Source organism: Molossus molossus, unplaced genomic scaffold, assembly GCF_014108415.1.
Source record: "Molossus molossus isolate mMolMol1 unplaced genomic scaffold, mMolMol1.p scaffold_m16_p_6, whole genome shotgun sequence".
In the NCBI taxonomy this organism is placed as follows: domain Eukaryota; kingdom Metazoa; phylum Chordata; class Mammalia; order Chiroptera; family Molossidae; genus Molossus; species Molossus molossus.
The window spans coordinates 24,604,896-24,676,636 of NW_023425399.1; the positions used below are offsets into that span (position 1 = coordinate 24,604,896).

The 71,741-nt window shown below is 48.0% G+C and overlaps 1 protein-coding gene across 1 annotated transcript; it reads right to left on the bottom strand.

The window, feature by feature from the left end:
• Positions 1-2,770: 2,770 nt before the first annotated feature.
• RSPO4 (R-spondin 4) lies at positions 2,771-39,146 on the bottom strand. Its single transcript, XM_036244737.1, has 5 exons — positions 39,068-39,146; positions 9,911-10,099; positions 9,121-9,261; positions 6,234-6,422; positions 2,771-2,874 (listed from the first exon to the last, which is right to left on the bottom strand). Exons 1-5 carry the CDS (start codon positions 39,144-39,146, stop codon positions 2,771-2,773), a joined length of 702 nt encoding a protein of 233 aa, XP_036100630.1.
• Between the last annotated feature and the right edge of the window lie 32,595 nt (positions 39,147-71,741).

Consider the following 71,741-nt stretch of genomic DNA (forward strand, 5'->3'; position numbering starts at 1 on the left):
GCCCCCTGCCCTCTCGCTGGCTGCCCGCCAGCTGCTGCGTTGATCTCTGAGCCTCTCCTGTAAGAGGCAGGTACATGGGAAGCTGTCCTTCCCTGAAAAACACCTCAATCCTCGAGAGAATGTGGGAGAGGCTGGGATTGGAAGGGATTGGGAGCTGGTGGGGAGGGAAGGTCTCAGCTCCAAAGGTTATAGAAAAGGTTTAGGTCCCGAACCTCTATCTCCTCCTTGGAAACCGGTTCCCTAGGGAAAGTACACAGCCAGGGGACTGCAGGAAGGGAACTTCCACTCCTATTCTGGTCTCTTAAAACTGCGGGCTTTAGAAACTCCAGCCTCCTAGCATTTGGATCCTATCAGAAAACTGTGTTTAGACCCCAGCGCTCTGGGGCTGGAGGTCACCTGAGAGCCACCCCTCTCTGAGCTGTCCTCATGCTCATTCCAGAGTCTGCTCTCTGTCTGCCCCTAAACTCCTTCACGTTTAGTACGTTTGGGGTGGGACCCTGAAATTGGAATTTTTAAAAAGGACCCGGAAGATGTGGGCACTGGACTAAATCCAGTCATACCTTTCTTCATCTATCAAATGGGGAAACAGGCTCAGAAAGAGGGAAATGATTTGGCCTTGACCCCCACAGACTGCTGATGACAGGCTAGGACTCGAACCTGTGTCTCCCAATGCTAAGGCCACCCTCACCAACAGTGCAGGGTGTTTAGATGGCTCTGTGTGATTGTCACACCTCCTAGGTGTCCCTGACCCCTCAGATATGTCATACAGAGCACAGATGGGTTCCTGGGGCCACTTCTGTGATCATGGGGCTAAAAGGCACTGATGGTGGGGGGAGCACAGGGTTGTTCTCTTCTGTCTCTGGCTGAGCCCCCTTCTTGAGCGGGGCCTGGAGGTCCGAGGGCCCCGACACACGCTGGCTCCCTCGGCTCTGAGCATTCCAGTGCAAACAACCATATGGTTTAGATTCAGCTACTCCAAGCTCATTAGCAGGATGCCCAAGAAGCACTTGCAAGTTCTTTTTTCTTTTCCCTTTATTAAAAAAAAAATGTTGGGGTCTTGAAACAACAAAAGAGCATTTCAGAGGCACAAACTTTTGCAGAATAGAAGCTGGTGGTTTGGCCAGGTGAGGAGTGGGGGGCTCTAGCTGTCCTTAGGGAGGAAAGAGGAGGAAGTGAGAGAGGGTGGACCTTGGGGGGCAGGGCTTTCTCATGTGCCAAGTGGCGGGAGGCCTGAGGCTGGGCACTCTCTTGGGGTGTGGGAGTGATATTTCATCACCTTTAGCTTGCCCCAGCCTGCTGACATCCTCTTTCCCGCTTCCCTCAGGTCTCAGATTCTTCCTCTCTTAGCTGCTGAACCCTCTGAGTTCAGACCAGCCAGTAATGCCAATGCAGATCGGGAGTGCCCCTTCCAGGGGGACAAAGGAGGAAGAGGTCATGGTGGTGGAGTGACAGGCAGTGAAAACAAACCTATTTCTAAGCTGGGTCTAGCCTGAGACTCCTCCCCCTGTTCTTCCTGCTTGGCCTGTGGGGTATCCCAGTGAAACACAAATGCTCAGTGGTGGTGTGGGTGATGGGGAGTCTTCTCTTGGTCCTGACCCAACAATGTCCTTCATCCCCCCCGCCCCACAAAGGCCCTGAAGTCTCCTTTCAGCTGTGGACATGCTGAACAGGGCAACCAGCAGCTGGAAGGCACAGCACCTGGGTTCCCTATGTGACCTTAGGCGAGTCCCTTCCTTCTCAGGCTTCAGTATCCCCACGGATACAATGGGCGGGAGGCTCCAGGGTGGGAAACAGAGTGGCCTGGATGCTCTCCAAGTTCCTTCAGCTCTGATGGCCTCTTCTGGCTGATCCGGTGCCCCAGGCATGACAGCCCACCTGATGCAGCGCTTGAATCCCTGAAGGACGCGGGACCACAGTCCCATGGGAAGAGGGAGGGCGCTGAAGGAGCACTGGGCAGGGGGGCAGCACAGCTTCCAGGAGAGCGAGCTCTTGCTACAGGTGGGCACCGGGCTGGTTGTCCAGCCAGAGGCCCTATCGTGGCTCCTCCACGACCAGCTGGACATTGGGAGGCCCCAGAGCCTCTTCCTGAGGCTTCCTAGGGGCGCTGTGGCTGAGGGCTGTGGCAATGGCCTTCAGGGACTGGCCAGAGCAGGATGCACGGGCAGCCCTGGGGCCTGGGGTCTCCCTGGAGCAGAAGCTGGGCTCTCGGGACCCAAGAAGTCTGCCTGTGCTGTGGCCCTGGCCCTACCCCTTCTCTGCAAAGGTCGGGTCAGGACAGGGTCAGGAAAGGCCTAGAAAAAGATATTTACTTTCTTTAAGGAGTAAATAGAACGGCAGAGGATGGGACACAGGCTGGGCACAGGCATTTGGTCTTTCAAAGTGTGTGTGTGTGTGTGTGTGTGTGTGTGTGTGTGTGTGAGAGAGAGAGAGAGAGAGAAAAAGAGAGAGAGAGAGACGATGAAGAAATGAAGAACAGGAAGAAAAATGGGAGGAAAGAAAAAGAAAGGCAGACAGAAGGAAAGAGAAGAAAAGGGGAAAGAGGGAGGGAGGACAGGAAGAAAAGATGGAGAGGAAAATGGAAATGGAAGAAATACAGGAAATAAAGGAGAAAAAAAGGAAAGACAGAGTGACATAGAAAAATGAGGGAAGAGGTGGGGGTGGGGAAGAAAGGTCAAAGGTCAAAGGAAAAAGCAGCAGCAGCAAAGCCAGAGGGTGAGGGATGAAACAAGTCGGCCCAGAGGAGGGTGGTCGGGGCACCTGCCCTGGCTCCTCAGGCCTGTGGCCGGCGCGGCCTCATGTCCAGCTGACGGTCCACCTTCCTGTCCTTGCGCGGGCGCCGGTCTCTCCGGCCCTTCTTCTGGCTGGGGTTTCTCTCTGCAGCGGGAGCACAGGGCATTGTTTCTGAGGCCAGTTGGGCCCTGGGAGGTCCCTTAATCCTGAAAGGGGAGGGTGTCCCTCCCCTGCAGAAGGGCCCAGAGTAACACTTGGGTGCTGGCCTGATAACCCCTCCTTTTTGGAGTCTGGACTGTAGGGTAACTTACTCCAAACTGAACATGTCTCTCAGTTCTTTAGGAGGTAAGGAGGGGGGCTAACTTGCTGAGGGCCCCCTCCCAGGCCTGGAGATTCAGATGGGCCCCCCCAGAATTAAGGTGGCCTCGTGTGGGCGCTCATGACCCTCCCACGTATGCTCACTTCATGGTTTACAGGGATCTTTGCTGGAGAAGACACATTCTACCCAGGTCCCTGCAGCAGCTTGGCCACCCACCTCTGGGCCCCATTCTGCCCCTTGAAATAACAGCAACAAACAATGGCAACAATAAGGGGGCATTTAGCTAGTGGTCCCACATGGCAGACAGGTTCCGATGCTCTGTGTCTGTTAAACTTGAGACAGCTGAGGCAGGCACTTTGACAGGCATGGGGGAGGGGGGGAGCTGTACCTTCCCCTGTACTGGGGGAGGGTTGGGCTGGGCTGCTAACCCAGACCTAACTCCAAATGTTGACCCCCTTGTGCCCTGACCCCTGTGGAGCTGGGGTGAGTTTCTGACGCAAGCGTCTGATCAGTCCCCTATTTCAGACAAGATAACTGAGACCCAGCCAGGGGCCTCACTTGCTCAGTGGCACAGCCTGGGCTGCAGTTCTGGTGTCACTTTCAAGTGGCTCCCAGCTCACCTGGAAGGAAAGATCACATCCTCTCCCTGGCTGCCTACCCCTCCACCGCTCCTCCCTGCTCACCTGGCCCCAGTCACTGGCCTCCACACCGTTGCCCTGGCTGTGCCCTCCGCCCAAATGCGCTTCTCCTTTGTTATCATTATGACCATCATTATGAGAAGCCAGAGGCATGGGTGGGAGGGCAAGGCCAGCCCTAAATGTTTGGTTTATGCAGTGTCTCCACACCCAGGTCATTTTCATGTAGTGTTTGGCCCACGTGCTGTTCTCGGAAGGGAGCTGTGTGCCCACTTAAACAGGAAGAAACCGAGGCTCAGGGAGCCACTTCCCAAGGTTACACACAGCCAGGAACGAAAGTGCTGGGAGGGGCAAGGGGAAGGCAATTGGATTTCTTCAGTGTCAGCTGTGTGCCTATCGCTCCAGGAGTTGGGGCTTCTCCCTCCTCAGGGCAGATTTAGGGTTATTTCCTCAGACCAGGCTGCCCACTTCTGGGGCTCCCTGTGCCCACTCCTGAGCCCCCAGGGGGCACTGAAGCCAGATTCCCACTCTAAGCTCCAGGGCCAACTGTGTCAGCCCACAGGTGAGGACAGCATCGGGGGACAGGGTGAGGGGCTGCCTGAGCAGCCCTGGCCCACTGTGAGGGGGAGTTGCTTTGGGTCCTCATCTCTTCTTTATGCCTGCCTGATGTCTGGTCATCTGCCCACCCATCTTCCTACCTACTCTCCCATCTACTTATCCAACAAATGTTAACTGAGCACCTACTATGTGCCAGGGCCTGTCCTGGCACTAGAGAAGCAGCTGTGAACAAGGCAAAGAGGCTGCTCTCACAGAAGGTCACAGACACTGAACACACACAAGAATGAGCGCCACCACTGCGGGAAGATGTCATGAATGGGACTCTTGGGAGGGGGAAGCGCATGGAAGGCCTCTCTGAGAAAGAGACATTTGAACTGAGCCCTGGATGATGCAAGGGGCCCACAGGAGGGTCGCTGTGAGAGTTTAAGGAGTCATATTTACAAAGCACTTGGCCCAGTGCCCAGCACATGGTAAGTGTTTTACGAATGTCTGCAGCTGTTGTCGTCATCATCACCATCACCATCACCATCTGGGGGAAGAGCTTTCCTCTTTCGAGCCCTCCAGTCGGCTACCAGCTCTCAGATGCCATTAGAGGTGTGGTTACAAGGGCTATAGGCCTCTGTCTGGGAGCGTCTCTGGGCCTGGGTTGCTTGGTTTCTCGGGTTCCAACTGCCCACCACAACTCTCAAAGGCCCCATTTCTGTTATTTGCATGCCCAACCCAGATACCACAAGTCCTTCTAAAACCAGGGGTGTACTTGGGTTCGAGTTCTGGCTCCACCATATCCCAGCTGTGTGCCCGGGTGGCCTGGCTCCAGGTCCCTCATCCTTAAGCACAGCTTGAGATTCCTCTTTGCACACAGACCTACATTTGAATTCCAGGTCCACACTTCTCTAGCTGTGTGAGCCTTGGGCACATGACTTAACTTCTCTGGGCCTCAATCTCCTCATCTGTAAAATGGGAGTAACAACAGTACCTACCCCATAGCATCACTGTGCAGATTAAATGACTTAATGAGCATAGAGAATTAACACAGTGCCCGGCACATAGCAGGTGCACAGTTAACATGAGCTAATTCCATGTTATTACTACTCACCATTCACATCTTACCTACCATACTCTGCAGCCCCTCTTGTTTACATCAGTGGTTCTTAAGAGCCCCCAGGAGCTATTTAGGATATCTCTGTGGTGATCTGGATTGTCACAAAGAAGGGGTCTCAGAGGCATTCAGTGGGTAGGGATTGGGGGCACTGTGTGGGAAGTCTCTCACAAAGAAGAGTTGTCCCCATCCCATCCAGCTCTCACATAGCTGACAAATCTGCTTGCTTGGAGCCGAACTCCATCCTGCACGTAAATGCCACAGGCCTTGAACACGTGCCCCATGCACTGACTAGTCCAGGGCAGCCACTGTGGTGTCAATCAAGAGGTCAGACAGTTTTGTTGACTTTATTAAGAGCTGGTCACCATTAGGGAAATTGCATCTCTGATAGCAACACAAAGGTGCACTTGAGCCCTGACCTCGGCCATCACCTCTGCCGTGGTTCTGCTTCATTGAGTGTTCTCGGGTGTGTCGGGCCCCTGAAACGCTTTTGTTCCTCTTTTACATTGTGGTTAGGGCACTATGCTGATTTATGTTTTTAGTGACCTGTGCAAGTGGGTTACATTACCCATGAATTTCATTTCAGAACAGTAAAGAGAGTGTTCCAAGACCCTTGTGATTAAAACGGAAGGGGTCAGTCTGCAAGTGTTGAGAACCCTTGATGTCAAGGACAGGCTCGATCTTCCTAAGGATCTGGGGCTGACCCCAGCCAGGAAGACCCTCCGTGGAAAGGACACTGTGAGGGCAATGCTGAACCCACATGAAGTCACAGCTAACGGTGGACTTTCCGGCAGCCTGACATGTACTCTCTGTGAGACCAGTGTCCCGAGGCCACTCAAGGTAACCCATGGCCCTTCCCGCCATAGCCCTGTGTGCCTGGCCCGGGGCTCACCTCCTGGGCAGGGCCTCTGGATGGGACATTTCCTTGACTCGGACAGCACCTGGCAGGCTGCCGCCTCCTCCTGCCCGGCGGCGCGGCCGGCCTCTCGCACCCGGGTCTCCAGGCCCCAGCCCGAGCCGCAGGTCTTCCCGTTGTGTGTACAGGGGCTCCAGCTGCCCCAGGGGCCCAGCTCACACTCCTCTGTGGGGTGAAGGGAAAGACAGACAGACAGATAGAGTCAACCATCAGGGAGCGTCCTTCAGATCCAAGGGCAGGGTCTGAGGGGTTGTTTCCTAAAGGCCCCATCTCTCCATGCAAAGGACTCGCCGCACAAGGAGCAGAGGGGACCCTGAAACGCTGCTTATGAGAGCCTGGGGCCAGGGCTCTTCCAGGGCAGGCACGGGCTGAGGTGGGCCAGAAGCTAGGGAGAGCCACTGTCTGCCTTTAAAGGGGAAGGAAGCTTCTCCGAGGAGGCGACAGAAGCTGAGAGGGGAGAGTTCTCCGAGTGGAGATGGAAAGGAGCACGTTCTGGGGCAGATGCGGCCCCGGCGCCTGGGACACCGCGTTGAGGGGCAGAGCAGCTAGAGGGCGTGGAGTGAGTTCTGAGGGGGGAGGTGCAGAAGAGGCCAGAAGGTGGCTGGATGGTCCTCAGGGCCAGGACATGGGTTTTGAACTTGATACTGGCTTCAATCAGCTGTGGAAGGTGGAAGCTCTCCAGTGCTGCTGTGGGGAAAGATGAGGTCATGGACAGCTCTCAGTAGGCAGTAATTAAAATAAATAAATAAATAAGGATCCCGAGGTTCTGGGGCTGACCCCAGCCAGGAGGACCCTCTGTGGAAAGGACACCGCGAGGGTAACGCTGAACCCACGTGAAGTCACCGCTAACAGTTAATGTTTTCACAGTTGATGCTTTTAAGAGTCCTGAGAGGTAGCAGAGAATGGGGGAGATATCAACAGCCCCATTTTGCAGATTAGGAGACTGAGGCTCAGAGCAGGGAGGGCGCTGGCTAAGGGAACAGAGAAGGGGCTCGCATAACAGAACACAGAAGGTTTAAGATCCTGTTGGGTCCAGAACCAGGTCTCCAGACCTTAGAACAATGCCCTTCTGCTAGATGTATTCATTTGATAAGCAAAGACTGAGCACCTACTGTATACCAGGTGCTGTGCTGGGCACTGAGGTGCAGCAGGAACAAGCACACCTGGAGAAGTGGGGCTGGGAGGGCAGTGTGCGCAGGCAGTAATGGGAAAAGCGCAGGCAGCTGCGGGAGCCCGGAGGCGGTGCGGGTCCCAGCCTGGGGGACTGCGAAGGCTTCTTGGAGGAGGAGACTCCTGACCTGAGTCTTGAAGTGGGTGTGGGGAGGTTAGCCAGGCTCAGGGAGGGGCAGGAAAAAGAAGTGCTCCAGGTGGAAGGAATAACCCCTGCAAAGCCTTCTGGAGGACTTGGCTTTGACACTGGCCTAGAACTGGGGAAGTTGGAGCACAAACTCAAATGGAGAGAAAAAAGTGATGGGGTTGAGAGGCTGGTAGATGGGGACCAGACTGACAGGGCCTGGGAGGGCTCTCCCTGAGGACAGTGGGAGACACTGAAGGGCCTTAAGCAGAAGAGAAATCTGGTCATGTTGACATTTTGAAGCAATCACTCTGGCTGCTCGGATGAGAGCCAGCTTGGGCTGGAGGCAGTGAGACCTGAGGCAGGTAGACAGGCAGGAGGCTGTGGCCATGATCTCAGGGATGGGCAGAGTGTGGGGAGAAGGAGATGTGTAGAGGTAGAGTGGGGAAATGGGGGTTGGGAGGGATAGGGCAGGTTTGGGAGCTTTATTCTGCTTCACTTTTCCCCCCAAAGTTTTTTTTGCCACCTGACAACTGTATTTATTCTTGTGCGACTCTTCTGTCTCCCCAGCAAAATGTTGCATCTATGAGGGCAGAGGCTTTGTCTGTTTTGTTCACTAATATGTCCCAGCACTTTGGAAAGTGCCTGGCACACAGCAGATGTTCTAGTAAATATTTCTTGGCAAACACATGAGCAGATTGGATTGGAAGCAGGATGACAGAGACGGGTCACCAGTGACGCCCATATTTCCAGCATGGCCAGCATGGGTCTCGGAGCTGGTTATCTATAGAAGAAGCACCAAGCTGGGGGTAGGAAGGGAGGGGAGACATTCAGAAGGCAGGTGCAGATGTGGTCTGATGCTCAGGGAGGGATGTGTCCAGGGACAGTGAGTCAGGAGCCATCAGCTTTTGGAATGACTGTGAACATGAGCTCAGAGGGAATATGTGGGCAGAGATACGTGATTCAGGTGAGAACACAGGGAAGCAGCCTCACATAAGGACTGATCACAGAAGAAGAACTCACACAGGAGTCTGAAAAGGAGCAGTGGGGAAAACAGAGCAGTAATAATAAAGACAGCTGCTATGACATGCATAATAATGACATGTATTGAGCACTGACTGCATACTAGTCACTGTATTAAGTACTTCAAATTTTATTAATTAATTTAATCCTCATAACAACCCTCCCCCATGAAGTATGTTCTATGATAATTTTTTTAACATTTGGAGAAATTGAGGAACAGAGAGCTTAAGTAACTTGCTCAAGGTCATGAATGGGTAAATTTTAGAGCTAGGATTTGAACCCAGATCTGTCTTATTCCAAAACCAGTGCTCTTCTGTACTTAGCTGCCTCCTTTGGTAATAATAATGATGCTGGTGTTGATAGTAACAGTAATCATAATGATGGTTTTAGCATATTGAATGATACCTATGAATATCTGACATGGTGGTGCTGGGCCTGCCATCCACATGACCTTGTATTATGATTTATTCCAGGTCTACTGACACCCTCACCAGCCCCTGCTCCAGGAAGGAAGGGGAAGGGCAGGATGAGGAGGCCTCCACTCACCCTGGCACTCCCGGGTGCTCTGCTGGGCTGCAGTGCCCAGTGGGCAGGTGGGCAGACACTTTCCCTTGAACAGGTAAAACCGCCTCTTGCACTGGATGCAGAAGTCCTGGCTGAAGCAGCTTTCACATGTGGCCCCACATTCTGTAACAGAGCCAGGGCCACCCCTGGTGAGGGCGGCTGCCCAGGGGAAGGCGTTCTGGGCCTGCCTGAGGTGGGAGGGTCTCTGAGCAGCCCCAGGCCCTGTGGCACTGAGGTCAGGATTCAGCCTCCTCCAAGCCCAGACTTGTCCGAGGTCAAACGGGATTGCATTCAAGGAGAACTCCCTTTCTCATTTGAACTGAGGCTCAGCAGGGGCAGGTGGCGTGGTTATTTGTATTTAAAACTCAAGGTTCTCTTTCTCATTTGAGCTGAGGCTCAGAAAGGGCAAATGACTTGCCTCAAGTCACCTGGGCTAGGAGAGCGGCCTCCCTGCTCCATTACCATCAAGGCTCAGAGATGGTCATGATTTGCCCCAGGTCACAGAAAAAATTAGAGTTAGGAGTTAGGACTCAGAAGGGTGAATGACATGCCCAAGGCCACACAGCAAACTAGGGCCGAGGCGAAGATCCCTGCCAACACCAGAGGGTCACTGGCTTGCCTGGGGCTTCAGAGCCGGCCTGGAACCAAGAGTGAGTCTGGGTTCAGGCCTTCACCTACGTCCCCTGTGGCTGTGTTGGGGTAGGAGACGGGATATGGGCCGGCGGTGCCCAGGAGCCCCACACCAGCACAGGACAAGGGAGGAGCCACGTACTTTTGCACCTGTTGACCTCCTGGCCGCGGACGCCGAAATAGCCGGGGGGACAGTCATGCACACACTTGCCGTACTGGCGGATACCTTCTCGGCGGATGAACAGGAAGAGCCGCTGCTGGCAGGTGGAGCAGCCGTTCTCCTCCGAGCAGATGACGCAGCCTGTGCAGTTGCCCCCTAGACCAGTGCCCACTGCCAGCCAGACCAGGGTGGAGCACGGGGGAAAAGGAGAGAGAGGTGGTCAAACCATATGTGTGAGCAAGTAAAGGTGGTCGCATTGGGATATTAACTAAGCACACAGCCACCAGACAAATGGTTCCATTTCCCAGCTTCCCTTGCAACTAGATATGGTCCTGTGACCAGAAGCAGCTCTTTGGACTCTGGGAGCCCCACCCATCCTGCTGATGACTGCACTGCTATTGCTTACGTCCGAGACCCTGACTGAGCCAGCGGACCCGATGGAGGTACACAGTAATGGATGCCCCTGGGAAGAGAAACTGCCACAGGGAGCAGAGCAAAGGTTTGCGTGTTTCCAAAGCTGTAGACCTGCAGGACCCGAGGCAGGGAGAACGCGTGATGTTGTAAGAGGGATTTCCAGGGCCAGAGAAAGGACGTCAACTGAGAAGTGAACAGAGCCCAGACCTCCCACCCAGGTGGCAAACATCTTAAGTTCTGATGACACCGAAGACCGGCAAGGATGAGAGTAACTGATAGGACTAGACACTGGAGAAAAATCCAGCTGCATCTAGTAAATTGGAGGGTGTGCTTCTGTTAGAAAACCTAGAGCAGAGGTTCTCAAACGCTAGCAGACATCAACGTCTCCTAGAGGGTTTGTGCAACACAGATCACTGGGTTCTGCCCCAGAGTGTCTGATTCTGTAGGGGCCTGAGAATCTGCATTTCCAACAGGTACCCAGGTGACACTAACGCTGCTGCTCCAGGGTCCACACTCTCAGAATCACTGACTTAGAGAAACTCTTTTGTACATGCACAAAGAAACATGTACAAAGATGTTTATTGCAACATTATTTAATAGCAAACAATCGCAAAAACCTAACCGTCTATCAAAATATGTAAACATATACCACAGCCATGAACCACGCATGTGACCCAGCCATGATGAATGACGGGGATGGAGTACAGTTTCTTTGTGACTGCCTCTCAAAAACAGTGCCGGGAACAAAAAGGCAAACTGCACAATGAATCATATAGTCCAAAGCCATTTATATCAAGTTAAAAAACCTGCAAACCAATATTTTGTAACATTCATTATACCAAATCAATTTGTATGAGGAGTAAAAGACATGTAAGGGACTGATAAACACTGAATTCAGGATGTAATACCTCTGAGGTGAGAGAAAGAGATTGGGGAGGAAAACTGGGGACTTCACTTGTATCTGTAATATTGAATATCGTAAAACCTAAAGCAAATAACAAAGTAGCAAGATTTGATAAAAGTGGCTGCCCAGTTCACACATCTCCATTCTATTATGTTTTATTCTTGAATGGAGATTGAAACTATTTTATCCTAAAGTATATTTAAAAATAGAGTTTAGTCTCGATTGTGTAATGTGGGTGGAGGAGGGGCACAGAACTACATTCTTCCTCCTCCTCCTCCCAGCTCCCTTTCCCAAGCACTGGCCCATCCTCGCTGAGATCCTGAGCGAGGGAAGGTGACAGGAATTCTGAGAGCAGTGGAGACCTGCACCTCTGAGTACTGTGCTACCTGTCCCCATGTCCATTTCCCCCTCCTCCTCAGTAATGGAACCCTGAATTTTAACAGAATTTATGTCTTCCGAGAATAAAGACTACATTTCCCAGGCTTCTTTGCAGCTGTATGTGGTCACGTGTCTAAGTTCTGGCCACCGGACTTTAAGTGGGAGTGCCCTGTGCCACACCCTGGAAATGCCCTTCAAAGGAAGGGCAGGCTATTTTTCCCTTCTTCCTTCCTCCTGTGAGACTGAGAACTAGGTAGCTGGAACCATGGCAAGTGCAGGTGACAGAGGGACCTGACAGAGACACCATGGCACAGCTATACCAACCCAGGACTGTCTACCTCAGATTCTTTTATAGGAGAGGGAGGAAAGTGCCGTCCCTCCTGTTTAGGCCTTTGGGCCTCTGACAGATCCTGAGGACATCATGACAATGACTGCTGATGTCCAGTCTTCAGCCACACAGGTGGGCACAGTGATGTCAGCGGAGACCAGGGGGCCTCTCCTCAGTGCCTTGGCACTGTGTCAGCTCCCTGGACCTGATGCCACCCCACCAACAAAGGGCAAAGGGACTCTCAACTGGCTTGGGGGTGATCTCTGGCAGTTGGCAAGAAAGGAGTTTAAATGAGAAATTATGTTCAATTACAGAAAAACAAAATGGTATGTCCTGCAGTTGTGGACTGAGACTCATACCCTGACGGGTGGTGTTGCCCACTTTGCAGCTGAGAAAACACAGGTGCACAGAGGTGAAATCACATGTCCAGGGTCCCACAGAATCAGCTGGGGCAGGGACCATGTCAGTAGGCCCTGCACTGCCCTCCTGGAGCATTCGTTCAGGCCTCCCCTGTGTCAGGCAGAGCCTGGGGCCTCAGGGGTGACCACACACGGCCCTGCCATTGCAGGACCTCTGGGCAGGACTGAAGTCTGCAGAAGTGACTGACAGCAACACAGATGGGGACAAAGCAGAACTCTTAATAAACAACCACTATCTCTCAGGAGAGCTTAGGGACCATGCAGCCCAGCCCCTGCATTTCCACTGAGGACCTGAGGCCAGAGGGTGGAACCTTCCCCACGGGCAGGCCGCCAGCAGCAAAGAAGCCCCGATTAGAGCTACAGCACTAATATTTATAGAGTGATATTTTGACATTCTGAAGACAAAAGAACCCAACAAGGACCCTCCTCTTCACCGCAGAATGTCAGGGCGTGTGCGTGTGTGCGTGTGTGCGTGTGTGCGTGTGTGTGTGTGTGTGTGTGTGTGTGTGTGTGTGTGAGCGAACCATGGATCTCAACTCTAGCATCTTTCCACCGAAGGTCTTTGAAGGGAGATGGCTCTGCTTTGGTCCTGGCGGTTGGCTAGGGTGCCCTCTAGTGCCTCTATATTGTAATGGCACCTCTGACTTTTTGAATTCTTTTATTTTATTTGGTTCTTTATTTTTTAAATCTTTATTGTTGAAAATATTACAGATGTCACAATTTTTTCCCCACTGACCCTCTCCTCCCCACATCCACCCTCCTCCTGATTTCCCCAAACTGTTGTCTGTGTCTATTGCTTATGCATATATGAATATAAGTCCTTTGGTTTATCTCTTCCCAACCCCACCACCTCCCTTCCCTCTGAGGTTTGTCAGCCTGGACAAAATAAGTGGATGATCAAAACAGATCCAGAGACATGAAAGTAGGGAACAGACTGACTTTTTGAATTCTGATAGTCTTACTCTGGTTTTTCATCACATTACCACAGTCAAAAACAGAAATGCTATTTTCTTCCACTCTCAAGGTCACAGATGTAGAGAGTTGAATACCATTTTTTTTTTAATAATAAGTGATGACAACTAGAGTTTGTATAATGCTGCTTTAGAAAGATCCACATTGGATGGTTCTTCAATTTGTGCATAAGAATCCCCAGGGAGGCTTGGAAAGCATTTGGTGTGGACTCAGGAATGCACATTTTTAAAAGTCCAAAGTAAATGTAATAGGCATTTAGGAAGTGTCCTCCTTGCTCACAATCTCCTTTCGCTGAGAACTGGCCCCGGCACGCACTGACCCTGTTCCCTGGTGGATGACTGAGCCAGAGACAAACAGCTCATGCAGGCTGGACTAGTCAGATTGTGTCTCTTGAGAATTTTGACTCTGAGTTGACAGACAATGGTCTGGGCTGGCCTCTTGACCTAAGAACATTTGCAGGAGGGCAGAGTGGCTTGTCCGGGCGCACATGTGTGACAAGCTTCGGGGGGCATTAGCATCTGTGGCCCCGCTTTGCTAACAGAGGCCCATCTCTCTGAGTCAGGGTCACGTGGAGTCAAATCCACCCAGAGGCACTTAACCGGGGCTTGGCCAATCACAGCATCGTGTCCCCTTGACTACGTGGTGGGTTCAGACACAGGCATGTGTCTCAACAAGAGCTAGTCTTGGGATTTTTTTTTTTTTTTTTGTCAACGAGTGTGTGTGTGTGATCTTTTCCACTTTATTTGGATTTGGGAAGGTGTAAACCAGAGCTGGTGGGTACCATATGAGGGGAGACTGTCCCAAGAAAGGAGGCCACACAGCAGCAGCAGAGCCACGAGGTCGGCTGTCACCTGGATACAGCCCTGGGGCCAGAGGTCCATACATTCTCTTTTTTTCTCAAACCACTTTGAGCTAGGTTTTCTGTCACTTTCAACCAAAAGACTCCTGACCAATACAGCAGCAGCAGAGAGAAAAATGAATCAGATGCAGAGAGAGAACAGCAACCAGAAACCTCTTGGGCCCCAAAAGATACAGATTCTGACCATCTTCCATGCCCAGGCCCCAGTCCCTCCGAGGCTTGGCTCACCCCATACTTGAGCTAGCTCTCCTCCTATCAACTTATAATCAAAATGACATAGCTTGCCAGAGAGGAAGCAGATCATGGTGGAGCAGCTGTGTTTCAGCAAGGACAGGGGCCGGGAGCATCACCACCATGGCATCCCAAGGGGCTCTGGGGCTCTAGGGAGCACACATTGAAAACCCCTGGGTCCTTCTACACCTCATCTGGATCCTGGACTTCACTCCCAGCTCAGATGCATGTTTCTAAGTGAAAGCATTGTAGTTCTAATTGCAACCTCCCGAGTTTTCTCGGGGCACCAGAAATGATGGCACTGTTTGTGATTTCCCTTAATAACTGTCTCCCATAATCAAGACCATCCTTCCCTAGTCAAAATGCCAGCTGGACCAAGAAGCATGGCCCTGTGTTACTCCAGCAGCTGGAGAGGGGTGACAGGGTCTTGGAAAGACATCTGACTCACTTTGCCTTTCTGGCTACCCAGGGGTTGAGTTGAGACTTGGATATCCGTGTCAGAGACAATGGCAGTGGAATTCATCACATCAGGCTTGGCAGTTTACCAAGGGATGGAGGCTTAAAACAACTCTGAACATGCATTCACCCAGGATTGAGCAATTCATTCATTCCTTTATTCATCCATCCATTCAACAAGTAGTTACTGAGACCCTACTCTGTGTAAGGTCCAGGAGACAGCTGTATGATCATGGGCAAAGTACTTAACTTTCTTTTTTTTTTTATTATTGATTTTTTTTTTAGAGAGAGAAGAAGGGAGAGGGAGAGAGATAGAAACATCGATGAGAGAGAATATCTATTGGCTGCCTCCTACATGCCCCCCACTGGGGATTTGGCCCACAACTTGGGCATGTGCCCTGGCCAGGAATTGAACTAGCAACCTCTTGGTGCACGGGTCGATGCTAAACCACTGAGCCACACCGGCTGGGCATGTACTTTAACTTTCTGAGCCTTAGTCATTTTAGGGGTTAAAAGGGGTAATGATGCTTACCTTGCAGGGTTGCTGTGAGGAAGGGAGATCGTGCAGGGAAAATGTTTAGCTCACAGCCCTGCACACAGCAGACCCTTGATAAATTGGAGCTATTGTTATTATTATATTGAAGCAGATGACATGCTTTCTGTCCACAAAAATCTAAGGACATGTGTTGTGGTTCAGGTGCCAGGCTCAGATCCAGGCTCCATCACTCACTGGTGACCTTGGGCAAGTACCCCAATCTACCTTCAGGGCTTGTTAGAAGGTGTGCGCAAACAAACCAGCGAGAGCCTGGCGCATAGTAGGTGCTTCTCCATAAATGTAAGTTCCTTTCCTGTTCCCACACTATCACGACACATGGTGGGATGGAAAACCCACATTTGGACCCCCTTCCTCTTTCACAGGTAAGCAGAGGCCAGAGGCATTGGTGGACAACAACTACCAACCACCCTCTCCAGGGAGATGGTCTTTTATCCTTAGGATGGTAGAGAGCTCAGGGCAGAGGCGTGAGGAGGTAACTTTGGGCTGGAGTGAAAGGCATTTTATTCTTTCTGCTGGGATCTGGGAATGACCTGTGCTCTTCAGACAAGGACTCCCAGCCTCAGGGTGACCCATGTCCTGAGTGATAGGAGGCAATGGCTCAGCGTTTGCAAGTGATCTCTATATTCTTTGCATTTGGGGATTTGGAGTAGAGTCAGGGTCATTTCTGAAGTATCGTGCCTCTCACCCCCCTTTACTCTGAGAGTTTTCCTTGGGGCGGGGGGTTAAAAGGCATCCAAGACACTGAAAAGTATACATTCTCCCAGGTTCATCTCCTCAGCAGCCCACAGCGAGTCTGGCACTGAAAAAGCTTAAATACCCAAGTGAAGAACTTCAGCCCCACACTTAAGAACCAAAAACCAAAACCAAAACAGATAACTCCCACCCAGCAATTTGGATAGATTGCCAATATTTCAACAAACCGAATTTCACATAAAAAGCTGGAATTTGTCCCTGGCCGGTTTGGCTCGGCGGTTGGAGGATCGGCCTGTGGTCCAGAGAGACCCGGGTTCGGTTCCCGCTAAGGGCGCATGCCTCAGTTGCGGTTTGTCCCCAGCCTTGGTTGGTCGTGCAGGTGGCAGCCACTCGAAGTGTCCCTTTCACGTCAATGTTTCTCTCTCTCTCTTTCTCTCTCCTCCCACTCTATCTGAACAAAAAATGGAAAAATGTCCTTGTGTGGGAATTAAAAAAAAAAAAGCTGGAATTTGGACTTCTCTGGAAAGAGTCAGAAGATCTGCCGATAGGGGGGGGGTCTGCATTCCTGCTCGGCAGTGATTGGCTGGATTACACAGAGGCACTCCAGTTTGCTGCAGTCCTCACCACTCCCTATTACCCCCGACACTGAGGCCGAGGCCAGCTGCTGTGTTAGCACCCTGGAGCGGCTGTTTCTCTTACACCCACTTCACTCCCTCACATTAGAAGACGACGCAGAGGAGGGCTTGTCGCACTGGGGCATGCATCAGACTCACCTGGAGGGCTCGTTCGCACACAGATGGCTGGGCCTTCCCGCAGACCTGTTGATTCAGTAAGGCTGGGCAGGGCGTGAGACTGTCTAGTGCTAACAGGTTCCCAGGTGATGCTGATTCTGCTGGTTTTGGGACCACACTTTAAGAGTGGATTGGATTAAGAGCCAGACAGCTTGGGTTCAAATCCCAGCTCTGCTCTTTATCTTTTCCCGTGGGACCTTGAACTAGTTAGTGCCTTAAACTCTTCTTATTTTTTTATCCTCACCCGAGGACTTTTTTTTTTTTTTTTTTTCATTTATCTTCAGATAGAGCAGGAGGGAGAGAGGGAGAAAGAGAGAGAGAAACGTCGATGTGAGAGAGACACATTGACTGGTTGCCACTCATACAACCCCAACAGGGGCCGGGGACCAACTGCGACCGAGGTACGCGCCCTTAGCGGGAACCAAACCCGGGCCTCTCTGGTCCACAGGCCGATGCTCTAACCACTGAGCAACTGGCCAGGGCGCAGTACCTTTAACTCTTTTTGCTCCAGGTTCCCATCTGTAAACAGGAACCACACTGGCAGGCCCAGCAGATAATGCTGTGAGGGAGCAAGCCTGACACGAGGGTCTCAGAAATATTACCTCTCCACCTGCCGTGCCTCCGTGGGTGTCTGCAACCCCCAGCTTACTTTGGCAGTCAGTGCAGAACTTTTTATTTTGATGTCAACATTTGGGGGGATAGAGTTTCTTCATAATTGGGGTGTGCCCAGAGAAGTGTGTCTTGCATGAGAACATCATGTGTCATGGTGGACTGAGGATTTAAGACAGCTGTCCTGAAGGACCCCCTGGGGTGAGAAGAATGGGGGAAAGAAAGAGAGACCACTGTCCCCTGCCCCAGGGCCATGCAGCCTGGGGAGGAACAGGCCCTGCTCTGGGTCCTGCTCTGTCCTTGGGAAGGATCCAGAACCATGTAGGGGCCACACGCAGGGAGTGCTGGGCCTGCATCCTCTAATCCCTGCCTGGCAGTGGGGGACGCTGTCACCAATGACCAGAGGAAATAAACAACATCTGGGCTCCCTCCTGCCTACTCAACTGCCACATATGGGAGACAGTCATTGCCTCTGGAGGATGAGGGCTCAGAGGAGCCCGGGGCGCTTTCCTGCCTGGGGGGCAGATTGCACCATTCCCAGCAAGGGATGGGTCCTGGAGATGCCTTCTGGCTTTGAGGCTCCCAGGGGATATGGGACTAGAGGTACCCAGCTCACCAGACTCTTCTGAGTACCCAGGAGGGAACCTAGAAGGTCTCTTGTTCAGCAGGATGTCGAGGTGGTCTTGGCTTTGGGGCCTGACCAACCATGACTTCCAGGCTGGGTGATCTAAGGCAAGGGTCTTCACTACTCTGAACTTCCGTCTTCTCTTCTGCAAAATGTGGACAGCAGTGGCAATCACCTCCCAAGCAATTGTGAGGATGACGTGAACTCATCCATGCGAAGTGCTTTGCACAGCTCATGGAAGATGAAGAAGCAGTATTTAATTACTTGATTCGTGGAAGATAAATGGGAGGCACCCAAAGGTGCTTCTCAAGGGCTGGGGCCCAGCTTGGCTTGCTCGCCTTCAAATATCCAAAGCCTTGCACATTATAGGTCCCTATAAATTATGTCTTAGATGAATGAATGAATGAATGAATGAATGATGCTCAATAAATGTTCTCAAAAACTCTTCTTGGGGAGCTTGCAGTCTAGTTGGGAGGAACAAGATCATACAGTGCAAAGAAGCTGATGATGTCCGCCCAGCAGAGCTCAGAGCCGAGGGAAGGACCCAGGCAGGCAGGGCTGGGCTCAGGGACTGGAGTCAGCAGGGATGGTTTGCAGGAGAGGCAGATGAGGAGACAGAAGCAGGACTAGTTCGTGGAGGAGGAACGGTTTTTAGGAAAGGTGAGTACAAGATGGAATGTGAGTTGGTGGCAGGGAGGGAGCTCGGGCAAGGAGCAGATAGCGAACACCTGCTAAGGTGTCAACGCATGACCCCGAAGGGGTAAGTGTTGAAGACCCTCAGAATATGATAATAATAGGCACACATCCAAAACGGAGGCTTTTTATCCTTTGCCCTCCACACTTGTATCTCCTGTCTCAGTCAATGGCTACTCTACTCAGTCAAAAACCTTGGAGTCATCCTGCCTCTTCTCTTTCCCTCATATCCTACATGCACTCTATCAGAAACCAGTCAGTCCCACCTCTGAAATATATCCAGGATCTGGCCACTTCTCTCCACTTCCAATGCTGGCATCCTCCCCCTGGCCAAGCCACCATCACCTACAAAGACCTGGAGGCCCTATGCCCCCAACCCTGCTTCTGCACTGACACATTCTCCACCTCCCTCCCAATCAGTGTTCCTGCTCCAGCCATGCTGGTCTTGTCCTTCTATTCCTCAAACACACCAAGACCACTCTTACCTCAGGGCCTTTGCACTTGCTCTTCCCTCTGCTTGGAATGCCCTTCCCATATTCACCCACAAGGCTTACCCCTCAGGTCTCTGCTGGAATGTCCCCTTCCCTGTGAGACTCCCTGACCACTGTACCTGAAGTAGCACTCAACTGGCTTTGTTCTTCATTTATTCCCACCTGATAGGTGATGTATCTGTTTGTTTGAGTTTTTGCTGTCTCTTTCCCACCACTGAAAAGTCACCTCCAAGGAAGGATAAACCAAGTACTTTGCACACACTATTCAGCACCTGGCTTTGCTCACTTAAACTATCCTGGCCAATGCTGCACACGGCTGCCTTATTCTTTTTTATAGCAGCTTACTATTCCATGTGGAGACATGGCAACATTCATTTAGGTGCTATTATCATACCCGTTCCAGAGAGGAGGAAACCGAGGTCCAGGGCAGTGATGCTGCTGGCTGGAGGTCCCTCAGTAAGAGGTGCAGTGGACAGGCAGATCCAGCAGTGTGACTGCAGGACCCGAAGGCTTCATCTCCGGGCCACACTGCATCCTGGCTGCCAGCGTGTCCCCGTGCCCCCTGTAGTCCTCCACACAGAATAATAGGAGCCTTGCTAAGGTTCATGCTGTGCTAAGGCCACTGTCCCCTTCAACATCCATTTGACCTTGACTGAGACAGGAAACTGCCCCACAAGTGGCAATTCAGGTTGTCCCAGGACTGACCTGCCCTTCCTGTGTCTCGTTTCTTCTCCCCTCACCCCTAGTAGACATGGAGCAGATCAGTTCAGTCAGGGGGTGAAATGTCATTCTCCCTGCCTTTCAGGTCCCCCCTAAACACTATATGAGAACTTCTCTGGCCACCCCCGCCTGGGCTTGGGGAGATGGAGAAGTGCCCCAGCCACTGCTGAAATCCACATGGAACTTTTTCAGACACTGGTGGGCTCAGGAGGTGGGGAATGGAGGGGGATGGTGGAGCCAGGGTTCACACCCATATCTGCTGTTTCCCAGCCAGCAGGGATCCTCAGATTTAAATCCACGTCAGAATCACCTGAGGCTGCTGATGAAAAGCAGAGGCGCCGGCCACCTCTCAATATATGCTGTTGGTTTAATGCTTATGGCGGTGTGCCCAGTGTTGTAACCTGCGAGGTCAGCGGGGGCTTCCCAAATTGTAGTGTGCACCCAAAGTGCCCAGGAATCTTGGGTTCAAATGTAGATTTGATGCAAATGTCTGGGTGGGGCCCGAGAGTTTACTTTTCTACGAAGATCTCTGAGGGATGCAGAAGGTGCGGGTCCCCTGGCTTCATTTAAGAAGCAAAGAGGGGGGTGCTGTTATTACTCCTCATTTTACAGGTGAGGAAACTAAGGTTCAAGGGCTAACAACTGGAAGTGGCAGAGCTAGACAGGGTCCCCAAACTCCACGGAGTCACAGTGCCCTGCCCTGGCCGCCTGGTGACAGGTGAGAGGTGGAGGTAATATTTGGAAGGGGCAGCCTGACTGCACTGAACATTGATGGGAGGGGTATTTGCCCAAGGGGCCAGGTTGGGGGCAATCCCTCCCAAACTCAGCATGGCAGGGATGGGACAGGTTGGGATCCTGTGTGCCTGAGCATGTGGGTGCGTCTGGGACAATGGTGGGCTTGTGCTGACAGATGAGACCACATCCAAGGGGTTCTAGTGCTCAGGTTGGGGCATGGAAAAGGTCTTGCCCCATGTCCTCCTGGCCTGGCCCCCTGCTGGGTGTGTGTGCATTGGGGGGGGGCATAGTCCAGAGCAGGCATCCCGCCCCCCGCCACACCAACTCTGCTTCCCTGTTGTCTTTCTCTCTCTCTTTTTTAAATCCTCACCTGAGGATATTTTTTTCATTTATCTTCAGATAGAGTGGGAGGGAATGGAGGGAGGGGGAGAGAGAGAGAGAGAGAGAAACTTCAATGTGAGAGAGACACATTGATGGTTGCCTCCCGCATGACTCTGACCAGGGCCGGGGACCAAACTGCAACCGGAATCGAACCCACAACTCTTTGGTCCGTGGGCTGATGCTCTAACCACTGAGCCAAACTGGCCAGGGTGCTTTTGTCTCTTAATGCCCACCCTGGGCCCACAAGATGCGTTCTGCCCTCCACCAGCCCGTCATTAAGAACAGTCACATTTGTGTTCCTGGTGAGAGCCCTGGAGACACTGAGCGGCCCAGAATGGCCACCAGTGACCTTTATAAAATCATGATGTTTTTAAGGACAGGATTGTTGCTGGCCCCTCATCACTGGGCAGGCTGACACCGCGGGTAGGTGCAGCTGGCTGAGGCCAGGATCCGGGGAGGCAGTCAGACCTCCAGTGGGCTTCTCCGGTCCATCTCTTTGGAGCTCAGCCCCTGTTCTCTGTGAACGGAACATGGTCATGAAGCCGTCCTGTGTGTGAAGGTGTCATTAGGCTGTGAAATTGTATAAGAAACTGTGGGCTTTGTGCAGTTGCCATTCTTTTGAAAAAATATTGAGAGGATGGTTCCTTTTCTTTTCACATTCTAGGGATAAGTTTGCTGTGTGTATGGTCTTGAAATACTTTGTGCCTCAGTTTCTTCTTCTGTACCTAGCTCTTGGGGCTATTTTGAGGATCAAATGCATTATGCTCAGAACAGTGCCTGGCACATAGTAGGTGCTCAAGACATCTCGCTATCGCCCTTCACCCCCAATGGAATCTCTCTGAGGCAGGGGTGTTTCTGTTTGCTTGTGGCTGTGGTCCCAGTACCTGGCAGAGCAAGTAAGTAGCTGGTATACAGCAGATGCTCACTGAGGACTTGTGGGCTGGAGAATGGACTCAGATAGGTTCTTGCTCCTTCCCGTTCTGGCTCTGTCCACAGTGGGATGGGATGATCTGGCTGTGTGACCTTGGGCGGGTCTCCTGCCTCTCTGATCCTCACTGAGCCTCCTTTGGTTGCTGTAAAGTGACCTGGGAGCTGTGCATAAAGTGCCTGGCAAGACGGGGGTCAATAAATGCTGGCTGCCAATCCCTCCCCTCCCCTGGGGAGTTACCATTTCTCGTTAGGGTTTCACTGCTTCTCGTGGCTCTTTAGGAGGCTGTAAATGCTTCGGCTTCGGCTGAGTGGGGGGACATCTGCAGCGGTTAGGACCAGGGAGGGACACACCCAGCCAATCTGGAGACCCAATGCCACACCTGGCGGGCAGGGGCGATGCCCACTGTTCCATCCAGGAGGCCCCTGTGAGTCCTGGGGAGGATGTGAGTGCCAGGATTTCGGGGGCGGGGGGGCTTTCTGAGAATAACTGGAAAGCCCGTGATTCCTAAGATTCAGAAAGGCAGCAGGTTTTGCAGTCTGCTCTACAAACGACCTTCTTTCCTCTGTGATATTGAAGTCCCTGGGGCTAGGAACTAGGAAGGACTATGGTTCCTGTCTTGACTTGGACTCAGGCTCATTGTGTGGCCTTGGCAGGGTACTTTATCATCCCGTGCCTCAGGTCCCCCAGCAGAAAGACAAAGGCTTGGCCTTGATGAAGGGCTTTTGAGCTTTTCTCAGCCAAGGAAGCCTTGTTTTTCCCCAGATGAGATGTTATGTGGGAACTTAATTCACAGGGCAGGTAAGAGCTGAGGCCTGGAGGGGTGAGGTGAGGATCGCAGGCCTAGTCCTTTTGGTTCCCCTTGCTCACTTTTGGAGGCAGCCTCCGAGGGCCTGGATGAGCTCCGAGCACCTTCAGGCCCCAGTCCCACAGGGCTGATGGCAGGAGGGAGGTGGAGGGGCACTGCGGAGCCCTGGCTCCAGAGTCAGACCGCCTGGGTTCAAAGCCCAGCCTAACCTTCTGAGCCAGTTTTCCCATCTGTAAAATGGGAATAACTGTCCTCATACGCTGCTGTGGAGGTGCAAGAAGTTGGTGTGTGACATGCTTAGAACACATTATGGCAGATGATGGGTGCACCGCTGTGGGAGAGCTGTGAGCAGTGTGGAGTTCTTACACGCCAGACTGCTGCGAAAACCCTATTAGGTGTTATTATCTCCTCTTACAGACAAGGAGGCTAAGGCTCAGAGAAGGTAAGCAAGTTTCCCAGGATCCGCAGCTGGGAAATGGCAAGCTGGTATTTAAAGCCAGACAGTCTTGTTAACGGGCAGTTATTATTATCTATTGGAGAGAGACTAGCCCTCAAAATAGGTCCAACACAAACACTCCCCTCACCTCATAAAATTAAGCCCTAAGGAAGCTTTAGGTGTACGATCAGCTCCCAATGCAGAGAAAACCTGAGGTTCTATGGCCAGTTAGGGAAGGGTAGGGGAGCTGGGTCTAACAGTTAGGGCTGGCGCAGGCCTGAATCTCACCCTTCTACCAGAACCTGTTGGCATCCCAGGGACAGCCCTAGCCCGTCTCAGTCAGCACCCAAGGGACCTGGAGTTTCCAAGGGGTGACAGAGTCAGGAATCCAGTTTGGGCCTCCAACCACACCACACACAGGGTGAGCACACACACGCAGGGCCCTTTTCTGGGCCTGGCCTCTTCCCACAGGCTCCCCCCCTCTCCCAAATCCTAGTAGAAGGGAGAGAGCCTCATTCCAGTTCTGTGAGTCTTCAGCGACTCAGTCCCTGTCTATGGGAATCAGTTTCTTTGTCCGTCAAATGGATAGTTAAACACAGTGTTTTTAAAGGTTCCATCCATCCATCCATCCATCCATCCATCCATCCATCCATCCATCTGGCAGGTATTTCTCAAATGCCTACAATGTACCAGGCCCCTTTCGAGACTCTAGGAATGTAAGCGTGAAAACAAAAAATAAACAGAAAAAACCTTCTGCTTTGCTTTCATTTGATTTCTCAAACAAAGCCAAAAGACAAATCACAGAGCAGTAAAAACATTTTAGAAAGATGCACAGAAGGACACTAGATGGGGAAGGCCAATTTCCCAGGCACTGGCGCCATGCTCAGTAACTGAATGAACAGGACTTATCTTACTGATCCAAAATGTGGGTCTACCCTAAAGACTCCATCAAAATTCTACTAGACTTAATAAATGAATTTGGCAAAGTAGTATGCTCAAGGAAGTAATTTGACAAAATTAATGTCAAGAAATCGAAGGCATTTTTATACACCAATGATGTATAAAAGAGAAGAGAAGAGAAACTGAAGAGAAACTGAAAAAACAATCCCATTTACCATCACAGCAAAAAAATTAAGATACCTACGAATAAACTTAACCAAAGAAGTAAAGGACCTATTTGAAGAAAACTACAGGGCATTAAAAAAAATAAATAGAGGAAGATATGAAAAAGTGGAAGCACATAACTTGTTCATGGATTGGAAGAATTAACATAATTAAAATGTCCATACTACCCAAAGCAATCTATAGATTCAATGCAATCCCCATCAAAATACCAATGACATACCTCACAGAACTAGAACAAATACTTCAAAAGTTCATATGGAACCAAAAAAGACCCTGAATAGCCACAGCAATTTTGAAACAGAAGGACAAAATAGGCGGGATCACAATACGGGATATCAGGTTATACTACAAAAGGACTGTAATCAAAACAGCCTGGTACTGGCACAAGGACAGGCACATAGAGCAATGGAATAGAACAGAACCCAAAACATTATGCTCAATTAATATTTGACAAAGGTGGCAAGAGCATACAGTGGAGTAAAGACAGCCTCTTTAATAAATGATGTTGGGAAAATTGGACAGCTACATGCAGAAAAATGAAACTAGACCATCAACTTACACCATACACAAGAATAAACTCAAAATGGATAAAAGACTTAAATGTGATTCATGAATCCATAAAAATCCTAGAAGAAAATGTAGGCAACAAAATTTCAGACATCATATGCAGCAGAATTTTCATTGATACATCACCTAAGGCAACAGAAACAAAGGAGAAAATGAACACATGGGACTACATCAAACTCAAAAGCTTCTGCACAGCAAAAGAAACAACCACCAAAATGCAAAGGCAACATCATTGCCAATGATACATCAGATAAGGGGTTAATTTCCAATATATATAGAGTGCTCATACAGTTCAACAAAAGGAAGACAAAGAACCCAATTAAAAAATGGGCAGAGGAACTAAATAGACACCTCTCCAAACAGGACATACAAATGGCTAAGAGACATATGAAGAAATGCTCAACATCGCTAATCATCAGAGAGATGTAAATTAAAACAAGGAGGTATCACCTCACACCTGTCAGAATGGCCACCATCAACAAATCAAACAACAAGTGTTGGCGAGGGTGTGGAGAAAAGGGGACTCTAGTACACTGCTGGTGGGAATGCAGATTGGTACAGCCCCTATGGAAAACAATATGTTGTTACTTCCAAAAATTAAAAATTGAACTGCCATTTGACCCAGTGATCCCACTTCTAGGAATATACCCTAAGAAGCCTGAAACACCAATCAGAAGAAATATATGTACCCCCATGTTCATAGCAGCACAATTTACAATAGCTAAAATCTGGAATCATCCCAAATGTCCATCAGTAGAAGAATGGATAAAAAAGCAGTGGTACATATACACAATGGAGTACTATGCAGCTGTAAGAAAGAAAGATCTCTTATCCTTTGAGACAACATGGAGGGACCTGGAAAGTATTATCCTAAGTGAAACAAGCCAAACAGAGAAGGACAAGTATCATATGATCTCACTTATCTGTGGAATACAATGAACATAACAGTCTGAGGAACAGGGTATCTCAGAGACGTGGAAGTGGAGTACAGACTGACAATCCCCAGAAGAGGGGGTGGGGAGGAGAGATAGACCACAGAACTTATATGCATGTGTGCATGACCAATGGACATGGACAACAAAGCTGGGGACGGGGGCGGGGGGAGGGAAGGGGAGGAGGGTGTCAGTGGCGGGGAAAAGGAGAAACATCTGTAACAAAAATAAACAAACAAACAAACAAAAAACAAAATGTGTGTCTAAGGGCAAAACAAAGTTTGTGTCCTCCCTACCCCCTGCCATGTTCTAAAGAGAGCTGAGTGTGGAACCAGGGCCAGACACCCCCTCTAGGACTGATTGAGTGGGGCCAACTGTCTTTGTGCCCTGCACTGCCCCCCCACAGCCTCCCCAGTCCATATAAACAGATGGTTGAAGAAAATCCAAGAAGTACTGCCCCTACCTCACAGGCTGGGACAGAGCAGCATACTTTCCACCTCCCTAAACCCAGATGGGGTGGCGAGAGAGTCACTCCTAGTGTGGAGGGAACCTGGCCGCCATAGAGATGGGCATTGCATCCCCTGATTGGACACACACGTGCTGGCCATGTCTATGGGAGAGAGAGGAGAATACATGAGAGATGCAGAAGGGCAGAGCAGTCCTAGGGAACCCTGCACTGCCACCATTTGGCCAATTCTCTGACCAGGTCAAGTGGACACTGAAGGAGGCAGCTGAGCTAGATCCAAACTGCAGATCCCCAACCCGAAGGGGCAAGAGGCTGGGGGTGGAGGCACTGTGAAGGGACTAGGAAGGTCGGAAGAGGTCAAGCCCATGCTCCTGCCCCATATCATACCTATGCCACAGTTAGGGCACTTGCCACACAAGGAGGGCATGGAGGGAGGCAGAGGAATGTTTAGACCCGACCCTGCTGCTTACTGCTAGTGGGACCATGAGTTTTTCTGTGCTTGGAGTTGTGAGGTCACAGTAGCATGAGAGAAGTAAGAGACAGCTGTCCCTGTTCCATCCTTTCGTCTGCTCCCAACACACTGGGGAGGGAGCATGGCACATCTCCCACAGAGCAGGTAAATGGAGTCAGGAGTTAAGTCAGCGGTGGGGAAGGAGAGAATTTTGAATTAGACACATTTTTAAAATGTAGCACTTGGCCCGGCCGGTGTGGCTCAGTGGTTGAGCACTGACCCATGCCCTAAGACGTCACTGGTTCAATTCTCAGTCAGGGCACATGTTCAGGTTGTGGGCCAAATCCCCAGTGAGGGGCATGCAGGAGGCAGTCAACTGAAGTTCTCTCTTGTCAATATTTCTCTCTCTCCCTCTCCCTTTCTCTTTTTCTAAAATCAATAAAGAAAAAAAATTTTTTTTTAAATAAAATAAAATGTAACACTTGACTGGGCTCTTTAGTACTAGAAACCTCTGAGACCTGCCCAAACTTATTAAGGATTGAGTTTTAGAGATATAATGGAGAATTAGGGGGAAAAAGGTACATGTCATGTATATTTTTTTTGTCATGTACTCAATCTAATTATTAAGACAGTTACACACAAAGTAGGCCAAGGATCAACATCCTTAATATACAAAGAGCTCCCAGAAATCAATAAGAAAAACAGAAACAATCCAAAGTGGGAAAATGGGCAAAGATACTAATTCAAAAGAAAAAGACAAATGGGCTACTACCCACATGAAGAGTTGTCCCACCTCACTAATAATTTTCAAAATGATTATTAAAACAAGAATGAATTGTTACTTGTGACCTAACAGATAGGTAAACTGTAAGACTGACAACATCCAGCACTCCCTTTTGAGAAGGGAATTTACGCAGTCTCTATGAAAGTTTAAAGTCTGCAGTAATACCGTTTTAGAGATGGTGTCCTGAGGCTCAGAGAAGGGCCAGCGCTTGTTCAGAGCCACACAGTGGGTCGCTGGAGGGCAGGGCTGGAACGCTGGTGTCCGAATGGGTGCCTTTGGTCCTTCCCATCTGGCCTTGTGCACAGCCTGGCCCCTGACCGGGGAGGCCAGGATGGCCGGGGCCTTGGTGTTCTCGGTGGCACGTCTCCTATTGTCATCCCTTCCCCACCATAGACAAGGCTCCCAATCAGCCCTGTTCAGCAGCGAGATGTAGAGCATAGAGGTGTCAGTGGGCCTCATCTGCAAAATGGGAACTATATCCTTCTTGCCCAGTTAAAACCAAGACTGAGGGCTGGACCCAAGATAGGTCACCTCAGCGGGACATGCGGGTCTGAGTCCTGGCAGACCCTCAAATAGACCAGGACTGCAAACGTAGAGAACCAAGCTGACATTGGCTGAGCATCTGCCACAAGCAGGACCCTGTGCTGCTCAGGTCCTTGTGTGAAATCATTTCACACCTACCACAACCCTACAAGTCTGGGGTACACATACCCCCAACTTCATGGATGAGAACACTGAGGCTTAGCGAGGTGAAGTGGTTGGCCTAGGAACTCACAGGAGTCAGATGGGAGGCAAACCAGAGCCCCAGACCCTCCCCACTGACTCCTGCCCAGTGTCTCTCCGAAAGCAAAGAAATACCATTGAAAGCCACGTCTCTCGGTGCCTAAGGCCTGCCGGAGAGGAACCCAGAGCGGTTTGTGGGAACAGACAGAAGCAGAAGGAGTTACTCCAGACAGGAGGAGAGAGGAGGCTGTGAGAACAATTCAGTCATTTTCCCTCTGAAAAGTCTGCACGGTGGGATGAGCCCTTAGCAGCGCTCCCCAGACCCCAATCTCAGCTGCTTTGTGCGCGAAAGTCCCGCGTGTCTGCTTGCTTTTCCCGGGGGTGGGGGGCTGTTGATGCCGGAGAATAAAATGATCCGTAAAGTGAAGCCATTCAGCCAAAGCAGCCCTGGAAGCATGTCTGCCATCGGCAGAGGATGCTCAGCTTTCGGGAGGACCTCCAAGCCAACCTCGCCTGCCCCAGGGGCAGCGGCTCCGGCTGTCATCTCTCCTCCTCTTACATCAAGGCTTGCCCTGTAGGGACTGCCTCCTCCACCGGTCTGGGTCCCAGAGGACAGGGTCTGGCTGACAGCAAGTGTTCCACAGATGTGGGCTGATTGCGGTGACTCGGGACATTCAGGAACGAGAGTGAACAGGGAAGTGTCACCTGCACTTGAGAGTTCCAGTAGTGTCCTCAGGAAGGGCCACAGGCTGCTGCATCCGGACCGTCAACACTTGTCAAGGAAGAATTGCTCCCGGGAAGGTGGCCCCTGAAGGGGGTGCCAGGTCTGCTCCAGGACAGAGAACTGAGGACTCACGCCCTTCTTATGAGACCTTCATACAGGACTTCTTATCCAATCAGAAAGGCCAGAGGGTGAGGCAGAAGCACCCCCTCCTCTGTCGAGAGATTCGACCACATAAACAGTATCATCATAAATGATTTCTATTCTCCAGAGGACACACACAGTTAACAGGTAAGAGTCAGACTGAAGAAAGATATCTCCCACGTCCAAATCAACAGGGGACATGAATGTAGGTAATACGAGGAAGTCTTACAAATTGACAAGAAAAATCCAGGAAACCCAGTTAAAAAGTGGAAAAAACCAAAAATACAAAATAATAAAATAAAAAAACTGAAAGAAAAAAAAAACCTAAAAAGTAAAATAAAAAATTTAAAATAAGGGCCATAAAATGGAATAAAATAATTTAATTTAAATTTTTAAAAATAAAATAGCATTTAAAACTGAATTAAATGATAAAATTAAACACAAAAAATAAAACGTAAGAATAAAATTTTAAATTGTAAATTTAAATAAATTACATTAACATTAAAAGTAATAACTTTAAAAATAAAATTAAAGCGCTTAAATAAAATAAGAATAAAACCATTAAAAAAAATGAAACAAATTTTAAAATAGAAAATCGGCAATTTGTAACAATTGAAAAAGAAAAGGAACACACGCAACAACAGGGTCTTGCATGACTGATGCTGATAATGTGCTACGAATTAAGGAGTCTGATGGACTCGAATGGCTGCCAGAAGGGAAGAAAACCATGTCTGAAAGGCAGCATCTGACTGGGTTTTTCCAGCCTGCTGTGGGCAGGCAGGGGGTAGGCTGACAGGCCCCACCATGGCTTCATCCACAAATAGCTATCACATCATTTAAACATGTATAATATGCCAGCACCGCGTGCGCACGCTCGCGCTCTCTCTCTCTCTCTCTCTCTCTCTCTCTCTCTCTCTCTTTCTTCCGTCCTCACTGCTATTCTCTGAGGTCTGATTTCACAGAGGAGTAAACAGAAACTCAGACAGGGTGAGTCACTATGCCATAGACACACAGCACTAGGGACACCATATCCTCTGGGCTCCTCAAAGTAACCTTCCTGAGATGAGTTAGGTGGGCCGAGGACTCAGATAGAGGCGGAGGCATGTCTGCCATCAGGCTGGAACATTCTGAACACTAGGAAGAGCCAAGCTCCCAGGAATCATGACCGTTGCCACCATTTACTGAGCACCGACTGTCTCCCAGGTGGGTTACATGTATAATCTTCTTCATGTTTGAGATAACCATATGATGTAGATGCTTTTCTCGTTTCCATTATATTGATAGAGACACTGAGGCTCAGGAGGAAAACGTTTTCACCCAAGCATAGTAGTAGCAGAGCTGCAAGCTGAGCCCAGGCTTGTTAAGCCCAAATCCCACCCCCCATGCCTGGCACTAGACACTCTTCGTGCAAGGAACGCATTTCATGTTTCATTTCTCAAATTCGCCAACAGAGGAACAGAGAGAGATGACCTGCCAAGGCCACTCAGGTAGTGAGTATCAGAGCTCCTGGCCTTCGCGACAGCCCGCGGGCCTCCGCTGCTCATCTGGGACTGGCTAGAGACAGCTGTGCCCATTTGCCAAACCCAGAGCAGGCTCCAGAAGGGCAGCTGTGACATTCCTTCTCTGTGCGTCTCCACCCCTGCGGATGTGGGCACTGCTCTCGGGATTCAGGGAAAGTGGAGGCTTTTGGCAAAAGGGAGTGGTTTCTCCATGTGGTCTGGGTCCTCCAGGCTTGGGAATGCTTTTCTTCTGAGCTGGTGAAACAGAAACCCCCCACCCGCAATGGCACAATGGAGCCCCCACCACGGGCCACAGAGCGGGTTCTGTGAATCATGTGGCATTACTATGAGGAATCACCCCATAGTGGCAGTGGTGGCCCGGCCCAGGCAGCAGTGCCTGAGGAGTTGGGAATCAGACCAGTCTATGGGAATCATCCGTCTATGGGAATCAGACCATTCCCTGTGGGACCTAGAGGAATCAGGTGGGGCCGAGGACATGCGTGTCCTAGATGGCGCTGACTGTAGCGCAGGGCTAAGAAAGGAGGCTCTGGCCATGGAGACCTGGGGCACAGCCCAACCTCTCCCCATCCTGGCTGTGTGCCCTTAACAAGTCGATTGCACTCTCTGAGCTTGGAGGACCACCTCAGTAGAATAATATCAAACGAACTCATGGACTATTATGTGGACGGATTGGAAGAAGGCCTGGCAGGGTGGCTATGCACCCAAGCTTTGGAATCAATTATCTAGGTTTCGATTCTGGCTTTGCCAAACTGACTTGCCAAGCTCTTGGACTCAGCTATATGAAATTGCTAATATGTGGCTGTGTTCTACCAACAAAAATGGCAATTTCATGTACTTCAACGAATGCTCCTCTCTCTTAGTGCAGTTTCCTCCTCTGTAAGATGTGGATAACAGCAGTCCTCTTACAAGTTGCTGTGAGGAATAAATAAGGCTGGGAGGCCACGGAGCTCAGGAGTTAAAGCTTGGGGTCTGGGACCAGGCAGAATTTGAACCTTGGCTGTGTGACCTTGGGCAAGTTACTCAACCTCTGTGTGTCTCAGTTTTGTCATCTGTAAAATAGGAATGACGATACCTACCTCATAGGTTTATTAGGAGAATTTAATTAGTTCACATGTACAAAGTACTTAGAACAGTGCCTGACATTGTTAAATAAAACCATAGAGGTAACATCTGGTTTAGAGTAAATGCTCAACCATAAAATCAAATCTAAAAGGGACTTTTCTAAACCTTTGAGGCCACTGAAAATTAAGTATTCTTAAAGAAAAAATATACGTTTTTAAGAAGATATATGGATATAGATATATAGGTGAGGAGCATACTTCTATGTGTCCAACGAGCCCAGGGCCATTCTGTGTCCTGACAATGACCACAGACCAAGGCTCTGAAGCCACGGTGACTCTGCATCTGGCCCAGACCTCTGCCAGGTCCCTTTCTAGCCACAGATTCTATGTGGCACTCAGGTATCTCTAGAGGCCTTTATGAGGCTCCTGACCCCAAGCCGTGAGTGGCCTCTTAGTTCCATCCCCTCATCTGACATTCGTCCTTAGACCAGGGAGAAAGGCAAAGCAGATGGGGCATGCCCAAGTCTCGAGGAGAAAAACCAAGGCTCTGAGAAGCTCTAAACCAGATTTTTCAGCTCTGGGACAAGCCGCCGTCCTCTACCTCACCAAAGCTGCCCTCACCCCGATCTCCTGAACCCTCACTTTCACCCCCAGCTTGGGGACCTTGGTTGAGCAGCCCCCCTCCTTGAGGTCCCAGCCCTAACGTTCCATTATTCATAACTCTTCTCCAGAACTCCAGAGAGGAAATGAGAGTTGAACTGCTCTGCTAACTGTAAAGTGCTGTGTAAATGAGAGGGAGGTGAATGGCAGCATCGAATGGGTTTTCTGGAGAAGGCAGTATTTGCTCCAGTGGTTCTGGAACCAGGAAGACCCAGGCCACACCCACATGTGCTAGATTACCATGGACAAGCCAGTCCCTCTCTGAACCAGCCTTCCTCTTGTGTGAGGGAAGAGGGGCCCCATGTCCACCCGGCAGGGGTGGGGTGAGCAGCACACGACGCTGGTGCCCACTGGCGGCTCAGGAACGTCTGAGGCAGAAGGATGCTTAGAGCCCTGATGGATCATTCTACCTTCCAAGGCTACAACCACACACCTTGGGAAGGATGCCAGATTCAGGACCATTAGAAACAGACACGTGAGCTAAGGACCTGCAAAATGCATCAGGGGCAGTCACTGCTTGTTACGGCAATTCGGTGTCACACTTGGAGCCCCGGAGCCAGACTTCCTGGGTTCATATGCCTATTGCTGGGTGACACACCGGGCCTTAGCCTTCCAATCTGCAATACTGGGATCTTCCTAGATCCTGCCTCCATGACTCAGCTGAGCCATGCCTTCTGACAACGGTGAAAATTACATTTTTATATCAGTTCTCACAGTCACAGAGTACACGCACACACTCCTTCACACATGCCCACTCACCACTGGCACACACATTCACACATATATGTGAACCCGAACACAGTCTCGAAATAATCATTCATCTTAACACTTGCAATGCACTCTGATATTTTCTGAAAAGGAGATTGGTAAACCATAGCCCGTGGGCCAGATCTGGCCTCCAGCCTGTGTTTTGTATGACCTGTGAGCTAAGAATGGTTAAATTTTTTTTTATCCTCACCCGAGGACATTTTTGCATTTATCTTCGGATAGAGCAGAAGAGAGGGAGGGAGAGAGAGAGAGAGAGAGAGAGAGAGAGAGAGAGAGGTTGCTACCCACACAATCCCAACGGGGGCTGGGGACAAACTGCAACTGAGGTACGTGCCCTTAACGGAAACTGAACCCGGGACTCTCTGGTCTGCAGGCCAACGCTCTAACGACTGAGCAACCGGCGAGGGCAATATTTTTAAAGCATTGTTTAAAAAAAAATAGAAGAGAACATAGCAGAGCACATGTGGCCAAGCCGACAATATTACATCTCGGGCCCTTTACAAACACGTTTGCCCACCGCACTCTATTTTATTCGATTCCGCTCCGTTCCACTCCTTTTCAGTAAAAATGCTGCTGCGCTTTACTAAACGTATTTGCGATACACTGATGGGTTGCAAACCTCAGTTTAAAAAACTCTGAATTAATGTGCGCTTCGGTTTTGTCACTAGATGGAAGGACCAAAAGATGGATGAATAAACAGTGGACTGATAGGCAAGAGGAAGGGGAACAAAAGGAATAAGGTCATCTTATCCATGTGGCACCTAAGGAAGCAATGTCCCATGTTTGAGTCTCAGATTCCTCAGCTGCACTGAGTTCACCACGGACCTGCCTCTCAGGGCTGGGTCCAGGAGCAGCGGGATCTCTGTCATCCCTTCCAACGGGATGACAGCAGAGACAGCCGAGTGCATCTCTGCTGCCCTTGTCAATACCTAGTCCAGAGCCTGGCCCAGAGAAGGGGCTCAATAGATATTTCTTTGTGACTATGGTGACCAGCGAGTGGCATCCGAGGTCCCCCGTGACTGATTCTGGCCCTGTCTGCAATCTGACCTTTACTTCCTCTGGCCTCACAGCTCCATGGACCTTTCCACCTAGACAGCCTCTCCTCTTCTTGCCAGAGTCCCCGCCCCTACCCTGCTGCCACCTCCACCTGACAAAATCCCAACTCCTACCCCTCTGATAGGGCTCCTCTCAGCTGCCTCTGCTGTGCAGTCCTTGGCAAGTCGCTGACAGGATTCTCTTCTATCTCTACGCACAGGCTTTGGAGCCGCCAAAACACTGGGTCTGCACCCCAGCTTAGCTGCTGGAAGTTCCTAGACAGGTCGCTGCCCCTTTCTAAGCCTCAGTTCCCTTTTCTGAGAGACGGGAGTGACACAAAGTAGAGCCATAGTGAGGATTCACAGGCCATATGCACAGCTCCCGCACGTGGCCAGCCCTCACTAAGCGGTCTCAAGGGTCTCCTTTGGACGCTGGGTGGGGGTTGGGTGGTTCCCATCCATGGGAGAGAAAAACGGGTTCCCCTGGGGAGTGGGAACCATGTGAGGTGAAAACAGCATCTCCTCTGAGCCCCAAGTTTGGCTTCAGAACTGGCTGCAGAAGAAGAAGGCAGGTGAGCCGAGCTTAGTTTATTGAGCACCTACCATGTGCCAAGTATTCCGGTTCTCTTTTCTCAACCAGCCCCTGTTTTATGAAGAAAACCACAAGAGGCAGAAGGGTTCGTCCAAGATAGCATTCTACTGTTGCACAGTGCCACTCCCTGAGGGTCACCCCTCGCTCTGCCTGCAGGAGTCCTGTCCCCCTCCCAGCACGGCCCCTGCTCTGCATCTTCACCTGGTTGCACCTGGATGCCAGCATTTAGGGGGCCACACCTTGTTCTGTGCCTAGCTATGGCCCCGCCCCAGAGACAAGAAATCCGGGTCCTTCCCCATCGCTGCCACTGCCTTGGGCACCTGCTTGCTAGGTCTCGGCTTCCCTGTCTGTGCGCAGGGGACAGTGCTGCCTGCCTGGCTGTCCACACAGGGCTTTGCTGTTCACAGAACATTATTATATTCAGTCCACCTAACAAGCCTGTGGAGTGGGCCCTGGCACAGTCCTTTCACAAATAAGGAAAAGAGGCTCATTGGGGGCAGGGGGCAGAGGTGAGATTCAAGCCATGAGAGTCTCCCCTCCCCCCGGTCCCAGGAGCATTCCACTCTGCTGTAAAATTAGAGGGGGAAGTGGTTGAATTCTTATGAAGCACCTACTGTATGCCTTTGGGCACCTGCCCTCTGGGACTATGGTGAATCTTCCCAACCTCCAAAGAGGTAGGTACAGTTGTTCCCATTTCACAGACGCGAAGCCCTGAATCAGAGAAGGCACGTGGCCAGCCCAAGATGTCATCTTAGAGCAGGAGAAGGCTTCGGAGTTGAACCCAGGGCTATCTGAATTCCAGAGCTCCTTCCTCTGCCTCTTACTGCCTCAGGTCTAGAAGGATCGAAAGGCACCATAAGAATGTGGGGGACTCTCACCTCCACCAAGCCCCCTCCCCAGCAGGCCTCGGACATCAGGGAAGTCAGTCACGGCCTGTCTCATCCTCACAGCCTAACAGTCTCTGCGTTAGGGTAGGAGGTGCAGACCAGAGCCCCCTCACTCTGTCCACATGTCCCATTGTCAGGACACCCCAGCATGTTTTAAGAGAAATGTCCGCATCTGGTTCTGATTCATTTATATTTAATTAATCAAAATGTTGTTTTGTAATAGACACTTGAGATCCAAGAACCTTTCTCAAGCCTTTTCTTTCATTCTTTCTTGTCTCAGAAACAGAAAAATTAAGTTTCATCAAGAAACAGTGACGCCGGGGCCCAAGGAAGTGCTTTTCTGTGGAAGCCAGGCCCCGAGGGTGATGGCTCAGACTGGGCGGCTGCTGGGCCCGGAGAGTCATTCCTCCTGATCTTGCAGAGAAGGTCAAAGGCTGGGGCCAAGGCCTGGGTCTGAAGGGGAGGCTGGGGCAGGACAGGGGAGGGGCAACCCCTTCACACTGGCAGCTGCTCAATGGCAGGCCCCAGCTCTGTTCACCTTGGCATCCTCCAGGTTCCAAACACAGAGCCTGGCACAGAGGCTGCCCTATAGCATTTGCTGAATGAACACACAAATGAATGAACAAACGAACGAATGAATGAAGCACTGCCAATACCCAGGTACCTTCAGGACTCATTCTCCTGCCAAAGTTAGACCAGAATGTCAAAGCTGGTAAGAGCCTCAGGGATCTCGTATGAAATTTTCCAAGCAGCTATCTTATGAAGAAATGGTCTCTGAGGTGTAATTAGTTTGGGAAACTCTCTGTCCTCACCTCTTCACCATGAATGCTCTGGTAAGTCATCCAGTCAAGAAATCTGCTAAACCCAGCATTTCCCAAACTAATTTGGCCAGGGCTCCTATGCCTACCTTGCAGAATATGCTACAGGAAGTTTTTCTACCCCCTACACCCATCCCAGTGCTGATGGGGAAATCAAGGCTGTGGGTATGAAGAGGAGGAAATCCACTTACCCAAAGTCACCCAGTACAAAGGTGTTGGGGGTGGGACTGAAATCCAAGGCTATCTCCCCTGCACCTGGCTAATGAGTGGAGCCACAGCCTTTCTCTGAAGATGTTGGGCTGGGCATATACACGTCCCAGGTGCAAGAGATCCACACCATGGGGAGGGGTGCGGAGAGCCCCCTCCCCACACTGGGGCAGTGTCAGGGGCAGCTGTGCCTGACCTCCTCACTGAGCAAGTGGGAATGGGGGAAGGGATTGGATCCTTCCTTCCTTCCTTCCTTCCTTCCTTCCTTCCTTCCTTCCTTCCTTCCTTCCTTCCTTCCTTTTCTTCTTCTTCTCCTCCTCCTCCTTCTTCTCTGTGTGTGTGTGTTTTTTTAGAACTTAGAAACATCTTAAACATCTCCTAAACCAACTCCTCTTCAGATGGGGAAACTGAAGCTCTGAGAACGGAGACACCTGAGCTATGCTGGTCTGACCGACAGATGGGGATTCCAGCCTGCTTTGCTCCTTATCTGCTGTGCAGCCATGGACAGTTTCCCTCTCTGAGACTCAGTTTCCTCATGCAGATAGTAAGCGTCTCCCCCTTCCTCTGCTAGGATGTTGTGAGTAACCAAGAACACCATGAACAGGAAATGAAAATGACTAATACTTACAAGTGCCCACCAGGAGCCTGTGCACTACTCACTTGATTTAACTCATTCAGTCTTACACATACCTAAGATTATTATTCCTATTTTATAGAAGAGTCAATGAGGAGAAAGTTTTTTAGTTTTTTCTTTTTGTTGGTCTTTTCTAAAACCGATAAATATTTTACAGATCTTCTAAAAGATCTTAAGAAGGGTAAACCAAGGCTCAAAAAAGCAAAGTGACTTCCCCAAGGTCACTCAGCTAGTAACAGGGGAAGCCAGGACTTGAACCCAGGCAGGCTGACTCCAGAGCCCATTCACTTAACCACTATATCAGGGCCACTCTCAGAGGAGTGTCCCCAGGACGTCCCTAACTACCCCCTGCTCACTAGAAGCTCACTATCCCCTGGGTCCTTCTGTCCAGTCACACCAGGGGTTGGAGTCCTTGGGCCAGTTTCCCTGCCCCATCCAATTCCACTTCCCAATTCACCACAGCCCCTTTCTGCTCCTGCTCCACTCCAGAAGTGACTGTGTCTATATGTAGGGCTGTTTACTCAGTGGACTAGAAGCCCCCAGAGGGCAGACTCTGGTTCTCATTGCTACGTAGCCTTGCTCAGACCTAACACCAGAGCTGGAAGGAAAGAAGCCATGACCTTCCATTCACCTGCGGGACAACTTAGCAAAGTTACTTAACCTGTCTGACACTTGGCATCCAGCTCTGTCGTGAGGAGGTAGTGGAGATTCCCTTAATGTGTGGAAAACCCTTGGTACAGTGGCAGGCATTCTACTGTTGATTCTCAGACTGGCATCCAGAGGTTGAAGGGCTGCCTGGCTCGGGTGGAAACTTGCTTGCCCTCCTCTGCCCATGGGCTCTGCCAACTCCAGTTCTGCGGGGACAGCCTCAAACCTGCCTCCTGAGGATGTTTTGACTCTCACAGCGAGAGGCAGCGGCATAGGACTTTGAGGTGAGGGTGCAAGGGGGGCCTGGTTTTGTGCCCCAAGTACATTTATAGTCTGAACCTTGGTTCATCTTCCTAGTGGCCCTAGGAGGTCAAGATGAAAAAAAAAAACAAAAACGAAGGCTCTAGGAGGGGCTGGACTTCTTCCATGTCATTGCCAGAATAAACAGACTCAAACTCAGGCCTCAGGTCTCCCTGAACTCATCCAGCTCATGCCCTCGCCCAAGGGGAGCCACCAAAGATTATTGACGTCTCAGAAATGACACAGTGAATCAGGGTAGGTGATGGGATTGGGGCAGCCCATGGTTCTTTAAGTCACCTCCTGGCTTATCGTGGATGTTTAGGATGGTTTCTAAGCCATTAACTCCATCCCCTAGTCCTAGTGCCCTCCAGCCTGGCACCTGAAGCTTTGCACAGAGCCACCCTCCTTGCTCCTAGCAATGACGCTACTAGAGGGAGTGGGGGTGGTGAGAGAGTCCTGCCAGTCCCTTGCCCCCTCCGGGAGCCTCCGTGGTCCAACGTTCCACCATGTGCCATGGGGCCTCAGTCTCCCCATCTGTAAAGTGGGGTTGACGCCTAGCTGGAGGAGTCTATAGTCCTGGGCACTGGGCACTGGGCAGATGTCCCAAGGGTCATCCCTCTGTCTGCCCTGCTGTGCCTGCCTGGCCACCCTGCCCAGCTGCCCATCATACCTTGCTTTTTCCTTCGGTTCAGGGGGAGCATGTCCGAGGCGTGGGCGACGAGCAGCAACAGGCAGAGTGGCACCCGCATCTGGGCAGCCTGGTCCGGGCGGGTGCGCGGGGCTCCTGGCACCCAGGGGCGCCAGCGGGGACTCCCGGGAAGGCCTATTAGCCCGGCGGCGATCCGACGCGGCACGGCGGGCGCGGGGGCTGCTCCGGGCTCTCCGGACCCGCCGTCAGCCCAGGGGTCGGCCGCCAGGTCGAGTGAGGGCGTCGGGCGGAGCGGGGACACTGCCCCGGCGGGGAGGAGCCGCCGGCGGGGCGGCGCGTTAGCCCACTCTGGGCGGTGCGCTTGGTCGGAGGTGGGGCCGAGGGGGTCGCCCGGCCAGGGCCAGGTGGCCGGACTGTCCCGCAGTCCAGCGTCCGGCACCGTTTTCTCCCACTACATGGTCCTACTCGCGTGTATACTGGGAGCCAGATGCGGGTACACACACCCGCACACGCCCCGTGACCCCCATCCCTCCGTTCTCAGCACCTCCTGCTCCCCCACTCCCGCCTCTGATTTTCTATTTCTTTCTCCTGCGCCTTCCTCTGTTTTTCTTTCGGTCTCATGTTCTCTGCTGAGCCTTAATTTTCCGCTCGCCAATCTTCCCTGCCCCGGGGCTCCCTGTCGCTGTCTCCACCTGGCTGCCCCGTGGTGCTGCCTCTTCTTTCTTGGTGCCTATCTTGCTGCTGTCCACCTGCAGGGTGGGCTGTGTGCCCTAAGCCCCGCTGCCCCGCTCTGTTTCTGCTCCGTTTCTCTCGAGAGTCCTAAATCCTTTCTGGCCACTGACCCTGAATTCTTCCTGCACAGCCTGGTGGAAGCCCCTAATCTTTGACTCAAAGTTACCAGCACCTCATAAATTCTATAGTGAAGGGGCTGGGGACCTGGACTGTGTTTCCTCCAGTCTTATCTGTGGGACTGGGAGCAGCTGGCTCGATTTTAACCCTTTCAGAGCCCAATCCCTTCTCCCACCCAACAACAGCACACTCCTGCCCCCGCTTCCTTACCCACTAGAAACAATAATGCTAACTATCATTTTTGAGGCCGTTGTAGCACTTTACACATAATATAATTTTAAAATAACCCCATGAGGTTCTATTCTGATTAGCCCCACTTTACAGGGGAGGAAAGGGAAGTTCAGAGAGTCCCAGTGACTTGCTTAAAGCCACACAGCTGGTCAGCGGGCTGTCTGGGTTCAGTGCCTGCCTTCTTAGCTACTACTTGGGACACAGAGGAACTTACCCTGGACGTGCTCTTGCTGAACAATTGTCCTTCCTTTTTCTTATGTTTGTGGTTTGAGCTAAAAGAAAAGGAAGGTAAATGCTGATGTCTCCTTCTGTAGCACCCTTTCCCCATCCTTCGGGAGTCCCCCAGTGCAACGAGGACATTTGAGGACATGCCAGAGGGAGGGGAACACACAGAGAGTGAGGCAGCCCTGGCCTGGCCGTCCTTCTGTGGCACTCCACAAACACTGGCAGACAGCATTCTAAGGGTCTTAGTGGACTGTCAAAGCCATCCCACCCAAACAGCTCCATTTCACAGATGGGGCTACTGAGGCCTCTGGACTGGGGATGCCTATCTCAGACAGTCCAGTGATTCTAGAACAGAGCTGGGATGTGCAACCAGGTTCGCAGCATGGTCCCCTCCACCATGCCCTACAAGGCCCTCATGTTCTGACTTCTCTGATCTCAGTCTTTCCCTCTACCCCTACTCCTCACCCCTTTAATCCCAGAGAACTCAACTCTTATAATATTTCACAAACATCTCCAGGCCTCTCGTACCTCCGAGCCTTCCATGTGTGGCCTCTCCATGGAATGCTGATCTGCATCCCTTCCTCCTTCTCCACTGACTCATCCAGGACCCAATCCTGGATATGCCCTCATCCAGGAAGCCCTCCCTGATTCTCAGTCCAGGTTCAGTGCCTCTTTATCACAGCTTTGGTCACACCAGGTGGTAACTAGGGGAGTGTCTGTCTCTTCCTCTAAATTGTCAACTCTCTGAGATCAGAGATGAGGTCATATCTGGGTCCCTGGAGTCCAGCACATGCCAGACACAGGTGCCCAGCATGCTTACAGAATGAATAAATGAGTTCTTCAGATGCAGGAGTCTCCCAGCTTATATATGAAATTCAGGCACCTGGAGAAATGAGGTGACCCTAGAAGGTCAGCATTAGAAAGTTGGAAAGTCAGTTTCTACCCAACCACCCTCAGTCCTGAAATCCCCAAAGTCCAGAACAGGATAGCCCCCAGGTAAGCAGGGAGGAGCAACACGCATCAGGAGTCAAGCAGAACAGGGCTACTCGACAGCCCCCCAGCTCTGCAGGCTGTAGCCTCTTACTCCTTCGCCTCCCATTCCATCTGCTCAAGCTACTCAGCTCTCCTCCTGTTACTCAAACTCTGTCAGTCACATGTCCTTAGCAGGGCTTTTGCTGTTCCCTCTGCCTGAAAAATTATTGCTCAGATATTCTCAGGGCCTGTCTTCCCTCAAGGTTACCTTCTCAGAGAGCCCTCTCTGACCAATCCAGATAAAATAGAACATCCATCCCATGTCCCCTTATTCTGCTTATGCTCCCTAGTACCAAGCATCACTTGGCCTGATTATGTTTGTAATTTGCTTGTTTTTTAGTTTCACGAGGACAGATATCTTCTATTTTTCCTTTATGCCTGACACATAAAGTGCTTAATAGATATTTGTGAAATGAATAAATGAGAGAATAAATGAGCACTCACTCATTCCTTGATTCTTTGTGGCACCTCAAGTTGTTTAAGGGTGCAGCTGGAATTTTGTGTTCTCTGAGATCCCTTCCAGACCTTTCAGAATTTGATATTTCTAGGGTTCTGATATGCAGAACTCAGGGCCCCATGACACCATGGGATGCTCAGAGAGTGTTGGGTTCTCTGTAACTTATCAGGGGCAGTCTGGGAATCCCACTTTGTTCTGGTTCCCCTCCCCCAATATGGGTAGTCAGGGAGGACATTGAGGCCAGTGGTGCTAATGACATCCCCAGGAGGTGTGCGCACAAGGGGCGTCAGTTAAGGAACAACTGGAAACTGTTGTAAATAGTTGAAAATGGATATAATGGCTGAAACTCATTACACTCATAGTGCATGTTCCTGGTCAGCAAATCCTTCTCCTCTGTGGGATAGTAGGGACTTAGGTCCCATGCAGCTCATACTCTGCATTCTTCAGTACATGGATTAAAGCTCACTATGAAAGGGGCAGGGCACGGAAGACCTACATATAAAAGGGACAAAGCATGTTCCCCCACATCCCATTGATCAGAACGCAGTCACATAGCCATGCCTATCTGAAAGGGTTGCTGAGAAATGTAGACTAGTCATGTGTTCCAGAGAAAAACCAAAAAGTTTGGTGAACATCTGGCCAGTCTGTCACATTGGGACACTCTTATTCTTTTTTTTTTTTATCCTCACCCAAGGACTTTTTTTTTTTTTTTTGCATTATCTTCAGATAGAGTGGGAGGGAGAGAAGGAGGAAGAGAGAGAGAGAAACATCTATGTGAGAGAGACACATCAACTGGCTGCCACTCACACAACCCCAACCGGAGCTGGGGACAAACTGCAACTGAGGTACGTGTCCTTAGCAGGAACCGAACCCTGGTCTCTCTGATCCGCAGGCCAACACTCTAACCACTGAACCATACTGGCCAGGGAGGGCCACTCTTATTCTTACCCAGTGATGCAGTAGCTCCTACCTGTGTCGGCTCTGACTCCTACAAGTTTTTCTTCCTAAGAAGCAAAGGACCTACATTTTTTTCTAGGTGAAGTCTAAACTCCTCAGAGTTGCAAGTGTTGCAAGATATCCCCTGCCAGAGTGACCAACTGCCCTGGTTTGCCAAGGATTGAAAAGTTTTCTGGGATGCCATTTTATTTCATGTATAGCTTTGTGTAACCAATGCCACATTGAAATACTTAACTGGACCATCGCAAGATTTCTGCATGCTACCTCTTTATGATTTCACCCACACCCTTCCCTCCACCCTAACTCCTGGCAAGCACTAATCTGTTCTCCATCTCTGTAATTATATTGTTACACAAATATTATATAGTGGAATCATGCAGTATGTATCCTTTTGAAATTGGCTTTTTTTTTTTCACTCAGCATAATTTTCTTGAGATTGTCCAAGTTGTTGCATGCATTAATAGTTGCTTTCAAAAAAAAAAGTTGCTTTCCACTGCTGAGTAGTATTCCATGGTGTGGATGTGCAAGAGTTTGTTTAGCCATTAATTGATTGAAAGACATTTGGATAATTCTAGTTTTGAGCTATTAAGAATAAAGCTGCTATGGACATTTGGTACAAATTTATGTATATCCTGTTTGGCACAGTTTCTGTGCATGTCTTTTGCACATTTTAATTGGATTTTGTCTTGCTATTGCATTTTAAGAGTTCTTTATTCTACACAGAAGACTTTTATTGAATATGTGATTTTCTGATATTTTCTCATAGTCTATAATTTGTTCTTTCAGCCTCTTACCAGCATCTTTCATAGAACAAACATTTAAAAAAATTTTTGATGATGTCCACTTTATAAATTTTTCCTTTCATGGATCATGTTTTTGGTGTCATGTCTAAGAACATTTGCCTAGACCCAAGTCTCAAAGATTTTTTTCTTATTTTTTTTTTCTAGAAGTTATATAGCTTTATATTCAAGTCCATGATCCATTTTTGTATAAAGGCTCAGGTTTAGGTCAGGGTTCATTTTTTGCATATGTATGTCCAATTGTTTCATACAATTTGTTGAAAAGGCTGTCCTACCTCTATGGAATTGCTTTTTCTCCTTTGCCAAATACTAATTGGACATATTTGTGTGTAACTATTTCTGGGTTATCTATTTCTGCCCCACAGACTATGTGTTGTTCTGTTTGCCAATACCACATGGTCTTAATTACTGTAGCTTTATAATCAGTCTTCAAATTAGGTAGGTTGATCCAGCCCACTTTATTTTTTTCAAAATTGTTTTAGCTATTCTAGTTTCTTTGCCTTTTAATATAAATTTTATCTCTATATAAAAAAATCTTGCTGGGAATATGATCATAATTACATTAAACATGTATATTAATTTGGGGAAAATTTACATTTAACTATATTGAACCTTCTAATCCATGAACATGGTATGACTCTCCATTTATTTAGAGCTTCTTTGATTTTTTAAAAAGCACTGTTTTGTCATTTTCAGCATACAAATCCTATATATGTCTCATTAGATTTACACCTAAGTATTTCTTTTCTTTTCTTTTCTTTTCTTTTCTTTTCTTTTCTTTTCTTTTCTTTTCTTTTCTTTTCTTTTCTTTTCTTTATCAATAGTAAATGGCATTGTGTTTTTAATTTTGCTGCCCATATGTTTATTCCTAGTGTATAGGAATATAAGTAATTTTTATGTGTTCATTTTATATCCTGTCACTTTGCTGATTTCACTTATTAGTTCAAGGAGTATTTTTATAGATTTTTAGGTCTTTTAAACATAGCCAATCGTGTCACCTCTGGAAATAGGGACAATTTCTTTCTTCCTTTTCCTGCCTTATTGCGTTGGCTAAAACTTCTAGCACTATTCTGGATAAGGGTGATGAAAGCAGATATCCTTACCTTGTTCTCAGTCTTACTGGGAAGTATTCAGTCTTTCATCATTAAGTAGAATGTTAGCTGTATGTTTTTTGCCTTTTATCAAGTGGAGGATGTTGCTCTCTATTGTTATTGTTCTGAAGTGTTTTTTTGTTTTTAAATCGTGAATGAGTATTGTTTTGTCACATGCTTTTTTTTTTTTTTTTTTCATCTATTGACACAATCATGTGATTTTTCTTCTTTAGCCTGTTGATATGATGCATTCCATTGATTGATGTTTAAATATGGGACCGGAATTTCCACCAGGGAACAAGCCCCATTTGGTGTATAATTCTTTTTATATATTGTGAATTCTATTTGCTAATGTTTTGTTAAGTATTTTGCATCTATATTCATGAAGTATATTGGTCTCTATATATTTTTTGTACTGTCTTTGGTTTTTATATCAGGGTAATAATAGCCCCAGTAGCACTAGAAGAACAAAGCAGATCAAAATAGCATTGCAAGGGCTTTGGAAACTAAACTGTCATTGCAACTGTAGCCACCCAAAGTAGGTGAGAACCCACATGCTACACCTAAACAGTGAGACTACCTGCTAAAACAAAATATTTAAATAGAATCTGGAGTTTCCTAATATAGTAGCCCAAATGTAGAGGATATATAGAAAATTACCTGTCATACCAAGAACCAGAAAACTATAATTTTGATGAGAAGAGATAATCAGCTGATGTTAATATCAAGATGATTCAGATGTTGAAATTATCTGACAAGGCTTTTTTTTTTTTATCCTCACCTGAGGATATTTTTCCTTTTTTTTTTTTTTTTTGTACAGATAGAGTGGGAGGGAGAGAGAGGAAGGGAGAGAGAGACAGAAACATCGACGTGAAGGGACACATCGAGTGGCTGCCACCTGCACGACCAACCAGGGCCGGGGACAAACTGCAACCGAAGTACATGCCCTTAGCAGGAACCGAACCCGGGTCTCTCCGGACCGCAGGCCAACGCTCTAACTGCTGAGCCAAACCGGCCAGGGCTGACAAGGCTTTTAAAGCAGCCATAATAAAAAGGCATTGACAAAAAATTATCAATTCTCTAAAAACAAATGCAAACACAGAAAACCTCAGCAAAGAAAGACAAGTTATAAAAATCCAAATAGAATTATAAAACTGAATAATACAATAATTAAGAAAACAACTTGCTAATGGGCTCAATAGTAGAGTGAAGATATCCAATGATGAACAACTATCCCAACTGCCTTCTTCAACCAGTAGGAGGGACTGAGGTGTGTTTTACTCTGTCTCCCAGAACTCTCCAGCAGGACTGAGCTCCAGTTGACTCCAGTGGTAACTGTCCCAATGACCCACTCTCTATGGGCTGCCTTCCCATCCTGTTTCACTCCATATTCTCAGCCTCATGTTTCCCATGATCAATTCTCAAATAACCTTCTTGAACTTAAATCTTTGATTCAGGGTCTGCTTCTTGGCAATCTCAAGCCAAGACAGTATGTTTGGTTCTCATGACCTCCTATGAGGTTGTGCAGGTAAAAATCAACGCCTAATCCAAAGTAAATTCTCACGAGTAATTTTCATCATCTTTGCTCCAGTTTCATCATCTGTAAAAAAGAGGTATTATCCCTTCCCCCCACCTTTCTTCCCTGGGCTTCATCTTATTCTCCTCTTAAATCACAACCTTTGTCACCCTCTCTGTTCTTTGCTTTGTCTGGTTTTTCCCAAGGGAAGGCAAGCAGCCTTGTCCCTGGGGTGCTCAGGCAAACAAAGAAGCTGCTTCAAGCCAGCCACCCCTCCCTTGCCAACCGCAGTGGAATCACAGCCTCCATGGTGGGTTGGGTTATTGTTTTTAATACCAGTGTGAAATAAATTGAAAAATTACCCATAAAATACAGGTTTTCAGCAGCTGGCCTGAAATTTCTTTCCATAAACAAACAAGTTTAAAGAGATGCCTTAATGCTGCCCACCAACTCCTCCCCCAGCCTTTTATGTCCAACCCGGGTGGGAGTGGGGTCCTGAGAGACTCGGCCTCCTGGGCAAAGGCAGGCTGCGGGGCCCATCGCGGACCTGCACCTTTCATTCCATTTGTCTGCTCCATGAAGAGTCCCCCAGACTCATCCGCCAGCCCACTTCCCACATTCAGCATAGACTTGGGAACCAAACTGCCTGGATTTGAATCAGAGATTTCCTACATATTGAGTGTGACTTTAAGCAAATTAGTTAACTAATCTGTGCCTCAGTTTTCCCCTCTGAAAACTGGGTTAATATTAGTACCTACTTCATAAGCTTGTTTGGGGATTACATTAAATTTACATGAAGCTCTTAGAACAGTGCCTGGCCATGCTATATAACTGTCAGCTATTATTAGTTTTACAGTGTAAGAGAAACGGAGGGTAGGAGATGGAGTAGGAGCTTAGTGACATTTGGACTTTTCCACAATGAGCCTTCTTTGGGGTTTTCATGGAGTGTTTATATAAACATCTGTCTAACACCCTGCAGTTTGCAAAGCTTGCTGACATTTCGTTATTTCATTTGGCCTGACATTTAACCATGGAAGGATCCAGGACAGGGGTTATGATTATCCCCAGCTTCTAGAAGAGGAAACTGAGGCCTACTAGGTGAACTGACTCTCCCATGGTCTCAGAAAGTGGTAGATTCATTTTTAGTTATTTGAGCAATGCATGAAGCATTTATTTTAGTGGCTTAAAACAGGGTTGGCTAACTATGGACTAGAGATCAAGTCAGGCCTGTCATTTGTTTTTATAAATAAAAGTCTTACTGCAACTCAGCCACTTTTACTTATGTGTTGTCTTTGGCTGATTGGTGCTGCAATGGCAAAGTAGTTGTGACCAAGACCACATGACCTGCAAAGATGACCATGTCTACTGCCTGAACTTTTACAGAAAAAGATCACTGAAATCAGGCTGAAAACACTGATAATTATTTATTATTTAATTCCATTTCTGAGGAATTTGGGAATGACATAGCTGGGTGGTTCTGGCTTGGGGTCTCTCAGGACATTGCAGTGCAGATGTCAGCTGTCAGGGACTGGACACACCTGAAGGTTTGGCTGGGACTGGATGATATGCCTCTAAGGTGGCACACTCACATGGCCAGCAAGCTGGTGCTGGCTGTTGGCCGGAATTTATTTCCTTTCCACATGAGCCTCTCCACTGGGCTGCTTGCGTCTCCTCACAACATGGCAGCTGGTGTCCTTAGTGAGAGTACCATGCTAATCCCTTTATATAGAGCCTCATGTAGTCCTTACAACACCCTTAAAGGACAGAAATTATTATTATCTAAGAAACAGGAGCTCAGAGAAAAGAAAGCATCTTGCCCAAGTCAGGGACAGAGCTAGAGCTCAACCTCAGGTCCATCAGAAAAAGCCTAGGTCTGTCTGATTCCAAATCCAGTGCTCTTTTTACTCTATCCATTGTCCTGTCAACCCATTGACTCATTTACCCATGGACCCATCCTTCTATCCATCCATTGACCTATCAACCCATCCTCCCACCCATATCTCTCCCTTCTACCCACTCATCATTTTCCCATCCATCATCCTTCCATCCACCATCCACCCATCAACCCCCATTGACCATCAACCCATTGACCCATTAACCTGTCCTCCCATCCACTAATGGATAATCACCCATCCTCCCACACTCCCATCCACCTATCCACCCATCTGTTCACCTACCCATTTATTCAATAGTCAGAGCCTACCATCTACCAATTACTATTCCAGGGGAATGAGATGTGACTTTGAGCTGGACAAAGTAATGCCCTCATAGAGCTCACATTCTGGTCATGGGAGGCAGACAACAAACAAATAAATACACACTTACATAAGTTGCAAATGCTGCAAAGAGAAATAAAGCAGAGGAGCAATGCCAGAAGTAACTAAGATGATAGGGAAGTCCTCTTTGACAAGGTGACATTTAAGCAGAACCCTAAAGGAAGGAAGCAAGCCCTGTGACACCATGGGAAAAGAGCATTCCAGGCAGAGGGAGCAGCTGTACAAAGACCCTGAGGATAAGCAAGGAGGCCGGTGCGGATGAAGCAGAATGAGGAAAGGAGCAACAGAAGATGAAGAGGCCAGCCAGGGCTAGATAAAATCAGGCCTTGTCAGTCACTGTAACTGGATTTTATTTCAAGTGAGTTGGTCAACAGTCTCCTGAATGGTAGAGTGATTTCTCATCTTCCAGGGAAGGAGCCACCAAGCTCTGGGCATCAGAAATTCCTGATCTCTCCTTTTTCAGCCACCCAGCCCAGTGGCTTTCACACTGCAAATGAAGCTGGTGCCAGGGCTGGGGGCTTAGGAGGCTGAGATCTGTGCATTGAGGGAGACAAGTCTGTTATTTGCTGGGTAAAGAAAGGGAGGGGCCAACTATTACCCAGCCCTATTCATATACCTTAGCCCATTCCATCTTCACCACTTTCTAATGCTGGCATCATCAGCTCCATTTTACAGAAGAGAAAGTCGAGGCTCAGAGAGGTCATGAGGTGGTATCAGTTTTGTCAATATTCTACCTTTTCACTCTACTCAATTAAATCTTTCAAAAAATTGTTTGAGTTTCCACTGGGTGCTGGACTCAGAATGAGAGACACTGGTAGACACATGGCCAATTCAGGAGAGGAACTTCCAAATCACCTGGCACAACCCACCATTCTACAGGTGGGTAAACAGAGAACAGATGTATTTTCAGATTGTTGGCTGTAAAACAAACCAGCTTTCTCAACTGATTGTCATTGTGTTTGGGGGGATGGAGCCTAGGGCTTTGCTGTGTCCACTTTGGGTTAATAACTGCCCCCCAAAAAGCATATCTGCTAAAAGTGGCAATTTAGTAATTCATCAATAGGTTTCTTACTTGATTGATCAATTGAGTTCTATGTCCATATTGTATGAAGGGTTTGAGGCAGCTGAGGGGTGGAAACTGGTCGTCTTTGCTTTTTACATTCCTCTCATTGGGAACATCAACAAATGAGGGGGAAAAAAAACTCCAGCTGCTTCATAGCTGGGGAACAAATTCTTGGTATGGAAGTAATTCTCCTAAGGCTAGCCTCCTCAGAGTTCATTCCAAATGCTTTTCTTATTTTCAAATTTAATTAGGAGACATATTTGTAGTGAGTCATCATTTAATAATGGGGGGCAATTATTAGGGAATTGGTAGAGGGAATGGGACAGGACAGTTGGACAATTCAAATTTGAGTTCTGTAAGCCATTCACTGTCTGCTTGATCTTGGGGGAGGCACTTGACCTCTGAGCACCAGTTTCTTTGTCTATAAATTCTCATTTATCTGGCAGATATTTGGGGAGACCTAAACTAGATTGCATGCATAAAAATCTAGCCACGGCACACATTCACTGCCTTCTACTCCCACTTCTCTTCTCACTTAGTCTTCTAAATGACCTCAGGGACCATGGTAGGAGTGTTGTTTGCTTTCTCCAGCATGAACTATAGCCTTCCAGAAAACCAGTCAGTCACCTCTCTGAAATGGCATTTCAGGTCAAATTGGAGACACCTTCTTACCCTGGCATGTCTATGCCTCTCCCCACTGAACTAAGTATATAGTCATTGCTGTAAAAAAGGTCTTTGGATGGGGTGGGAAGTTCAGAAGAGGGCAATAGCCCCTAGGTTGGGATCTTCAAGGAAGGACCCCTAGACAAGAAGTGCTAGAATTTGGTGAGGTGGTAAGGAGATGGTGGGCACTCAGGAGGTGGAAACAGCAAAAGCCAGTGTGGGCAGTCAGAACTGACCCAAAAGATACTGTACTTGGAGGTGTTGATGGTAGATCAGCCCCATAGAGCTCAAGAGCAGGAGGATAAAAGATGAGTTTCCATTAAGGAAAGACCAGAGTCACTCATTGGCTGATTTGTTCTTGGTGTGAATATCTCTTTCCTCCCCCACTGGGGGATCTCTGTTTCCCTGGGGCAATTGGCATGGGTCAGCACAGAGTTTGTTTGCCCACCCCACTTTCTTTCCCCCCTTTCTCTATCTCTGGGGAGCTCCACCCTGATTCCAGGAGCCTGGATGGAACTGTCAATCAAGATGCCTGTCACCCAGACTACATGAGAAAGGCTTTCCAGGTGGAGCCCCTCTTGTCTTTCTGTTGGGGCTGTGGAGGAAGGTCTCCCTCTTCAGGTTATCAGGGTGTTGTCTTGGGGCACTGGTGACATATTTATGCCACATGGAGTAAAGTTGTTTAAAGCAGGAAATAATGATGCTATCAAGCAGAGAGACATAGAAAAGCAAAGCAGTGTATGGAGGGAAGCCTGCCAATATTGCCTCTTTGCCTGGATCCAGCCATACCTGCAGCCCACTGGATGTGCCCTTTATATGAATCAATAAATTACCTTTACTTGTTTACCAGGATTTCTATCATAGTCAACTGAAAGAATTATGATTGATACAGTCAGCAAATCAGAGACAGTCTTCCTCTTTAGAAACAGACAGAGCAGGTAAGGAGCACAGCAGACATGAACAGGCTGAGTGCGAGCCCAGTCTTCTCTGCTGACTCGCTCACTGCAGACCTGGCTCAAGTTATTCCTTCTGTGGGCCTTGGTTTCGTCCTCTGTGAAATGGGCTGCTATGAGCAGGAAATAAAGTCCTTTATGCATGCCTACATTGTTGCAAAAAATTGGTTTTAGGCTGCTTACAGATGTTATAAAACCAGAGAACAAGAAAAGAAGTGGACAATGAAATTGTGGAAAAGGAAAAGAATGTGAACTCATGGATGAGGATCAAGTTTCTGGATGCCTGCTAAGAGGTTCTGGACCATTGCTAGAGGTGAATAGAAAAATTTGTTCTGAGCTTCCTTGCAGCCAAAGCAAGAAAAGGGAATCATTTACATGGATTCATAGGGGGAAGACCCCCAAACCAGCCCAACTTTTCCTGGAATAAAAGTCTGAAATTCTGAATAAAAGTCCGTAGTTCTCCATCATAAGACTTTGTGGAACAACATGAACAAAGATAACAGACAAGTTAACAGGCTGGAGAAAATAGTTACAACATATATAAGCCAGAGGATTAAAATCCATAATAGCCCTAGCCAGTTTGGCTCAGCAGTTAGAGCATCAGCCTGCGGACCGGAGAGTCCCAGGTTTGGTTCTCGCTAAGGGCACACACCTAGGCTGCAGTTTGTCCCCAGCCTCGTTTGGGGTCGTGTAGGTGGCAATCATTCAATGTGTCTCTCTCACATTGATGTTTCTCTCTCTCTTCCTTCCTCTCTCCTTCCTGCTCTATCTGAAGATAAATGCAAAAAAAAGTCCTCAGGTGAGAATTTTAAAAAAATCCATAATAAATCAAGAGCTCATGTAAGTCAATAAGAGGGAAAAAACACTTCTTAAGAAAATGGGCAATGGGGAATAAAGACACAATTTACATTAGAATTCACAACAAGAAATAGCTATCAAATCAAGAGAAGAAAAATCAAAGGAATGGGTAATACCAGTGTTGGTGAAGGTATAGAGAACTAGGCATGCTCAGATACCTTTATTGTCTTTTAGCACTTCTCATCACCTGACACTGTATATTCGTGTGTTTATCGACTTGGGGGCTGTTTTCATGATCAGACTGTGAGGTCCATGAGAGTAAGGACTACCTCCTGCTCACTGTTGAATCCCCATTACCTGAAACAGTATGCTCAGCACAGAGTAGGTACTTGATGCACATTAATCAAGTGAGTGAGTGAGTGAGTGAGTGAGTGAGTGAGTGAGTGAATGAATGAACAGCATGTAAATTGGTGTAACATTTTTTGGTAGGTGGTTTGGCAACATCCATTAGAATTTTAAATGCGCATTTAATGATTTAGAAATTTCTCTCTTAGTCATCTGCTCAATAGAAACAAATTCTCAAAGAAATGGGCAGAAGAATGTTCCTTGCTGCATTGTTTAAATGGCAACAGTCGGAAATAACCTAAAAACCCAACAGCACTGCACAGATCAAGTAAGTTTTGGTAGAGCCTCACTATGGAAATACTCTGTGTATTTCTTGATAAGAACAAGAACAGATCTATGATGGGTTCCATCTCTAAAACACATAAAAATAAATAGCCAGTCACAGGACAACAGTATACATTTAAAATGCACAGATAGGTGTAAAAATGGATGAATTCTTGCAAACTGTATACATCCCCATAACCGGTACTCAGATAAGAAAAAGAGAATATCGGCACACCGGCAGCCTTGCTCATTCTCCTCTCAATGTAGTCATCATTATCCTTCCATCACCTTATCACCGAAGGTTTGTTTTGCCAATTTTCAAACTTTATATAAACGGATCATAAGACAGACCCAAAATTTGTGTTTGGCTGTTTTTATGCAACCTTCTGTTTATGTTTCATCATTTTTACCTTTTAGTCAATAGATTTCTGTACATTTCAACTATCTTCAAAGAGAATGTATCACTTGTATTCTACATATGTGACTTGGATAATTACAATTCATTCAAAATAAATGAACACAGACAGTGTGTGTTGACCAACAGTTTGCCTTCACCAAATACACCAGGAAGCTTCACAAGGTCAGAGGAGAGAATGAGGGTTGCCCAGCAGGTCACAGGCTGCTGTTGCACACCCCTCATCCCCGAGCAGGCGGCTGGAGTCCTGGGACCTGTTTTATGGCGTTTCTTTGCTCTTTGGCTGAGTCTTTTATGGGAGTTGGGGGTTTGGCAGATAGCGCTCATTTTCCATGATAATGCAGCTTCCATGGTGTGAGTCCCCCATGCCAAGTGTTTGCAGGCATCAGCTCTGGCTGGTACAATCCAGAGAGGAGACGTATTTTGGTGCAGAGGGCTGAACTCAGATCTGTCTGGCTTCAGAATCTGAAACAGTATTTTACAGTTTGGTGGTGAAATGGGCAGCCAAGAAAATGATGAAATGTGCTAACCAAGACACAGGTGGCTGCACAGAGATCCACAACCCAGTGGGTGGGTGGGTGGGTGTGGTGTGGGAAAGGATAGGACAATGGGGTGGTGGTGGCTCGGGTGGGCAGCGGGGCATCAGGAGGTCTGGGTGCTTCTCTCAACACTCCAGGCCTCCCTTGTCCTCTTTGGGGGTAAAGGTGCTCAGTCTCCACCTTTGGTCAGTGGAAGGCAGATTAAACAGCTTCTTTTTATCTGCCGTCTATGGTTCTTTATATGCATTTCCAACAGTGCTCAGGGCAGCAGGTACAAGCTGACAATAATTTTTTTTTTTAATTTAAGAATTCTTTTTTCTTCCTTCCTTCCCTCCTCCCTCTTTCTTTCACTTCCTCCCTTCCTCTTTCTTTTTCTTCCTCCTTTCCTCTCTCTCCTTCAATTCCCTTTCCTTTCTCTCCTTCCTTTTCCATCTCTTCCTCCCTTTCTTACTTTTTTCTCCTCTTTGTTCTCTTTTTTCTCTTTGGAATAGGTAATAGACACACGTTGTACAAACACAAACAGTACAAACGTGTGTACCGGGGAAGTAAGTCTCCCTCCCACCTGTCCTCCAATCCCCTAATGCCCCTTCCAAGGAAGCAGCAACTGCGTTTGGTTTCTTGCCTGAGTTTTTACTCAGAAATGGTTTATGCATTTATAAGCATACGCACAGACATTGTCTCTTCCCCTGTTTCCTTTACTCAATTATAGCTCAGCACACAGTGTTCTGCACCTCACTCTTGCAACCCAACTTGAACATCATTCTTTACCAGTAGTTAGAGAGCTGCCTCTTTCTTTTGTTATCCTCACCTGAGGATATGTTTATTGATTTGAGAGAAAGGGAGAGAGAGAGAGAGAGAGAGAGAGAGAGGAGACATTGATGTGAGAGAAATATCAATGGGTTGGGGATCGAACCCAAAACCTAGGTATGTGCCCTAACCAGGAATCGAACATTTTGGTGTACAGGACGACTCTCTAACCTACTGACCCACCAGGCCAGGGCCTGCCTCTTTCTTTTGCACAGCTGCAGAAAGTCCATGATTTAGGGGTGCCATCACTTATTTAATTGGTGCCCTATCAATTAATGTTTAGGTTGCTTCCTGCCTTCTTCCATCACCCAGAGGCTGCAATGACTATCCTTATTTGCATGTCATTTTGCAAATATACATATTGCAGAATAAACTCCTGGAACTGGAATCGGTAAGCAAAGGGAATGTGTGATTGTAACCTGGTAGATATTGCCAAACGGCCTGATTCTCCAAGCAGTGCAGCAGAAGGCCTGTGCCCACGGGCCAGCCACTCAGCACTCATCTACTGTAGTCTTTATCCCAATTTTCCAACTATTCCAGTGATGTCCTTTATAGACTTTTTTTCCAGTGCAGGATGCAGTCCAGGATCACATTGCATTAGGTGTGTGTCTCTTTAGTCTCCTTTAATCTGGAACAGTTCCTGATCTTCCTTTGTCTTTCATGACATTGGTATTTTTAAGAATATACACATGTTATTTTATAAAATGTCACATCCTTTAATTTGGGTTTGTGTGGTGTCCCCTCATGATCAGACCCAGGTTATGCATTTTGGGCAGAATGCCTTAGAAGTGACGCTGTGTCCTTCCCAATGCATTGGATCAGGAGGCAGATGACGTCAGTTTGTTCCTTTATTAGTATTAACTTTGATCATTTGGGTAGAGTGGTGTTCAGTTTCTCCATTATAAAGTTATTATTTTTTTTGTAATGAATGTTTAGGAATATACTTTAATATCTTTATCTGTTAAGTATCTGTCCTTGACAAACCCATTGTACATTTAAAATTTCTTACTTGGGAGTAATGGGGAGTGTTTACTGCTGTGTTTAAGAGCCATTGTGGTTCCTTTTTATTGAATTTTGATGATTTTCTTTCTTAAGCAAATTTGGAAGTTTATTTATTTATTTAGACAACTGAATGACTTAAGCTTAGCCCTATAGCTCTTGATCCATGGTGATAAAAATGATTTTTTAATAATCATTATTTCTTACTCTGGCCGGTTTGGCTCAGCAGTTAGAGCATCAGCCCAAGAACCAAAGAACTGCAGGTTCAATTCCAGTCAAGGACACTTACTTCAGTTGTGGTTCAGTCCCCGGCACTGGTTGGGGTTGTGCAGGAGGCAACCAGTTGATGTGTCTCTCTCACATCAATGTCTCTCTCTCTCTCTCTCTCCCCTCTTCCCACTCTATCTGAAGATAAATGGAAAAATATTCTTGGGTGAGGATTTAAAAAAATAAAATAAATCCTTATTTCTCAAGCGCCTACAAGTAGGATTGCTTTACCAACCCACTTGGAGTCTCAAGCTCAGGGATGGGTCTGGTCTGCCCCACCTGATGGTAGCCAGAGGCCTCCCCCCAACATTCCTTGCTGCAGGAGAGGACAGAGAATGCCTCCGGCTGCTCCCAGGGGACTAGCTCTTGCCACAGGCTGCACATTGGAGGTGGCCCAGGCCAGGATTATTGCCAGCCCTGAGAGCCAGCCCTAATCCTACAGTTATCACCCCCTAACTATTGCCCCGTCCTCAGGGGAGCCTCCTCTGCCCATTGCATCTGCTGAATGCTAAAGCTTGCTCCAGAACCGGGGGCCATCCCCCAAGTCATGCTGGCCTCAGGTTCCCAGTGCTGCTCCTAATACTCTAGACTGCCCCATTCCATTCCCACCCAGCCCCAACCCTACAATCTTGGTGCCTAGTGTGGCCCTGGGGGAGGGAAGTTTACAAAGTGTTTTAGCCACAGATCTCAGCTCAAATAAAATTCTATTCAGAACCCCAGCCCATTCAACAATGCAAAGTGGAGTTAAAAACCCTTCATGGGTTCTATGTTTTTCTCTTTGCAAGCAATCCTAGAAGTGTGTGCCAATTGTCATGATGTCTCGACAATTGTTACTTAATAAATTACTCATAGCCAATACTTATAAAAGGTAAAAATTGTAAACTCTCAAATATTTTATGTCTAAAATATATTTAATGTGGGTACATGAAAATATTTGATATCATTTGATTTCAAAAAAAGTGCCAGGGGCCCATAGTGAGCCACCCACCCCCACCTCCCCAAATAAATCAGGATCACCTGGTTTGATCTATCTCCACACTGTGCCCTTTAGTGTTGTTGCAATCAATTGCATAGTATAGATGGGATTAATTACTTAAGGTCCCTTCCCCTTGACCATGGGCTCTGTGGGGCGGCCCGGTCTACATTGTCTCCCCAGCTCAGAGAAGAGGGCACTGGTATGAAAGAAAAGATCGATACACTGGGCTACACTAAAATTAAGAGGCACCTTGAAGTGAGGTGCTCAAAAAGTAGCTGTTGGATAGATAGGGGAATGAATGAATGAGTAAATGAATGAGTGAATCCATGCTAGTTCCTTGTGATGTCTGAGGGTAATGATACCCCATTTGGGTGGTGATTGCAGAGGGCTTTCGGGGTTTGGATGGCAGAGGGGAGGGGCTGACCTCTGTCCCTACTTCACAGCCCCTGCTAGTTGCTGGGGCCACTCCCACAAGACTGAAGTCACCTGGAGCCACCTCATCTCTCCCTGAGGGGGAGGGGTGTTTATTTTGATGCTGTCTGACAAAGTGACTGGTCACTCAACCACTCTGCTGGGCCCCAAGGGACTGCTCTCTCTCCTGGACCTCCAAACCCACCACATCTTCAAGAGGGGGAGGAGGTCTCCCTGTTTCTAAGGGGGTTACGTTGGGCTCCAGGGGTAGAGACCAGGGCAGGCCTTATCTGTGGCTGGCCAGTATTTAACAGAAAAGTCCTGGGTCCACATCTGGCCATCAGCCCCCATGTCCTCCGCTGCAGAACTCTGGGAGGCATCTGCCATGAGGAGACCTGACCTCTTGTCCCAAGCACTAGGGCAACCTTGGCCCTGACTGGAGCCATTGAAATGCTTCATTGGTATTTAGTAGCCACGTGACCTTGAGCAGGCAACTCCTCTCTGGGTGGGTCTCAGTTTCCTCCTCAATTAAATGAGAATGGTCACGTTTACCGCCCTGCACCCACATAATGCCACTGTGAAGGTCAAATAAGAGTGGGTGTGAAAGGGTTTTAAAGGAAGCCCTGCATACATGACGTGGTCATTCTTTTTAGGAGGAAAAATAAATTTTTATTAAGAAAAAAATAAAATTCGCCAGAAGTAACTGCCCAGCATCATTAAGAGGACCAGAGAGAGGACAGCACTGATGCCTGGGATGATCTCTCCATTCCTCCTCCACCTCCCCAAGGGGGCAGTGCCTCCCCCAGAAAACCCTGTCAGACTTCACTGTCCTCCCCTCATGCCTCCTCCCACACAGCCCTAATTTATGACTTTATTTGATAGCCTCTCCCATATAACTGGCCTGGCAGTTACTCTGGGCAAGAACTGTGTCTGAATCATCTCAGAATTGCCAGCGCTTAGCACAGAGCCTGGCATATCATAGGCACTCAGAAATGCATTTAGCCAGAGTTACTGGCTGGAGTATGATGGTGGAATGTCAGGGGCTAGAGACTAAGGTTGGGGGAAATTTAAAGCAGCAAGCTTCACACCCTTCCTAGCACCTTCTTTGGATGACTCTCTCCATCCAGGTTTGAGACAAGGTCTAGTCTACCTTTGACTTCAGGCCAAGAGAAAGCTCCTTGAGGCAGAGTGACTGATGTGTCCCAGTTTGCCCAGCACTTTCTTGGTTTTACCTCTAAATGTCCCATTTTCAGGGCAAACCAGGGCAATTGGTCACCCTACTTTGGAGTGAAAAATCTGAGTCCTATTTGCCTCTGATTCTCTATGGCAGATATTGTAACTGCTCATCAACCAGGCATTATCCTACTTCCCCTTCTCATTCTCCCATGCTGGTAGAATTGATCTTTCGTGATAGAGGCAGATACTTTCCAGCCTCCCTGTGGTGAGTGGTGGTCATGTGACCCAGTTTGAGCCAATGAGACGAAAGGATGAATCAAGCTGGGGAGGTTTCTTTCCTCTATCTACACTTATCTTCCTCACTTCCCTTCTTCCTACTTTTGGATATTCTCATGTGAGGATGTGATGCTTGGAGCTATGGCAGCTATATTGTGACCATCAGGGAACATACTCACCACACATTGAAGGTGATAGCGTGAAGGATCAAAGGAGTCTGAGACTGCTTTGTGATAAAATTGACCCTCTGAACCAACCCTGGGACTACAGATTTCTTATTAGGAGTGGTAATAATAAATCCCCTTGGACCCAATGAAACTCTTATAGAAGAAAACATAGGGAAATATTTTAATAATCTTGACAATTGTGATATATCTTACACAGAGCACAAAGCATGATCATGAAAGAAAAATTGATAAATTAGATTACATTAAAATGAAGAATTCTGCTTATCAAAAGACATCATTAAGAGAACAAAAATTCAACCTACATGCTGGGAGAAGATATTTGAAACAGTCCTCTGACAAAGAACACATATATAGAACATATCAATGATAGATGAAAAACCCAATTTTTTAAAATTGGGACATTTAAAACACTTGAAGCCTCAGAAATAATTAGTAATTTTTTAATCTCATCTTTTTAAAATTTCTACTTTTGTATATATGATAGCAGATAAAGATATTTTGACAGAGTGATCTATGGTTTTACTTTATAGATATATAAAAGAGCCCAGCCTGTATGGCTAAGTGGATTAAATGTCATTCCATGGACTGAACGGTCTGGGATCGATTCCCAGTCAGGGCACATGCCCAGGTTTCGAGCTCAGTCCGCAGAAGGGGGCATGCAGAAGGCAGCCGATCAATGTTTCTCACGTTAATGTTTCTATCTCTCTCTCTAAAAAAAAAAATTTTTTTTAATCAATAAAATAAATAAATAAATAAAAGTAGTCCTAGTGTAGCTTTTAAAAATAAATAAATAAATACATAAATAAATAAATAAGATATATTGAGGGCAAATGTTCACTGATAAGATTAAGAGACCAAGACCTCTGAAGACCCACTGAGTCACCTGATCACATGATCCCATTTAACCCTCACAATAACCCCAAGGACCAGATGTACTACCTTATGTTACAAACAAAGTACTTGAGTCTCAGAGAGGTTAGGGGTTCAAGGCCACACAGTCAAGTAATCAGCAAAGCTCAAACTAGAACTCAAGACTGGTGGCCCCAGCACTTCTCTCTGTCAACTGTTCCCCACCAGGGCCTCGCTGTCCCCTTGCTCAAATCCCTTCTCAGAGCTCCAGTCCCTTGTGTATAATTGAAGAGTAGACTGGATTCACCTCAGTGTAGGTGGACCCCAAAATACGGTGATGAAGATATAACTGTCCTTCAGAAAACCCATGTGGGAGCCATTGGGAACCCAGGGGGTGTCCCTAAACCTGCTGGGGCTGAGTGGGGAGTGGTCAGAGAAGGTCCTCTCAGCACATGCCCTTCTGCACACGGTGCCACTACAGGAGTCTGGCATCTTGCACCCTTGAGTGATGTGAAATTCTAAGTTTACTCCCCCTTTTGGTGGATGTAATCATTACCTCACCTGATCCAAAATGCATTTTAATATCGTTTAGCTGTGACTTCCACTATTGACTTGCATATTTCTAAATCTTACAGCTCTCTCTTGATGTATCCATTTTAGATATTATATGTTAATTGTTTGTTATGAAGGAGGGAGTTTAGCTCAATTAAACTCATTTCTCCTCTCTCCTCCTCCAAATATAATATCCATTTTTATTAATTTCATATCAGTGTTCATTATTATGGCTACGCAAATATTTTTTCTTGATGAATAAGTACTGTATTATAATAGCATTTGCTTTCTCTTAAACTCCCAGCACTTTCTTCTTGAATTAATAATTGCCTATTTTTAACTGTTTACGTTTCTTTGAACATGTGACCCAAGCCTTCCCCCACCCTGAGAACAGCTCTGTGGAACGCCTCTCATGCAATTTCTGCACAGACAAATCTCCTGGATCATGTAATTCTGCCATCTTGTCTTCTGGGCTCTCCGACCTTGAGTGTCCACCTCTACCTGTCTTGTTCAGGGCCTGGGATGCAGCTATCCAAGAGGAATTCCTTTGCTTCTCTCCACCATCTCTTGTAGCCCATGCTGTCCAGGATTTACCAAATACTAAAGCCCCAGTTTCCTCCTGTTCTGAGCCTTTGTCCAAACCCCTCCCACCCTGATGCTGGGCACAGCCATGTGACTTGTTTTGACCAATAAGGTAATAGCAAACATGACACAAGCAGAGGATTGCCAAGTACTTGTGCATTTGGGGCTTTGCCCTCTGCAGCTCTAGGGAACCCTGTAAGCAGCACCAGCTGGTGGTGAACCCAGGCTGGTTTGCTGGAGGCAAGAGACTTATGGCCAGATCATCTCCATTACCCCAGGTGATATCAACAACCAGACACACGAGTGAGACCCATGACCACCAGACGCAAGAGTGCAGACACATGAGGGGACCCAGCCTGTATGGCTGAACCATAGGTTCATGAGCAAATCATTGGTGGCTGTTTTAAGCCACTAAATTTTGAGGCAGTTGTTATACAGGAAGAGCTAACTGATAACGTGTTTTCCTCTTCCTTGATTTAGTCCCTTTTTTTGATGGAGTATATCCCTGTAGCATGGCAGTTTTATTTTATTTTATTTTATTTTATTTTATTTTTTGTGGTACGTGCCCCTGGTGGGAACCGAACCACAGGCCAACACTCTGGTCCACAGGCCGACTTTCAACCGCTGAGCCAAACTGGTCAGGGCGGCGTGGCAGTTTTAAAACATGTCCACAAATTCTTTGAAATTTGTCCCATCAGGACATGGGTCCATGATATACATCACCTCCCCCAGCACTTGAATCTGAACCAGCCTAGTAAAGCCACCAAAGTGATTAACCTCTGAGGCTAGGTAGGAAAAGGATATGCAGTCTCCTCCTGGTTCTCTTGGGGTGCTCACTCTGGAGGAAGCCAGCCGCCATGAGAGGTCTGACTACCTCAGACTACCATGCTGGAAAGGCCACATGTAACCAGTCAACAGTGCCAGCTGAGCTCAGCCCTCCAGCCATCCCTGCCAAAGGTACCAGATGTGAGTGCTGCCATCTCCGACACCACGAGGCCAGCCCATCCACCAGCTGCAAACCACTGAGTGACCTCTGTCAATCAGAACAATACCCAGCCCAACCCTCCCTGAGTTTCTAACCCACAAAATTAACCCATTAACTTTGGGGATAGTTCATTACACAGCAATAGATAACCAAACTCCATCTCCTGAGGGGCAAAGGGGCAGGCGCTCTGGGATGGAAGAAGCTTTGGCCATTTGTGCAATCTACCACATAGATTTCTTTTTTAAAAAAATTTTAAATTTTTATTGATTTATTTTTGTTACAGATGTTTCTCCTTTTTCCCCCATTGACACCCTCCTCCCAATCCCCCGCTCCACCCTATCCCCAGCATTATTGCCTATGTCATGGTTACACATACAAGCATATAAGTTCTGTGATTTATTTCTTCCCTCCCTCTGGACCCCCTCTTCTGAGGTTTGCCAGTCTGTACCCTACTTCTATGTCTCCGGGTCTATTTTGTTCATCAGCTTGTTTTGTTCATTATATTCCACAAATAAGTGAGATCATGTGATATTTGTCTTACTCTGATTGGCTTGTTTTGCTTAGGAAAATACCCTCCGTGTCCCTCCATGTTGTCTCAAAGGATAAGAGATCTTTCTTTCTTACAGCTGCATAGTACTCCATTGTGTATATATACCACTGCTTTTTTATCCACTCATCTATTGATGGACACCTGGGCTGTTTCCAGATCTTAGTGATTGTAAATAGTGCTGCTATGAACATAGGAGTACATATATTCTTTCTGATTGGTGTTTCAGGCTTCTTAGGATATATTCCTAGAAGTAGGATCACTGGCTTGAATGGCAGTTCAATTTTTAACTTTTTTAGGTAACACCATAGTATTTTCCATAGTGGCTGCACCAGTCTGCATTCCCACCAGCAGTGTACTAGAGTCCCCTTTTCTCCACACCCTTATCAGCACTTGTTGTTTGATGATTTGTTGATAGCAGCCATTCTGGCAGGTGTGAGGTGATACCTCATTGTAATTTTAATTTGCATCTCTCTGATGATTAGTGACACTGAGCATTTTTTCATATGTCTCTTGGCCATTTGTATGTCCTGTTTGGAGAGGTTTCTCTTTAGTTCCTCTGTCCATTTTTAATTGGATTGTTTGTCTTCCTTTTGTTGAGTTGTATGAGTACTCTATATATTTTGGAAATTAACCACTTATCTGATGTATCATTGGCAATTATGCTTTCCCATATAGTGGGTTCCCTTTCCATTTTGATAGTTGTTTCTTTTGCTGTGCAGAAGCTTTTTAGTTTGATGTAGTCCTATGTGTTCATTTATTTCTTTGTTTTTGTTGCCTTAGGTGATGTATCAGTGAAAATTCTGCTGCGTATGATGTCCAAAAGTTTGTTGCCTACATTTTTTTCTGGAATTTTTATGGATTCATGGCTCACATTTAAGTCTTTTATCCATTTTGAGTTTATTCTTGTGTGTGGTGTAAGTTGGTGGTCTAGCTTCACTTTTTTGCATGTAGCTGTTGGCCTGGATGGGAGAGGGGCTACTGGTTGGTTGAGAAGGGTGGGGGTCAGGAACCCAGGGGTTTATTGCTCCAACCATCCCTCTGCTTTTAATGCCCACCTCACTAGCACCTTCTGTGATACCTGGCATCTCCAATTTTGATGCCTTTCAGGCAAATCAGATTGTTTCTCTTTGCAGCGACCCACCCACATAGGGACCACCCACTCCAAGCATTCAGGTTTGACTTGACTCCTCTCTGCTAAGTCACTGGCCATTTCTTCACTCAGTTCTCCTTCTTGTATAGTATGGTCCAGGGTCACAATGTCTCCCAAGTCTTCTCAAAGGCAGAGTTTGTGTTCCTGTTTCTTGTTTTGTGGAGATTTTTAAATAAGAGAATGGGAGCCAAAATGCCTGCAATCTGCCAACTCAAAATCACCATTTTGTTAGAGTTTTACATAGTAAAAGCACCATTCTCTTGAGCAGAATGGCGTCAGCAATGTGGGTTGCGTGAGTCTCGCTGGACAGCATGTATTATAACCCAGACGGCTTTATATTCTGCGTTTACAAATGCATTTGACACCAAATGCGTTCAATAACATAACAAATTATATATTAGGGAAAATCCAGATAAGCCATTGCCTGCCAGGCAGAGCAGAGAGAAGGGCAGTCCTGGAAACCTTGGCAGAGGCCCTGTGGTGAAAAAGAGGAGAGGAGCATGAGACCAGTCTGTCCCTGCCGCGGCAGAAGCACCACTGTCCTCACAGCTCGGCCCTCTCTCCCTGCAGGTCTCTGCTCAGATATCTCCTCCTCAGAGAGGACTCCTGCCCACCTACACGCCCTACCTACTGCCTCTGCTTACCTGTCCTCACCTGGACGCCTGGCCAGGGATCAGATATTGACTTATTTATCTTCAGTGTCTGTCTATGTGATGTGATGGGAGGGAATTTCTCTTTTTTGCTGCTCTATGCCCAGTGCCTAGCACAATGCCTGTTGTACCAGATGCTCAATAAAGAGGTGTCGAATGAACAAGTGAGGAATGAATGATTGGATGAATGCACAGGTTTCTGTGAGAAGGCAGGAGCTCCGAGGACACAGACAGAGGCCAAGGGACAGTACGAGAGTCTTGCTGGGCCAGGTAGTGGGTCTCAAGCTGCCTACTATGGCGGCCCCTTCTCTTGGGGAACCACATCTGTTTCCCCTCTAATAACTACCTCCTTGGAGGCCAGGGGGCTATGAGAAAGGAAGAAAACACAAAGTCCCTTTATTTGGGGGGGGTGGATTCCATCTCGGGACAAATTGTTACCTTTGAGGCCACCAGCCACCCAATCACCATGGCCTCCCTCTAAAGGATGTGGGCACAGGCCTGGCCGGAGCTGAAAATGCCCTGGAAACTAGTCTCCCCTTTAATTAACAGGGAGAACGACCAAGCCTGTTAACGGGGTGGGGTATGAAGTGGGGGTAGGGTCAAGTTCATAAAGTCCCCAAACGATCAAGGCCTCCTTGTTTATTTCCCCGAAAATGTTCCCCTTTACTCAGAATAGGGTGGGGACTCAGCGGGCCGCAGGCAGGGAAAAAGCTTTAACCTCCAGTCTTCTTAGCTCAGCAAGTCACAATTGGACTTGCATTTTTAAAAATAATTGCAAACTTAATGAAAAAATAATCTAACCCCTAGACACAGCAGGAACTCATGGCCAGCAGTTGGCGGGAGGCCCTGGCAGCTATGAGGACAAGATGCAAAGGGTACAGAGGAGCCACTGGAAGACAGAGGATGCTCTTCCTCTAGAGAGTTCCTCTCTCCAGAGTCAGCCTTGGCTCCCTATTGCCTTTTGTGTCATGCCTAAAAGTATCAACTTTTATGTCTTAGAGCTGATATTCCTCAGGTCCTATGTGGTGGACACTGGGACCCAGAGGGGAAAGGAAGTTGTCAGGTTGTGCGCTGTGTGAGAACTTGTGTGGGCAGTGAGGTTGGTTGGGATGAGGTCTCAGAGAGCTGGTGGGAAGTGAGAATATGTTCTTGTTACATTCTGAGCCCCAGCTGGGTGTGCCCAACATGCCAGGCAGCTTGCCCTGGGAAGCAGGCACTATGATTATATCTATTTTACATCCCAGGACGTGGGCCCAGACCTGTCTGGCTTTTAAGTGCTCTGAAGGGAGCTAGGGGTAGAAATCAAGTTACTGTAACACCACCACCACCACCAATAGCAGCTTCCATGGACTGCATACTTGCTGTGTGCCAGATGCTGTGCTGATTCTTCACCATCACTCTCTGTTTTAATCTTCACAGTAGCCCTATATGGTAGGTGGTGTTATTGGCCCATTCTGCAAATGAGGCTCAGAGCATTGGTCCAAAGTCAGAGAATGGTCTGTGCTCTTATCCTCTGAGCACACGCTCTACAGTGAGTGGGAGCTGAAATGAGTTTTGTGAGCTTCCAAGAGCAGAGACATTGTCTGCCTGGTTCATTTTTGTGTCCCTAGAGCCTAGGACAGAGCTTAAAATATAGTAGATGTTTAATAAGCATCTGTGGAGTAAAGAAATGCATCAACAAAGGTATATGGACCTAGAAGTAACTTCCAAAGGAACTATCCCAATTCTCCTTCCCACATTCCAGATGACCTCCACTTACCTTGAAGTGGACAATGTATAAAGGGGATCCCAAAGCCGGGCTGAGAAACGGGACTTAATTTTAAGGGGCCACAGGTGGTTCTTCAGAAAGGAGCTCCAAGCTATGTGGATAACTGTCTCTGTGGGTTCCAGAAGTTAGTCAACATCAATGAGCTTTTGGCCAGAAGGTCAAGTTATCTCCAGGTGCACATGTATGTTGAGGGCAGAGAAGGGTACTTTCCAGGGGTTGTGAGTTCCAAGCTTGTCGTGCTCTTAGGGTTGGTGGCTCAGAGTACTAGTCTCCTCAGCCTGCCCTGGCAAATTTCCATGATTTTTTCAAATTTCCATATGTACACAGTCAGAATCGGTGCAACCATGAATCTTTTTTTTTTTTTTTAAGATTTTTTCTTTATTAATTTTAGAGAGAGAGGAAAAGAGAGGGAGAGAGAGATAGTAACATCGACTGGCCACTTCCTGCCCGCCCCCCACTGGGGATTGGGCTCACAACCCCGGCATGTGCCCTGACCGGGAATCGAACCAGCAATCTCCTGGTGCATGAGTCGACACTCAACCACTGAGCCACACCGGCCGGGCACATCCATGAATCTTTGAACACTGGATTCTTTGAAACTTTTAACCCTGGAATCTTGGAGGCCTAGAAACACTCATCTCAGACTCTGAGGCTGTAGAAACTTTCCAAACTAAATTAAAGGCAGGAGCAAAGCATTTATTGAGTGCTCACTATGCTCCATGCACTGTTTACAAATATTAACTCATGTAGTCCTCACAACCATTCCACGAGATACTAACTGTTATGCTCCTTAATTTACAGAAGCAGAAATTGAGGCACCAAAAGGTTATGCAGTTTGCCCAAGGTCACCCAGTTAGTGGGGGCTGGGCTGGCAGGAGACAAACCCAGGTCATCTGGCTTTAGGGCACACTGCACCACCTCAGACACATAAACATCACTGAGACTCAGAATTTCAGAATCATAAAAAGTTTCAAACTCTGAGGACCACTGAATCTCAAAATCAAGCACTTTAGAACCCACCATCACTGACTTGTCAAATTCTGCAGTCATAAAATGTGGGCATTTTACAATCCTGGTATTCTAGGCTCTTGGAGGCTTCAAACCAGAGAAGTTTGGATTCTGGGATATTAGACCAACAGAAAGGACCTTGGGTTGCAGACCCAAGTTCAGCCCTTTCAGATGTCAGACAGGGAAACTGAGGCCCATGGAGGGGCAGAGCCTGGCACACTTGGTTTTGGTATTGGAGAAAGAGATTCTAGTGAACAGAGGCCCTGGGCATGCAGGGATCTGTTTGTGATTAGCAGCGGGTTTTAATGCTGCCAAGAAATGTGGCCGTGTTACCATTACCCCTGCAGGTTGCTCCCCCGCCTCCCCACAGTTGCTCTCCTCCAAGCCTGTCCTCCACCGGCTCAATGTCCTGTTTATATTGCTGACAAATTGAATTTCCAGGAGTAGGCCCCTGGAAGCCAGCTGGACACATGGGAGGTTTTCTGTGCCTGCACGCTGTATCTGGAGATGCCTGCTCTCCAGGATCCCAGAGGAAGCCTGGGAGGTTCTGAACCCTCAAAGCACCAGGTAGGAGGGATGAGGACAGGAACCGTGGGGTATATGGTGGAGGCATGGACAGACCCAGGGGCAGGAACACAGATGGAGTGTCCCAAGCGGGGAGGTGATAAGCCCACAGGGGCTCCATGCTGGTCAGGTCACCTGGGAATTCAGGTCCTATTTGGAAAATCTCAACCTTTCAGAGACATCGACCAGGTGGGGCTTGTCCAGAGGAGAAACAGGGGAGAGATGGGTGGGAGTCCTGTGCACCTGAGGACTTAGCCTGGAGCAGACAGGAAGGAAGCGTGAGTTCTGAAGCTTAGCCTCTCAGGGGCTGCGCTCCTTGAAGGCAGTAGAAAGACAGGTGGAGTCCTTGGGGGCAGACCTGAGACTGAAGGGTGGGAACTACCTGGAAAAGGTTTTGGTTCCATTAAAAGCAATGGAACCAAATGGTTCTCTCATAGACACAGACAACAGCAGGATGATTACCAGTCGGGGAGGGAGACGAGGATAAAGGGGGAGAAACAGTAATGAAAGGAGATTTGACTCGGGGTGGTGAACATACCATACAATATGCAGATGATGTATTATAGAATTGTACACCGAAACCTATATGATTTTATTAACCAACGTCATCTCAATAACTTCAATAAAAATTTAAATAAAATCTATTGCATTAAAAGCAATTGTTCTTAAGGTACAATCGGAAATCCTTGGGAATGTGGGTCCACACGGTCAAAACGACTTGCCTAATAACACTAAGACCTCATGTGCCCTTTTCACTCATGGTGGACTTTTCCAAATATGATATGATACGTGGCAGCACCATTACTCTGAAAACAATGAAAAAAAATTAATGCAAAAAAAAATTCATGATGAATAAAATAAAAAATTTTCAGTAAAGACAAGATCAATATTAATTGATTTTTTTTCCCTCGTGCCTCAATCTCCAATATGAATTTTCAAAATATCACATTAAAATGTTTCTTTTGATTACTGAGATTTGGGGCACTCCTTAAATTTTATGCTCCTTTAATTTATCCTAATCCTGGCTGTGGACATAATCCACAGGAACAAAAACTTTTTGGGGCCCTCAATAATTTTTAAGGGCCCTGGCCGGTTTGACTCAGCAGTTAGAGTGTCGGCCCATGGACCAGAGAGTCCCAAGTTCAGTTCCCGTTAAGGGCACGTACCTCAGTTGCGGTTCGTCCCCAGCCTCTGTTGGGGTTGTGTGGGTGGCAACCAGTCAATGTGTCTCTCTCACATTGATGTTTCTCTCTCTCTCTCTCTTCCTTCCTCTCTCCCTCCTGCTCTATTTGAAGATAAAGGCAAAAATGTCCTCAGGTGAGGATAATAATAATAATAATGATAATAATAATAATAATGTAAAGGAGTTCTGAGACCAAAATGTTTGGGAATCATTGACCAAAGGGATCATGTTCCTTCAGCTCAAACAACAATGGAAGGGATTATGTTCCAAGATACAGAGTCCTCATCGCAAGGTATGTGCAAACTGAGGGATGAAAAAATCCTGAACGGGGAAAGGGGACAAATGTTCAGAGTCTCTTGTTCAGATGCCTACAGCAACTGCCCCTGACCTCCTGTTACCCCATTGCCCTTGTCAGCTAAGGGATAGTCTCATTTTCCCACTTGAAACCTCCTAATGGTTTCCCATCACACTCTGAGCAAAAACCAAGCTCTTCTTCATGACCTGCAAGGCCCTGAATGCCTGGCCCATTCTCACTCCTAGCCCTTGCCTTGCTTCACTCTTACCGCACCAGGCTCTTTCCAGTTCCTCCACATGCCATACCCTTTCCCACCCCAGGGCTATTGCACATGATGTTCCCTTGGCCTGGAATACCCTTCTCTTCACTCTTCTCATGGCTGTTCCTTGCATCCTCCTTCACTTGATTGTTATCTTTTCTGGGGTGCCTCTCCCGACCACTCCATAGAAAGCAGGATTTCTCTGACATCATCTCTCAAGCCCTTGTTTGATGCCTTCACAGACTTCATCCATCTTTTTCATCTTTATTTGTTGGCTGGGATGGTTCTTATCCATTCTCCCCATGAGACTATGAGCTCCTCCAGGGTGGGAAGCCTGACTGTCTTGATGCGGGGTCCCAGCACCTGACATAGCACCTACGGTGGAGGAGGGCCTTGAGAAACGTTTGTTGAGCAAATAAACAAATTCATTATGCATGAATGAACAAGTACATGAATAAATGACTAAACCTTTTGTGTACTGATACTCAGGCACTCGTCACGAAGCCCAAGGCAACACAGATTGCTGGAAATGTCAGTAACCAAAGCTGGATGGTGTGTGATGACATATTAAGCGTTAAGTGTTCCCCCCACTACCCATCAGCATTCATCAAGTAGGAGGAGAGAGATTGACCTGGCTAAAGAAATCAGCTACAACTTGGATGAATTGGGGGCTTGAATACAAACCTCCAGGCCTTTGCTAAGGCAGTTGCCCCTGCCTGGAATGCCTTCCCATCTTTCTCTGACAATTCATATTTTATTCACCGTCAGGGCTCAGCTCAAATATCCCTGCTTCGTGGAGCCCTTCCTGGACTCTCCTTGGGTCAGTACCAATCACTCCTTGCTCTGTGTCATTAGGACAACAGCCCTTGTTGACTACCTAATTTGAAGGCATTAGCTTATAGAAATGCCCCAACAGCCTAGATGTCATTGTCCCATTTTAGAGATAGGTCTGAGAAGAGCTTACATCCTAGTGAAAGAAAACCATCACGGGTCAAATAACATCCATGTTGTATCGGAGGGTATGGAGTTGTGGTGAAAACATTGCAGGGGCCAGGGATAGGAGAGGCCTCTCTGAGGAATCGAACAGATGTGAGTTCAAATTCCGGCTCCTACTCTCAGCTAAAATTCAGTTAACTGTCATTCTAAGATTTAGTTAGCCTTTACTTCCAGAATGTCCGCCCATGGGGTCAGAAACCACTGTTTGTTCGCTGCTCTGGCCCCAGCGCCTAGAACAGTGGCCAGCACATAGTAGGTGCTCAGTGATGATGTAGGGTGAAGAAAAGGCTGTCTGTGCACCATGCATTATTTTATTTAACCTCAATGGTCAGTGAGGTAGGAGTTATTATCTTCTCCACTTTGGAGAGAAGAAACAGGCACAGCAAAAACTAACATACACAAAACTCAGTTGGTAAGTAGTGAGGTCAGAATGGATTCTAATCCAGTCCAGTCTGTCTTGCTTCTTAGTCTCTACCCTACACAGCCTTTTCTCTTGCTGTGTGATCAGGGCACATTACCCAACCCCTCTGAGCCTCAGTTTATCTTTTCAAACTAGTCCCCCTGTTACAGGGTAAAAGTTCAGCTCCTGCAGAGCTCTTGGACCCTGCCAAGCGCACGGTAACCTCTCAGTTCAGGCGGCTCGTTCCTGTCTGGGCTTCTGTCAGCCATCGTGAAACAAAGGGGCAGAGAATAAAACTTTCCAAATGACAAGCCTCCTCTGACTACTGGAAAGTCTTGGGAAACCTGATCAGTTAAGGCTGCAGAGGAGGCTTTAGGAGTAAGATGTAAAGTGGCATCCCTGCAGGGTGTAAACTGCCTTCCTCATCCCTTAGGAGGGAGTGCAAAGGAGGTAGCATTTATGGGGCACCCCGGGGGCCTCAGGCTCTGAGCACCCCTTGGTAATTCTTCCCAGCCCCATTATACAGGTGAATAGAGGCCCATAGAGGTGAAAGGACTTGCCCAAGGCCCCACAGTGGGTCAGAAACAGAGTTAGGACTCAAACTCAAGGGTGGGCCCCACAGCCAACACCCCAATCTGTGATCAATCACCAAGGAATGAGGGTAGTCATGGAAACCAGGGCAGGATGAAGGCTGGAATGTTCCAGGGACCCAGGTCTGGGCTGCCCAGCTTTGCCCAGGCCAGTGTCCTATCACTCCTGTTCTGGTCTTCCTTATACTCCCGCCCTCCCAGATTCCTGCACTGCTTTCCCTGTGCAGGAAGGACTAGAATTTCTGCCACACCTGTGATCTTGCTTCAGTTCCTAATGTGCAGATCGGTGTTCAGGGGGTAACCGGCGAGGGCTCTCAGAATGACACCTGTGAGGGAGTGCAGAGGACAGGCCTGGGATGACAGAAAAGCTGCCACCCACTGGAGCTGCAACACAGCTCGGCTGATCCCACAAGGCGCTCTGGAGCTGAGATGGCCCTTTAAAATGTCCCCAGCTGAGCCCTGGCTGGTTTGGCTCAGCAGTTAGAGCATTGACCTGAGGACCAATGAGTCTCATGTTCGATTCCGGTCAAGGGCACATACCTCAGTTGCGGTTCCTCCCCAGCCCTGGTCAGGTCGTGCAGGAGGCAACCAGTCGATGTATCTCTCTCACATCAATGTTTCTCTCTCTCTCCTTGCCTCAGTGACCCTCCCTTCCACTCTGTCTGATGATAAATAAAAAC

Bases quoted from the DNA above. Each gene is read 5' to 3' on its own strand.
- RSPO4 (XM_036244737.1), bottom strand. From the start codon at position 39,146: ATGCGGGTGCCACTCTGCCTGTTGCTGCTCGTCGCCCACGCCTCGGAC. The intron at 9,262-9,910 runs GTACGTGGCTCC...GCTCTGTTACAG, and splicing joins GGAGGTCAACAGGTGCAAAA to AATGTGGGGCCACATGTGAA. The intron at 2,875-6,233 runs GTGAGCCCCGGG...CTCCCGCTGCAG, and splicing joins CCAGAGGCCCTGCCCAGGAG to AGAGAAACCCCAGCCAGAAG.